The sequence below is a fragment of the Lissotriton helveticus genome, chromosome 2_1, assembly GCF_964261635.1.
Source record: "Lissotriton helveticus chromosome 2_1, aLisHel1.1, whole genome shotgun sequence".
Taxonomy (NCBI): domain Eukaryota; kingdom Metazoa; phylum Chordata; class Amphibia; order Caudata; family Salamandridae; genus Lissotriton; species Lissotriton helveticus.
In genome coordinates, this window is record NC_136059.1 from 1964002959 (window position 1) to 1964075047 (window position 72089).

Genomic DNA, 72089 nt, shown 5'->3' on the forward strand with positions numbered 1-72089 from the left:
GAAAGAAAATAGAAATAATTCAAAGGTTAAAAAGAGTAAGACGACCAAACCAGAAGTATAAATCACCTGAGTGGACATATATTGTCCTACCACCAATTGTTGAAGTTAATAGCAGCCAAGAAAACCTGTACTACCCGAAGACGATTGGGAAAAGTGAGTAAAGAACTCAATTAAGGGAAAAGAGATAGGTGCTCAAAGTATATGATAAAAAGTAAAAATTCTGAAGTCCTGTGAGACGGATATTGTAAATATAGAAGAGGTCGGAGTTGACATAACTATAGTATAATTTAGAATAGAATTGACAGAAGGTCGAAGAAAACCTGTTAGTGAATTGAGTGGTGTATAGTTCATAGGTGACGCTAGGTCGAAGAAATTGTGTTAGAGAAATATGGCTATCAGTAATCATAAAACAAAATGTTCTATTTTAAAAAAAATGGTGTAGATGCTGCTCTATATGTATGGAATTATTGATAATATTATGGATAATTTTAGCTATTGTTATTCCGTTCCAAGATAGTTTAACGAAATTGAAACCAAATGTGAGTTTAAATAAGCCAAGTGAGAAAGAAAAAGTTCATGAGACTCATGTGTAGAAACCAGAGGTGCATCAGGATAGGTTAATCAGTGACTACACAAAGAATACATTTTCAAAGTTATTACTTGAGTATATTAAAACTATGAATGTTGATGATTGTTATGTTTGTGTAAAATTGCCAGCATCAGTGTCAGAAGGGGTGACCGATCACCACCTTCCTCTCACATATGGAGTGACTTGTAGTGTGATTGCAAGTTTGTTTTATCAGACTGGGAAATTGGAATATCATTATTCCAATGTAGATGAGATTTTTGCAAAATTAAAGATTGACAGTGCATTGAACAAAAAGAAACCTGCAAAAGAGATGGGAGAGTATTTCTTAGAATTAGATGAGCTGACACATGATTATGCTTTTAATAATAATTTGACATGTAAAATGAGAGTTAAAGAGAAAACATTTTTGAAAATGGTTGAAGAAAGAAGGGTTGCTTACAAACGAAGTGAGAAAGTAAAACATGCGAAATCTAAATACTGGACATTTAATGATGAGAATCTTGATGATAAAAATGTGAATGTGGCTATAAATATAGATACTCCAATGTTAGGGAAATTTTGTATTAGAAGAGACAATACTATGTATGATAATTATTTTGTGGGTGCAAGTCAATGTAAAGACACCTATAGAATTATAGGGGGGTGGGATTTAAAGGAGGAGATGATCTTGTTTTTTCCAGGTATATATTTCATCTGTGGGGAAAGAGCTTACTATAGGTAACCTAACCATTGGTATGGGACCTGTTATGTGAGCTTGGTCTTTCCTAAAATTTTCCATGTAGATAGAGGTACTAATGGAAAGCATGAGATAGGTAAAGTCTTAAGTCAAAAAAGAAGAGAGAGTGTGATGGAAATAATAGGTGATGTCTTGGAAGCACTGATACCAGCAGTGGGAATTTCGTTTAATGCAAATAGAATCCGAAAATTGTCCACAATAGTTGATCGTTTGTCAACAGACACGGCAGGAGAATACCTAATGGTTAATACTGAAATGGTTGCTATGAGAGCTATGGTAATGCAAAATCGACTTGCCCTTGATATAATTTTAGCAAAAGAGGGAGTAGTCTGTGGAATTTTAAAAGTGCAACATTGTTGTACTTACATCCCGGATAAAAGTCAAAATCTGGAAAAGTATATTACAAATATTACAGATTTACATAGAGAAATTGAACCACTGGAGGTTGAAGGTGTTCTTCAGGTAAAAGTTTTTCAGCGATTAAGCATTGGTTCCAGGAAATAGGTAATTCAATTGTAGGTAAAATACTAATTCCAATAACAATTTTAGTGGTAGTGATTTTCCTGATAAGATTATGCTGTATATGTAAAGGTAGAAGAGATTTTAGAAAGGCAATAAAGAAGACAATTCAAGAACGAAATGCAAGGGAAAGAGAAAAGAATGAAATAGAAATGGAAGAATTCAGAGAGAAGATTTTTAAAGATTCAAAGGAGAAAGATACTAGAGTGTAGATTGTACTAATATGAAGAATTCGAAACATGTTCTGCTAAATGTTTCAAAATTTTGAGAGATGTTTGGTGATAAAATCACCAGATGAGGGAATTGATGGAGCAAGGTGGTAAAACAAAATTCAGTGTACCCCTTGTAAAATCAATGTTCCATAACGTTAACTTTTACTAATGGTGTGTTGTGGTGAAATAACCAACAATAGTATAAGATGCACACAAATGCAAACGTGGAAATACTAATTTTGCTTGCATGAAGCAATATAATTAACTAATTTGTATTGTTATTGTGATGTGAACTAATGCACAGCTTAAATAAATAAACGCAATATGAATGTGCTTATTTTACACGTTATTGTGCCAGAAAGTCATCGGATATGTAAGTATGAAACGCATCTATGTGGCTTATTTGCTAGGTAATAACTAATAGGGAAACATTAGTACGTTGGGAGGTAAACAGAAGGGCTTTAGTTCCATATTTAACATGAATTTGTGTTTGTTTCTATGATAGTTCCAAAAGTGGCCTCTGAGGCCTAGTGAGAACATGGCTGCTCTGGTAAACTGCGAGCAAGTGCTGGATTGCGCAGGAGCACCAAAAGCCTGCAAGAGAGAATGTACTGCATGAGCTCGGATAGGAAGTTCAAGGCTACTGTGCCCTGGATGTCAGGATGGTTCCCAAAACATGGATACTTGAGTGTTCTGAATGTGGGAAAGAAACGTGAAGTTACAAGGCAAGGAAGTGACCAGGCCAAAGACTGTCCATAACAATACCCCTTTATTGAACTGCTGATTTACCGTGAATATGATGTTGTAATGGTGAGGAGATGCTCACCCAGCCCAAATTTGTCCAATCAGAACCCGAGTTGGTGATGTTAGATACTTTTTAGATATATTAAGTTAGGAAATTAGTGTATAAAACCCCTGATTTTGCTTAGAGGGGGTCGCTCTTTTCGATTTCATCTCGAAGTGCTGTCGGATTGCAGATTGATTCCTGGATGTACGATACTTTGATTTATTTCTTGTTTTCTTTGCAGGATTGAAGGATAAGATGAGGGCGTTAGTTAGGGATGTTAGGAGAGAATGAATTTGGAACTATCTGTTCTTTGCTTAACTTTCAACTGATTTTCTAAAATAAATGTTTATTTTCCGAGCTTTGAAATAAAATGATCATTTTGAAATAAAGTTTAAGATTTTTACTGAATAAAGAATTAATTAATGCCTAAATGTCAGACATACTAAAAGTTTGCTTTTAATAAAAGTTAGGAAAATGGAAAATTAAAAGCTGGTCCTGTAATTTTCCCTACGCCTGATTTTCTTTCTAGCAGATCCATTGCCACTATGGTGGTGTGTCTGAATAAAATTTATGTTTGTTGAAAACCATGGTAAATCGTTTAAAACTATAAGTGTAAATAATAACCAGTTAAATAGGTTTAGACACACCACCAAATGTTACAGCATTACTCCTTTGTGTTTCACCAATCCCTGAAGTAGAGTTAAAGTGATTAGAGGAAGTGTGCAGTGTTTTGGGCCCCACTGGTGAATGAATGTGTGTTCGGATATTTCAGGGAAATGGCGATGCTGAGTTAGAAATGATTTTTGGAGTTCCGCTGTAGCAATGCTAAATGCTATTAAGGTCTCCTGTGTCCAGCTTTCCACACAATGCTGGCCACCCATACTACATATCCCCTCCATGTCCTTCTGCCCACACACAGATTGGTCCATAGAAATTGTCTTCCACGAGCACCCGTAGATAATAATATTTTTTATCAAATCTTGAATTTTCAGTGATATGACCACCGAAGGCCCTGATTCTATATTAAAACACAGCTTTGGACTATACCATTTCCCACTAAAAGGCAACATTTCTCTCCATGTGTTCCCATACCTGGAGTAACATACAGTTTGGGGCTCACTTTCCCTCCATATTAAAAAACAGCAGATGTTTCAGCACCCAGGCTAATAGGCTGCATTGCTAAATACATATAAGGTCCCAAAGGCGAGACCGATGCATTGCAAATGCTTGTTTAATCAGTGCTCCACATGGGAGAGCCTCACATATGTGCGGCAATCACAGATCACAGCTCACTAGCGCTCACTCCCCTGACTATAGTTTTTATACTCTCAACATAGTCCTGAGTTTGATCTGATCAAATGAACAGTGTACCTTAAAAAGTGATTCTGTTCTAATATTACATAATTGACTGTGTAGATTACATTCCCTAGGAAAACCCATATATATTTGGTATTGGCTTATTCCTGACATTCAGGGCAATATTTCGTGGGGTACTCTTATTATTGGTTTATACTTGTCCATTTGAGATATGCAACCAAATATTGGGCAAATTGGTAAGATTCATTATATCTTCAGGCTGCAACGAAGTATTGTTGCAGGGTTTGCACCAATCCACATCCCGAATGTACCCCAAAAAATCATATAGTTTGTATGGGTGCACTTGAAAAACTCCACGCCTATTTATTTATTTTTCTCACAGAGGACTGCAAACACTCCGGTATCGAAATGGTTAAAACTGCTGGCTGGGTGTCCATATACCATTGCCAAACTCATTTTCAAAGCCTATAGCTCGGCCTTCTAGAGCCTAGACCTGTTGGTATTGCCAGTGTCATAATTATGCCTTAACAAAGTCCATTGGAATAAATTCTGGGCCTCAGTGATTTATTATTATATTGGCCCATTAAGCCTAACCACACTGGGTAATAATATCTATATAAAGTGACTGTGTCAATCACCTTTCTTTTTCATATCAAAACTTTTCATTGATACTTCAGCAATACACAGTAAACAATCATGGAAATGATTAGATACTCCAAACAGAGAGGAAATACAAGACACATTTCTACTACTGTTGCTCCACCTGTAAAAGTTCTAATTTGGAGAAACTGTTCCTCACCTCTACCTCTTCTAGACAGCTGGAGCCCGATTGTACTTGTTTCGTTATCCAACAACTACTTCTCACTTGGCATGGCTCAAGGCATATCCCCCGTTAGTCGGTCTTGTCTTGCCATACCCTGTTGTATTTGTGTGGGTATCTCTGTATGGTGTATATGGGACATTCTAATCCGAGGCTGCAGTCTAGCCCCCTCTTCCATTCCTTCAATGATTGTACCTCCATGTCCTTCCAGGCCTTTGAGATGCCCTGTTTAGCTAGCACTAAGCCAAGCCACAACAGGGCCTGTTTGTATCTATTACCATCAATGACTTTACTTATATGTAGAGCAAATGTAGGATCTCTAGTAAGTCCCTACCCCAGCCCCCCCAGAAGACACTTAAGCCTAGCCTGACAAATCTCCTAGAGCTTGATGCAACTCTAGACTGTGCATAAAATACCCGGTCTCGGTGTTAACCGGCAGGCAGAGCCCAGCTTAGATGAGCCCCATCCGCTACAGCCTCTTTCTAGTGAAATATACCAGCTGTAGGTACATCAAGTGGAACTAGGTCCCGAATCCAGGCATCGAGTAGGCTCCCAAAGGTGTCCGGCATGTTAAATAAGATTGATTTGTATATTGCTGAGATTTGGTGGTCTGTAAGACAGCTTACAAGTCAGAGATGTGTGGGATAAGTGCATGTCTTATTTGCAAATAGCGATAACATTGACTATGGTGGAGGGCCTATTCATCTTGTAACTACAAGAAGAATTTGAGTGTGTGACCATGCAGCAGCTTCCCAGATTAAAAATCCAAATGAGATCCAATTTTCCAAATCCTTGTAGTCCTATCACCTATGGAAGCCAGCTCCCGGGCCACAGGGGAGTCTTGTAAGTTAAACGCCGGGACCAACACAGGATCCCCCTTATGTTGTTCCAGGCCCTAAACATCACCTGAATTGCCGAAGGTAGCACCGGTGGGAGGACACCCCCATATAAAAGATGTAGTAGCTGTACACCACGCTTCGCCCAGCCCTCTGATGCGTATGCTGGGTGCTCACATCCACCGAACCACCATTCATTAAGGACTACCCAATGTGAGGCTCCATAGTATGATGCGATATCCAGGGTAGCAACACCACCATTTGGCTAGTGCGATCTTAGAGCTCCCTGATTCCAATGGAAGCCCTTCAGGAGTGCTTTGAGGCGGCAGAAGAAAGAACCAGGAATTGGATATGGGACATTTTGGAGTTGGAAGAGCAGACCGGGCAAAGCCACCGTTTAGAAAATTACTGATGTTCCTAAGAGAGAGAGAGGAAGTGAGGCCAAAACTTTAAAAACCTGCGTTAGCCTTTCAATTTGTGGCTGTAGATTTTTGCCCCATGTCTGTTCTCCGTCACATATACCCCCAGGGATTGGAACTCTTCCTTCCTTGAGAATGGTTCGCCCTCCGCCCATGGCATGTGAAGAGGACAAGGCCAGATCGGATAAACTGATGACTTGGCCACATACACTTGAAATCCGGAGAAGTCTCAGACAATCCACAGTTTCTGCAGGGTTCAGGACCTGACCCATCAATCACCTTTCTGATGTGACACTTAGGACAATCAGGGTTAGCCTTGTCGATTTGGGTCACTAAATGCCAGAAGTGGGATCATTCTATCTCACTGACGGTGTCCTGGAGGAGCTGCCATTTAATTTCTCACTATGGATTTCTTGTGCTGTGCCATTAACACATTCAAGTATACACTACAGTCTTTTTCTTTGATTCTGACAGCTTCAAGGAGCTTCTTATAATCATCTTGTATGTGCTTGCATCTAGAGTGTATAGCACACAGGCATAGTGTTTGCGAAGAATGTATTGAATTTGAAATTTATTTTGTTTATTTTGTATTTTATCTGGCAATTCACGTAGCATTTTGGTTGATTCAGCGCACACTTGGAGTTGAGATAAAGACAGTTTCATGATGAAATGTAGAGGTGGAGTTTAATAGTATGGAGGCTGATCAGTGTCCGATGTTCCTAGGCCTGCCAACACACACAGTGCCACCGTTTATCACACTTTGACCACAAAGTCTCCCGGTGAGGTGGTGATATTACACAGTAGGAGATAACGTGAACTTGAAACCCCTGCACTAAGTGAGCTCCAGCTCATATTTGGAGATAGGGAACATCTAAAGATCATGGTGGCGTTTGCAATCACGTCCAGATATTAGTGACAGCCTCGGAATCTTTTGTTTGTGTCTTTTTTGGAGGGAGGGGAATATTGCTTGGCAAAAAACCCTCCCCCTTCTCTGGGACCCCACCCGATTTTTGCTCCTTAGAGTAAGGGTTCAAGACCCTGCTTTCTTTCCAGACCTTTTAAGCCTCCACCCCTCACACAGTGTATGTGTTCAGTGGTTTCTTGACCACTTTTAGTTTGGTTTCAGCCCTAGTATATTTAACTAAAGAAAGCAACAAAAAGGTAGAATGAGTGACCATCAAAACAACACTAATTTATACTGCTGGTTCAAAAAGAGGCACTTTTATTTAAAAAGGGGGAAAACATACATACTCTACACTACAAAGTGTGTAAACTCAAACAAAAAAAATGTTGAAGACCATCAGCAGAAGAGAATGGCAGAACAAGAAGATGGAGGCAAGTGATTTAAAAACACTTGTGTAACCACAACGCGAGATGGGGCTCATTCACAGAGGTAAACGTACACATTTGCGTAGGTTTACACTATTTCAGTATTCACAAAACTGCATTTTAATAGTAAGTTTACGAGTACGGAGGCTTTGCAGTTGGAGCAGAGTACTACTCACATAAAAAGGTAGGCACAGAAGAAGTCATCAACAGAAAATGATCCATGCACAAACAATGAAAATATGGCATAAAATGTAACTCTAAGACCTCATCAAATTAAAATTCTAAGTCACAAAGTTTATCAGCTTTGCCAAAACAGTATATTAGAAGTCAATGATTGCAAAATCCTCAATAGGAGCAGATCTTCTTGAAAACTTTACAGCACTACATTAATCCACTTACAGACACACCATTGTCGCAATTACTTGAAAAATGCCATTAACCATGTCTTCACCAATAGAAAAGATAGGAACCAGCACCACACCAATCCTAAATAGGTCACCGCTATTCCTACCCTCTTACTATGCAACAGCCCCAAATGCACGTCTCTCTGACCACTCTATAAGGCAGTCCTTGCTAGTATATTCCCCAACCTCAAGGCTACATTATGCAATACTAACATTGTCCCACCTGTATTAAGAACGTTCGTCTTGGAAAAGCACTCGCCTTCCTCCTCGACAAGTAGAATGTCTCTCTCCCTAAAGGGTACTTCTGCAAAGTACTCAAAAGAACATTGATCCTTCTCTTAATTAAACAAGTTCTGGACCTTGGTGAGCTCACCAACTATGGGCTCATGGATATGTCTACCATTCATTAGAAAGATGATGGGAAAATCTTTCATCACTCAATTGCCGGAGCAAATATAACACAACAGCCTCCTGCACACATACCAGTCAGGAATCAGATTGCAACACAGCACCAAGATGGTGACCAACCAGCCTATGAATGACATGCCAGTCTTTCTTAATTTCACAGCAGCCTTCAACATCATTGATCATGCCTATAATAACATTTAAGAAGCATTTGCAATGCAATAGGTCTCACGTTTGTGAAAGCTAGAGCTCTTGGTGTTGAAAATGACAATGTTTTTTTTTTAGTTAAATGATTTTTATTAAGGAAAAAAACACAGAAAATGCAAAAAACGTTAAGTATTTTCGAACAGTGCAAGAAATCAATAACAAATCAGAACAATAGATGAAAAACATAGTGAAAAATAAGGCTATAATAATATACGATTATAAAAGCATTGCACAAGCAACTGATAATTTGAGAAAAGGAAGAGCGAGAAAACAAGCATGTCTGTGAAACAACTAGTATATAACATAACTACTTGAGATATTTTATTATAAAATAGGGGAAGAGGGAAAAAGAAAAAGAATGAGAAAAAGGAAGAAAAGGAGAAAAAGAAATAGCAAAGAAAGAAGAAAAAAGAAAAAAGGAAAAGAAAAGAGGATAAAAGAGGCAATTATGTAGAAGGCAAGTTTGAAGATAAATAAGTAGTAAACGGTAACCATAACAAATCAGATTTAATCTTTAAGTGAGTTGAAGAATAAGAAATTGAATCAATTCTGTATTCACTACAAATGAGATTCCACCAATGCAAAACAGATAATTTAGAATTATCTTTCCAATAAGTTAATATAACCTTAAAGGCAACAGCAAGAAACAGATCAAACAAAATAGATTTGGGAGAGACTTGGTCAAAATCTTGAGACAAGGTGCCTAAAAATATATTATGGATATTAAAGGGAATATTATATGAAAAAATCGATAAACATTTTGACCAAATATGACTCCAAAAAGAATTAACTTTAGGACAATGAAAAAGTAGATGTATTAATGAGCCTTCCACAAGAAGGCATGACCAACAAGAGGCTGAAATTGAGTGATTACATTTATGAAGGAGAGAAGGCGTAAGAACTACTCTATTATAAATAAAATATAGCGATTGTGTTATGTTGGCAGCCTTGGAGGTTTTAAATAGTTTCTGCCATAGTTTGTCCCATTGAGGAATAGACAGATTTTGGGAGAAATTGTGTTCCCATTCAAGTTCAACCTTGGACTTACTACGAGTAGAGGATACAGCAGATAAGAGTTTATATAGAAAAGATGCGCTAGGTACAATGTTAGAGGAAAAGTCAGAAAGAGGAGTATTAGGTGAAAGTGAAAGCAAAAAAGGTTGAGAATTGAACTTCTGTAGAGAGGTTTGGAGAGATGAAACTAACGTAGTGTATTGTTGAATACATGAGTCGGGTAGGTTATAAAGTTCTTGCAATCTATGGAAAGACAAAATCACATAATTTGGAAACAGTTGATAAACATAAAAAATACCCTTTTCTTTCCAATGTTTGTAGTAAAAGGATTTGTGCCAAAATCTAATGTGACTATTAAACCATAATGAGGAAGCTTGAAAGGATTTATATCCATCAAAAGGTGAAAAGAAAAGTGTTCGTAATATGTGATGATATTTCAAAATGGGATATTTAGAAATAAAAGTACAATTGGACATAAAAATCACATTCTGAAAAGAGAAATCATTTAACAGTGAATTTTCAATGGAAACCCATGAGGTTTAGATACATCTTGATAATCTTTAGACAAAGCATAAAATTGGCGAATTAAAAATGCATTATGATACAATCTAAAATTAGGAAATCGGACACCTTCAGATTTAGGACGGGACAATTTGGAAAGAGCATACGGGCACACTTATTGTTCCAAAGGAACTTAGTACATATAGAATTAATCTGAGAAAAATTATAATTAGGAATTTTAAAAGGCAACATTGACAAAATAAATAATATCTGAGGAACAATCATCATTTTAATTGTATCAAGTCTACCCCAACAAGATAAAAATAAGGGAGACCAAGAGGATAGCAAATTGGTAATTTTAAGTTCCAGGGCAGAAAAATTATAGGACAGTGTGTCACGAATATTGGAGGAAAACCAAATTCCTAGATATTTAATTTTTTGGGGACACCATGTAAAATTAGTAGACTCAAACATATTTCGAAAAACATGTGGGAGAGAGGTTACAAGGTCAGACATATAAATAAGAATATCATCAGCATATGCAGATAATTTAATATGATGGGATTTTAACTTAAAACCAGAAATCTCCAAATTATTCCTGATTCCTTGAAGAAAAGGTTCCAGACATAGTAGAAAGAGTAAGGGGAAAAGGGACATCCTTGTCGTGTGCCCCTTTGCAGGCAAAAATATGGGTAAAAGAGGCCATTAACAAATACAGAAGCCTTCGGATCTGCATACAACAATTTAACATAAGAAATAAACTTGGGACCAAAACCAAACCAATGTAAAGTATGTAACAAAAACTTCCAATTAATCCAGTCAAAAGCTTTGTCAGCATCTAGTGATAGAGCCGCTAAGGGGGAAGGTTTTTTTTGCTGAGAGTGAGAATATTAGAAAACATTCTAGCATTATCAGAGGCCAAATGACATTTACAAAACCAGACTGATCTGGATGAATAAGAGCCGGGATAACATTCTCCAATCTGGTGGCTAAGATTTTAGCAAAAACTTTACAATCATAATTGATTAGAGATATAGGGCGAACATTTTTACATAGGGAAGTGTCTTAATTTGGTTTGGGAATAACTATATTGAGTGCTTCTAAAAAAGACCCAGAGGCTTTACAATTGGGCAGAAAGGAATTAAAGAGTTCCAATAGTTTAGGGGCAAAAATAGAAGAAAAAGTGGAAAATAATTCTACTGAAAAACCATCAGGACCAGGGGCTTTGGACCTTTTCAAAGACTTAAGAGCAACAATGCTTTCCTGAAGATAGATATCTTCCTCAAGAGAGGAAAAGATATCAGGAGGGGTAACAGGTTTGGGAATGTTTTGTAAAAAAAAGAAGTGAAGTCCTCCTCAGTTGGGGTAGTTGTTTATGTATATAGGTTATTATAATATGATTGAAAAGTACTAATAATGTCAGAGTCAGAGGATAGAAGCCGTCTAATTCTCAACGGATGGGGCCAATATTTCTTTGTTCAGATTTCATTTTTAAATAATTTGCCAACATCCTCACAGCTTTATTTTGACCCCCATGGTATTTTGATGTAATTTTAAGAATGACGTTACATGCATCTACAGTGGCAATTTATTCAACATAGATTTAGATTCTTGTAATGAAGAGGGAGATTTAGATGAGAAGTAACTATGTTCCAAAGTTTTGATTAAACTAAGCATGTCAGTATATTTTTTACTCAATAATTTTTTCTTCTTAGCTGAATAAGCAATAGTAAAGGCCCTGAATGATGCCTTAAAGACATCCCAATTGTTGTGTACTGAGGTATCAAGAGAGTTGTTAAGTTCAAAACATTATTTAATAAAAGAGGTCGCTTCTGAAATAAAGGTACGGTCATACAAAAGGTAATTATTAAAACGCCAGCGACCTTGTTTGTGAGGGGAAAGGGATGTATCAATACGGGTAGAAACAGGAGCATGGTCAGAGATAAAAATCAAACCAATGTCGGACAATTGGAGACAAGGCAACAATGATTTTGAAATTAAAATATAATCAATACAGGAGCGTGTGTGGTGAATAGGGGAGAAAAAGGTGAATTCAAAGGCATCAGGGTTACATGTTTTCCAAGAGTCAAATAGGGAATGGCAGGAAATGGCTGATTGGAATGATTTATGGGTCTTGTCAGGTTTAAATTTATAATTGGACACTCTATCAGAGAAGGGATCAAGCCAATTATTAAAATCACCACCAATTATCACATTAGGATTAGAAATAGACATCAATTTCAATTTGATAGAATGCCAAAATTCAGGATCAGGTTTCACAGGACCATAGGCATTAAAAAAAGTAATAAGTGTTTTGTTAATGGTGGCGTCAACTATCACCCAACGACCATTAGAATCACTGTCGGATTATACAATTTAAGCTTGAATGGATTTGTGAAAAATATGGCAACACCCCCATGATGATCAATAGCTGGTGAAAAAACAATTTGATTAACCCAATTGCGCTTACGTTTTAGAGATTCAACATCATTACAGTGGGTTTCCTGTAAAAAAGAAACTTGAGCATTAAGTTTAGCTAGGTGAGACAATACCTTTTGACGTTTGATAAGATGACCTAGACCACGTACATTCCACGAGACGACATTAACCATGGAGATGGATTAGAGAATATGGAAGGAAACAGGAACACGAGACTGCATATTCAACAGAAAGAAAACTGTGGGACAAATAAGAAAGACAAGAAAAACAACAATTATGTAATGATGAAAAAATAATATTATAAAAAACAAACCATGTAGAGAACAACAAAATCGGCCGTAAAAAGCAAATATAGAAGAAAGGAAAAAAGAAAGAGGGAAAAGGATAGGAAGATATAGAGAAGAAATAAGTAGACAGATCAAGGAGGAAAATCCAGATCTGAAGAAAGCAAGAAATATAAGTTAAGAGAAGCGTGGTGACAGCGAAGGACACGGACACCCATAATAGAAAAATGATTGAAAAAAGAACCTCAAGAAGAACAAAGAAAACCAGCAACTAGGAAAATATAATACAATACAGAAATAATGGAGATAAGATAACAACCCTGGAAAGGCATAATAGATCATACAGATAGCAAACAACGGCAAGATCCTGAAATAAAAAAGACATTAGCCATTAGTTTCCATGCCCTGTGATGAAAGTGTGTCGAGAAAAATCTTTAGTTTTGCAGGATCATCAAAGGAACGTGACCGACCATCATGTGTGATTTTGCCAAGGCAGGGATGAAGAATTCCATACTTGATGTTGAGTCGCCTCATTTGTGGGGAGGGCAAGAAATTCTTTGGGGCGAGCATTGGTAGCATTGGAAACATCCTGGGAGATAAAGATGCTGTGGCCTTACCAAGTTAGATGACGCTTAAGTCTTACTGCCTTCAAGATATGCATAAGTTCTGTAAATTCCAAAAAGAGCATTATGATACCACACGGGTTGTTAGACGTGGAATTGAGACGACCTAAGCGATGGGCCCTTTGAATGTTGAGAGGAGATGACGTAGCTTGAAGATCCAGCAATTCTGGGAGAAATTTCTGTAAAAAAGCAACCAAGTCAGTCCCCTCAATATTTTCCGGAAGATCAAAAAGGCGTTGGTTGTTCCTTCGATTACGATTTTCAAGATCCTCAGTGTGAAGCTTCAATTTGTGAATTTCTAATTCAAGTAATGGAATTTTCACAGAGACATCCTGAATATCACTTACTCTTTGGTCCAAATCCAGAACCTTACCCTCCATGACAATCCATCTTTCCTCAATCTGTTTTAGTTTTTCATTAGTAGTAGTCATAAATGGCTGTAGACCATGAACCTCATCCAATATAGAGTCCAAAACAGGGTTCTGTGAGGAAAGGATAGGAGAGGGTGGGTCATTCTTATGCCTCTTCGGTTTGGTACCAGTGGAGGAGGATCTCGCAGAGTGAAAATCATTAGCCATAGTGAACACTGGAGATAAAGCAAGGGAACTTTTAAGGCAATAGAAAGAAGACAGCTGGAAATTACTGTACAAATGCTGGTGAAGAGGTCGTTGAAGCAAAAAAGCGTGAAAGAAGGGCTAGAAGCTCACATTATCACAGAAGTGAGAGGAGTCCACATTAAATAGTGACTGAAAAGCTTGAGGTCAGTAACTTCGAAATTCCCCTCACTGAAATCGCAGTGAGCACTGTTAAGAATACCTCAGAACCGGTGGAACTGAGTTAAAAGTGGAAAGACCGTCTATCAGTGGACAATGCGACACTCTTCACATAGGATATAAGTATAAGCTTTCACTGATCTGCTGTACTTGTCAATCCATTAAACCGTTGAAGAAAGCAAAAAAAAAAAACCCCAGGTCTGCATAGACATTGCCTTCAGTTATATATTCCAGCGTAAAAATACTCATTACCTGCACTCTAAGGCATTGTAAACTTCACCAGCGTGACAGAAAAGCTGTTTATTTGTCATTCAATGTACTGACTGTATGATGTAACAGCACAAGTTCTTCAGTAAACATGAAAAAAATGCCATAGTATTCATCAAAATGCATGAGCAGGCAAAAATTCATAAAAAAGGAGGAGAGTTCATATTGAGGGCACAAAACGACAGGCAGAGCGGTCAAAATAAACAAAACACGAGCGCGAACGCTGCAGTAGGAAATGGCGGCCGCTCGCGCTATGCTGAAGAGGGAATAATGCCGCGATGCAAAACTCTGCATAACAAGTCGGCAGCGCCCAGCAAAGCACTCCGGGCGACTCACCCCTCCTTCACATCGCAGCAGGTACCGGGGGGAAGGCCGAGTGCGGGCAATTGAGGCTCGGAAAGTAGCATTGAGTTCCTTGAAGAGACGGAGCTCACAGGGGGACCGCCATGTCGCTTCGGCAGCCAAGCCACGCCCCCAATGACAATGTTTTTTACTTTTGTTTTTCGTATGTAGTGGAGTGATGATATTTGGATAGCGGTATTGCCATTCTTATAAACTTGTGGCCCTGGAAACCAGAAAATGGGAAATAGGTTATGAGGGAGGGGAGACAAGAGTAATATGCTGGCTGGGGAAAAAAAAAATTAACAACAATGGAATTATATATGCTCCTGAAGCCAGAACATTTTAAATAGGACTATGGAGAGGAGTTGGCCTGATGGCTAGGGCGGTCGATCTCGAATCTGGGGAACCGGGTTTTTGTCTCGGCAATGATGCTAAATATCCTGTGATTCTGGGCAAATCATTTAATGTCCCCGTGCCTAACACAAATTATTGTGCCCTCATGTAACACAACTGGTGCTATGTAAAGCGCTCTGATACCCGATACTGGGAAAAGTTCGCGCTATAAAAAATTCAAAAAAAAAATGTACTTGAGCTGGGTCTGCTGGCTTAGTGGACTAATGCAGAGGCCTGTGTTCGACCTCATGGTCACAGGTTCAAATCCTGGCTGGTTCACCCAGCCTTTCATCTATTTGAGGTCGATAAAATGAGTACCATTGAGTTAGGTAACAATAAACATCTGATATTCAGTGCCTTGAGACTCATGGGGATAAGTGCGCTTTACAAATACATGTGTTATGTTATGTTATTTCATAAACATGACACATAATCCACAACCTACTGAATTATCTCAGATTACAATAACAAACACATCGTAGTTCAAACGAAAGCAACCAAAAAAAAAGCATGACACGTGGTGCTGGGCACTGGCATGTTCTCTCTAAAGTTTAATCTGTTACTGTACAGTTGCTGATTGTTGAATTTAAGTACTAAATTGGTACTAATGGGGTTAATCTTTTCCCAAGCCAGTAGTTATTGTCACAGATAATGTTCTTAGCAAAGGCTCTCACCCATTCCCGGGGCTTTCTCTGTGCACTGAAAAAAAAAACTTCGAAATAAACATTGATGCACGGATAGACACACACAACTGTGCAAGCACAGATACAAAGAAACACGCATAGACAGACACAAGCACACACATAGGCATGCACACATTTGGAAATAGCCTCCTACAGTCGCATACACATATAAATGCAACCACACAAGCATACATACACACACACACACACTCATGAACACATATGCATGCAGGCACTAGCACATACACACACGGACACACTGGCACACACAGACATGTCACACACTATATAGAGGTCTTTCCTATTTCCTGAACCACAGCTGTGAAGGTTCAGAAGACCCTGCCGTTCACTGGTTTCTAATGGGAGGTTTGAAGCGTCCTGTTGGACTGTGATGGTTCAGTACAAAAATGTGAATGGGCAGATGGAGATATGAGGCAGATAGGGTGGCAGATATAGAAACAAGAGATAGGTTGACAGGTGGAAATAAGATAACAAGAAGAATCCTACTACCTGTGTAAAAGGGAAAAGGAGGGGGGAACACTCAGTGTTGTGTAAAATACCCCTCACACATCAACAGGCCCCTTGGTGTCATGCTTCATCATCGGGGTCTTCGCACCCCGCTAAGGGGATGCGGCACGCTTCGACCTGCGACTGCGCGGGAGCGTTGACAATTCAGACTATGTGTGGTGTGTGTTGAGTGCAAGTGAAGGGTTTGGATGTGAGTGGGAGGTGTAGTGATAGGTTTAAAAAGTACCTGGCTAGTGGGTGAAATAAAAAACTTTATTAAATACCCCTGGCTGGTGCTGTTAAAAAAAGTGCAAAAGGACGAGGTTTTCGGTCTTAATTAGGGACAGAACCTCTGGTGTGCGTCGACATGTTTCGGTACGGGTGTACCTTCTTCAGGACGGGGCACAACTCCCAACCCTACTCACGTTTTTCTAAAGAAAATGGGTTTCATTTTGTTTTTTAAAAAAGTGATTATACTCATTAAAGACGGCTACAATGTGCCTACAGCGGTTCTCTGGTACATGTAATTACATGTCCTGAAAAAAGAAAAAACCATTAGGTTTGGTTACCCTATAGGGTTGGCTCAGACAGGTGCAGTCACCTGGAGCCCCAAACAGTTCATTAAACCTGTAAAGGAAAAAAGGACATACAAAACACAACACATACAAACATATAAGGCACACTAAGGGTTTTTGTTTTTTTGTTTTTTGACATACTTGTGGTCTTGGTTGGCTATTACCTCATGAGCAAGTCCTGGGCATCAAGGTAGGTAGGTGGATCCACAATCTATAAGAATAGAGGAGTGGATTCAGTGTTGTTGTTTTTACTCACTTTTTAACTCCTTCTGAGGCCCGGTTTTGTTTAAAAAAATACTCACGAAATCCGCCTATATTGGCCTCCTTCTACCACCTTGTGCTGCTCCGCCGTGAATGGAGTGTGGATGAGCTAGGCGGTATATAAAGGGGATTAAGGTGTGTTTTCATTGGCTAATAGGCGGAAATGGTAAATGACCATGTATGGAGGATACCTGTGTGGCCGCCCCCTCCACGCATGTGGTCAAGTCACATGTTGCATGTAAACCTCTGTTATTTGTTTATTACCGGGTTCTGGTAAGTCCAAATATGGACTTTCCGCTCGTTATCCACTCACTGGCTGTTACCGTGACTCGTGCTGATCAGGAGCCCATGCGATGCAGCTGCCGCGTAGTTGTCTTCCCTTCGCGCATGTGCACTGCCGGTGCTCCGGTACTCTCTAGCGCATGCGCAAGAGCCGAATGTCGACTGAATATGCGCGTTAATGTTAGGAAATCGGCGCTAGTCACTAAGGATGATTTGTCTTCATTTTGCCAAGGTTTATCCTCATTCTTGGTGCACATGGTCGATGATTTGTCAAATCATTTAAATAAAGAAATAAAAGCATTGGTTTCAGTTTGCAAAAGCCATGTCTGCTTATAATTTTCAAGGATTCTGTGTAGATGTATTCAATACTGTAACGACATAGTATCAGTACAGAGAGTGCTACATGTGATGGCCCAACGATTCAACGTTGATGGTCAAAGGAGAGGGTTCTTAGGCTTACACTGATTGGTCCTCTCTTGTTGCGGGGGTTATCCGGAGACTTGGCTCCACGGTATGTCATCATTAAGTCCCGTGATATGAGTTGCCAAGCGGAACACCCAACGTTGTTCCTTTTGGAACAGGCCTGTTTCCGACGGTAATCGTTCGATGACAGTCCAGCGTAGATCGTTGATGCAGTGCTGGTACGACAAGAAATGTGATGCCATCTTGGTTGTTGTTTTCTTACAGCGTATGTTACTTTTGTGTTCCCCTATCCTTATCTTGACGGGTCGAGTGGTCATGCCCACATATTCCAGTCCACATGGGCAGTTTATTATGTAGATCACATTCTTCGTATTGCAGTTTGAAAATTGGCGTTGTTCCCATCTCGTGCCATTTCTGAAGGTTAGATTTTTGCTCTTCTGGGTTTGATGGCAACAACTGCAATCTCCACATGGGAAATGACCCTGTATGCCAGTAACATTGTGTCTCGCCGTCTTGTTTTCCTGTGGTCTAGTGTGGACCACTATGTCCTTTATGTTTTTGCCCCTCCGATGTGCATGCATCGGTTTCTCAAAGCTTAAATCTCCACAGTTCAATATACCCCAATGTTTATCAATGACCTTTGACACCTGGTTGGATATGGTAGAGTAGGTTGTCACACAGATTGGCCTTTTATTTGTTTCTTTTTCGTGGAGATTTTCTTGTATAAGTGCCTCCCTGTGATTGTTTTTTGCACGCTTCATCGCTTTTTCGATGGTTCTGGTGGGATACTGCCTCTGAATGAGTTTAGTTTTTAAGTCTTTCGCTTGTCGGTTGAATTCACTCAGTTCTGTGCAGTTCCTCCGCAGTCTCAGAAATTGCCCATAGGGCAGGTTCTCCCTTAGATGTCTGGGGTGGAAACTGTCGTAGCGTAGCAGACAATTTCTGGAGGTCGGCTTGAAGTGGGTGGTGCTTTTCAGCCTCCCGTCCTCACTGTAAATGTTCAGATCTAGGAAGACCATCGATGTATTTGAAACGGTACTGGTGAATTTTAGATATTTGTTCTGGTTATTCAGCCATGTTACAAAATTCAAAGCACTGTTGACATTGCCGTTCCAGATGATAAAAATGTCATCAATGTACCGTCTCCAGGTGCCAATCTGTAAACGGTAAGGGTTGCTTTCATGTAGAATCTTTTGTTCCTCCAAGTGGTAGACGTATAGTCCTGCCAAGCTTGGAGCAAAAGTACTTCCCATACTTGTTCCATGGGTTTGTAGATATAGTGTCTCCTTGTACTGAAAAAAATTGTCTTTCAGGGCCATGGTGATACACTCTAGGACCAGGTTTCTTGGTGTCTGGTATTTCCAAGTGTGGCTGAAGAGTACTTCCTCAATGATCTCTAGTGTCTCTTCATGGGGCAGGCTTGTGTACAAGCTCTCCACGTCGAGGCTTACCAAGAGCTGTGTGGTTGGATCAAAAGTTGTGGCTTCCAGGAGTTGTAGGACAGATTTGGTGTCCTTCAGGTACGTATTTGTTGCTTGTACCATCGGTCTAAGAAAGGCGTCTGAGAATTTTGATAGAGGCTCCAGGATAGACCCAATCCCAGAGACTATTGGTCTTCCGGGTGGGTTATCGATGTTCTTATGTATCTTAGGGATACAATAAAAGTATGGTATCCTAGGGGTGGGTTGTTGCAGGAAATCAGCTTCCTTCTTACTGATCCAGTCATGGGCTAGTCCTTCCTCCACCATACCTCCAATCCTAGTTCGAAGTCGTTCTGTTGGATCACTTTCCAATATTTTATAGTTCCGTTCGTCGGACAGAAGACGTAGGCATTCTTCGTCGTATTTCTCAAGGGTTTGTAATACTATTGCTCCCCCTTTATCAGCAGGTTTGATAACGAGCTCCCGGTTGGCAGTTAAATCTCGGAGGGCTTGCTGTTCTTCTCCACTGGTATTATGGAAGACCTTCCTCCCTTGTGTGTCCAATTTGTTGACCTCTGTGATCACTGCCTTCTCAAAGGTTAGAATCTCTACGGGGACGCCTGAGTCTGGAGGGGTGAAGGTAGATTTTAGCCTCAGACCCGTGTCTGTCTTCTCTTCTGGTAACGGTTTGTCCTTGAAAAAAGCCTGTAGTTTCAGTTTCCTGAAGAAGTCCTGGAGTTCCACGTTGAGTTTGAAAACATCCGGTTTTTGAGTGGGTACATACCCCAATCCTTTGTTCAGGATTTTCTTCTGCATCACTGTTAACGTGATGGGTGTGAGGTTTACTACTAGGTCCCCCTCTTGCTGGTTGATGGTTGGTTGGGTAGTGATCCCGTCATGCTCCGAGTTGTTCGGGCATTGGGCTGCTCCTGGTCTTCCCACATTACATTGTTCCCTTTCCGGTTCCTCCCCCGTGCGTTCTGGCGTGCCCCTAAAAAAGGCTGCTGTTGCCCTCCATAGGGTTGTTGTTGCCCGTAATAACCATCATTGTATTCCTGGTTCCACACTGGTCCAAACTGGAAGGGGTTGAATTGTGGTGGACCCATGAACTGTTGGAAATGGTTTTGTGGTTGGTATCCCCGCCATCCTCTTTGTCTGGGGAACTGTTGGCGTCTCTGTCGCCATCCTCCTCTACGTTGTCTGTTGCCTTTGTTGCCACTCGAATTGGAACCTGACGAGCCAGTGTCTGAAGTGTCGCTGTCAGCGTCGCTGTAGTTGTTTTTTGGAACGTAATCCGCTTTAGTGTAAGGATATGCATTCTCAGGAGTGAACTTCGCCACATCTTTAGTCAATTTGTTGGTTTTGCTCTGTTTTAGGTTAAACTCGAAGTCGGTCATTTGTTGATTAAGTTCTTCGAGTCTGGTTTTTAGGTCTTCGGTTGACATATATGTTTTCAATTGGACCTCAATTTTATTTATTTCGATTTTGAGTCCATGTGTAATCCTGGCAGCTGTTTTGATTATAAGGACTAACCAATCTCTTGAACAATGCCAAGAGATTAATGACCACTCTTTCTTGAAAATCATATCGTGTTGAAAAATCAGTGGTTCGTTCTTTACAATCAGGCCTGGTGGTGCCATTTTGTTACGCAGGTATTGGGTCATGAATAGCCCATGCAGTGCTGCTTTTATTTGGTTGCGTCTGAGGTTCAGCAGTTCATTCCAATCGTTGGTTTGTGGGCCTGTATCCTGATTGCACAAGCCCTCAAAAAGGTTGCTGTCTGCTAGAATCTTATCAATCTCGTCCTCAGCAAAAGTGAGGCCATGTTCATCTTCCATTATGGGTGGACCGCTGGCTTCTTTTTTTATACCTAAGTGTGTGTCTCTTTATGTGTGTGTGTTATAAGGTATGTCTGTAGGGAAAAGGCTCCCACAGCTGCGCGCTGCCTATAGACTATACTTAACAAAGAAGGGAGGTAGAGTATAAAGTAGGATTCCTACTCCACGGGCACTGATAATTAAACAAGAAGAATCCTACTACCTGTGTAAAAGGGAAAAGGAGGGGGGAACACTCAGTGTTGTGTAAAATACCCCTCACACACCAACAGGCCCCTTGGTGTCATGCTTCATCATCGGGGTCTTCGCACCCCGCTAAGGGGATGCGGCACGCTTCGACCTGCGACTGCGCGGGAGCGTTGACAATTCAGACTATGTGTGGTGTGTGTTGAGTGCAAGTGAAGGGTTTGGATGTGAGTGGGAGGTGTAGTGATAGGTTTAAAAAGTACCTGGCTAGTGGGTGAAATAAAAAACTTTATTAAATACCCCTGGCTGGTGCTGTTAAAAAAAGTGCAAAAGGACGAGGTTTTCGGTCTTAATTAGGGACAGAACCTCTGGTGTGCGTCGACATGTTTCGGTACGGGTGTACCTTCTTCAGGACGGGGCACAACTCCCAACCCTACTCACGTTTTTCTAAAGAAAATGGGTTTTATTTTGTTTTTTAAAAAAGTGATTATACTCATTAAAGACGGCTACAATGTGCCTACAGCGGTTCTCTGGTACATGTAATTACATGTCCTGAAAAAAGAAAAAACCATTAGGTTTGGTTACCCTATAGGGTTGGCTCAGACAGGTGCAGTCACCTGGAGCCCCAAACAGTTCATTAAACCTGTAAAGGAAAAAAGGACATACAAAACACAACACATACAAACATATAAGGCACAATAAGGGTTTTTGTTTTTTTGTTTTTTGACATACTTGTGGTCTTGGTTGGCTATTACCTCATGAGCAAGTCCTGGGCATCAAGGTAGGTAGGTGGATCCACAATCTATAAGAATAGAGGAGTGGATTCAGTGTTGTTGTTTTTACTCACTTTTTAACTCCTTCTGAGGCCCGGTTTTGTTTAAAAAAATACTCACGAAATCCGCCTATATTGGCCTCCTTCTACCACCTTGTGCTGCTCCGCCGTGAATGGAGTGCGGATGAGCTAGGCGGTATATAAAGGGGATTAAGGTGTGTTTTCATTGGCTAATAGGCGGAAATGGTAAATGACCATGTATGGAGGATACCTGTGTGGCCGCCCCCTCCACGCATGTGGTCAAGTCACATGTTGCATGTAAACCTCTGTTATTCGTTTATTACCGGGTTCTGGTAAGTCCAAATATGGACTTTCCGCTCGTTATCCACTCACTGGCTGTTACCGTGACTCGTGCTGATCAGGAGCCCATGCGATGCAGCTGCCGCGTAGTTGTCTTCCCTTCGCGCATGTGCACTGCCGGTGCTCCGGTACTCTCTAGCGCATGCGCAAGAGCCGAATGTCGACTGAATATGCGCGTTAATGTTAGGAAATCGGCGCTAGTCACTAAGGATGATTTGTCTTCATTTTGCCAAGGTATATCCTCATTCTTGGTGCACCTGGTCGATGATTTGTCAAATCATTTAAATAAAGAAATAAAAGCATTGGTTTCAGTTTGCAAAAGCCATGTCTGCTTATAATTTTCAAGGATTCTGTGTAGATGTATTCAATACTGTAACGACATAGTATCAGTACAGAGAGTGCTACATGTGATGGCCCAACGATTCAATGTTGATGGTCAAAGGAGAGGGTTCTTAGGCTTACACTGATTGGTCCTCTCTTGTTGCGGGGGTTATCCGGAGACTTGGCTCCACGGTATGTCATCATTAAGTCCCGTGATATGAGTTGCCAAGCGGAACACCCAACGTTGTTCCTTTTGGAACAGGCCTGTTTCCGACGGTAATCGTTCGATGACAGTCCAGCGTAGATCGTTGATGCAGTGCTGGTACGACAAGAAATGTGATGCCATCTTGGTTGTTGTTTTCTTACAGCGTATGTTACTTTTGTGTTCCCCTATCCTTATCTTGACGGGTCGAGTGGTCATGCCCACATATTCCCGTCCACATGGGCAGTTTATTATGTAGATCACATTCTTCGTATTGCAGTTTGAAAATTGGCGTTGTTACCATCTCGTGCCATTTCTGAAGGTTAGATTTTTGCTCTTCTGGGTTTGATGGCAACAACTGCAATCTCCACATGGGAAATGACCCTGTATGCCAGTAACATTGTGTCTCGCCGTCTTGTTTTCCTGTGGTCTAGTGTGGACCACTATGTCCTTTATGTTTTTGCCCCTCCGATGTGCATGCATCGGTTTCTCAAAGCTTAAATCTCCACAGTTCAATATACCCCAATGGGGTATTTTACACAACACTGAGTGTTCCCCCCTCCTTTTCCCTTTTACACAGGTAGTAGGATTCTTCTTGTTTAATTATCAGTGCCCGTGGAGTAGGAATCCTACTTTATACTCTACCTCCCTTCTTTGTTAAGTATAGTCTATAGGCAGCGCGCAGCTGTGGGAGCCTTTTCCCTACAGACATACCTTATAACACACACACATAAAGAGACACACACTTAGGTATAAAAAAAGAAGCCAGCGGTCCACCCATAATGGAAGATGAACATGGCCTCACTTTTGCTGAGGACGAGATTGATAAGATTCTAGCAGACAGCAACCTTTTTGAGGGCTTGTGCAATCAGGATACAGGCCCACAAACCAACGATTGGAATGAACTGCTGAACCTCAGACGCAACCAAATAAAAGCAGCACTGCATGGGCTATTCATGACCCAATACCTGCGTAACAAAATGGCACCACCAGGCCTGATTGTAAAGAACGAACCACTGATTTTTCAACACGATATGATTTTCAAGAAAGAGTGGTCATTAATCTCTTGGCATTGTTCAAGAGATTGGTTAGTCCTTATAATCAAAACAGCTGCCAGGATTACACATGAACTCAAAATCGAAATAAATAAAATTGAGGTCCAATTGAAAACATATATGTCAACCGAAGACCTAAAAACCAGACTCGAAGAACTTAATCAACAAATGACCGACTTCGAGTTTAACCTAAAACAGAGCAAAACCAACAAATTGACTAAAGATGTGGCGAAGTTCACTCCTGAGAATGCATATCCTTACACTAAAGCGGATTACGTTCCAAAAAACAACTACAGCGACGCTGACAGCGACACTTCAGACACTGGCTCGTCAGGTTCCAATTCGAGTGGCAACAAAGGCAACAGACAACGTAGAGGAGGATGGCGACAGAGACGCCAACAGTTCCCCAGACAAAGAGGATGGCGGGGATACCAACCACAAAACCATTTCCAACAGTTCATGGGTCCACCACAATTCAACCCCTTCCAGTTTGGACCAGTGTGGAACCAGGAATACAATGATGGTTATTACGGGCAACAACAACCCTATGGAGGGCAACAGCAGCCTTTTTTAGGGGCACGCCAGAACGCACGGGGGAGGAACCGGAAAGGGAACAATGTAATGTGGGAAGACCAGGAGCAGCCCAATGCCCGAACAACTCGGAGCATGACGGGATCACTACCCAACCAACCATCAACCAGCAAGAGGGGGACCTAGTAGTAAACCTCACACCCATCACGTTAACAGTGATGCAGAAGAAAATCCTGAACAAAGGATTGGGGTATGTACCCACTCAAAAACCGGATGTTTTCAAACTCAACGTGGAACTCCAAGACTTCTTCAGGAAACTGAAACTACAGGCTTTTTTCAAGGACAAACCGTTACCAGAAGAGAAGACAGACACGGGTCTGAGGCTAAAATCTACCTTCACCCCTCCAGACTCAGGCGTCCCCGTAGAGATTCTAACCTTTGAGAAGGCAGTGATCACAGAGGTCAACAAATTGGACACACAAGGGAGGAAGGTCTTCCATAATACCAGTGGAGAAGAACAGCAAGCCCTCCGAGATTTAACTGCCAACCGGGAGCTCGTTATCAAACCTGCTGATAAAGGGGGAGCAATAGTATTACAAACCCTTGAGAAATACGACGAAGAATGCCTACGTCTTCTGTCCGACGAACGGAACTATAAAATATTGGAAAGTGATCCAACAGAACGACTTCGAACTAGGATTGGAGGTATGGTGGAGGAAGGACTAGCCCATGACTGGATCAGTAAGAAGGAAGCTGATTTCCTGCAACAACCCACCCCTAGGATACCATACTTTTATTGTATCCCTAAGATACATAAGAACATCGATAACCCACCCGGAAGACCAATAGTCTCTGGGATTGGGTCTATCCTGGAGCCTCTATCAAAATTCTCAGACGCCTTTCTTAGACCGATGGTACAAGCAACAAATACGTACCTGAAGGACACCAAATCTGTCCTACAACTCCTGGAAGCCACAACTTTTGATCCAACCACACAGCTCTTGGTAAGCCTCGACGTGGAGAGCTTGTACACAAGCCTGCCCCATGAAGAGACACTAGAGATCATTGAGGAAGTACTCTTCAGCCACACTTGGAAATACCAGACACCAAGAAACCTGGTCCTAGAGTGTATCACCATGGCCCTGAAAGACAATTTTTTTCAGTACAAGGAGACACTATATCTACAAACCCATGGAACAAGTATGGGAAGTACTTTTGCTCCAAGCTTGGCAGGACTATACGTCTACCACTTGGAGGAACAAAAGATTCTACATGAAAGCAACCCTTACCGTTTACAGATTGGCACCTGGAGACGGTACATTGATGACATTTTTATCATCTGGAACGGCAATGTCAACAGTGCTTTGAATTTTGTAACCTGGCTGAATAACCAGAACAAATATCTAAAATTCACCAGTACCGTTTCAAATACATCGATGGTCTTCCTAGATCTGAACATTTACAGTGAGGACGGGAGGCTGAAAAGCACCACCCACTTCAAGCCGACCTCCAGAAATTGTCTGCTACGCTACGACAGTTTCCACCCCAGACATCTAAGGGAGAACCTGCCCTATGGGCAATTTCTGAGACTGCGGAGGAACTGCACAGAACTGAGTGAATTCAACCGACAAGCGAAAGACTTAAAAACTAAACTCATTCAGAGGCAGTATCCCACCAGAACCATCGAAAAAGCGATGAAGCGTGCAAAAAACAATCACAGGGAGGCACTTATACAAGAAAATCTCCACGAAAAAGAAACAAATAAAAGGCCAATCTGTGTGACAACCTACTCTACCATATCCAACCAGGTGTCAAAGGTCATTGATAAACATTGGGGTATATTGAACTGTGGAGATTTAAGCTTTGAGAAACCGATGCATGCACATCGGAGGGGCAAAAACATAAAGGACATAGTGGTCCACACTAGACCACAGGAAAACAAGACGGCGAGACACAATGTTACTGGCATACAGGGTCATTTCCCATGTGGAGATTGCAGTTGTTGCCATCAAACCCAGAAGAGCAAAAATCTAACCTTCAGAAATGGCACGAGATGGGAACAACGCCAATTTTCAAACTGCAATACGAAGAATGTGATCTACATAATAAACTGCCCATGTGGACTGGAATATGTGGGCATGACCACTCGACCCGTCAAGATAAGGATAGGGGAACACAAAAGTAACATACGCTGTAAGAAAACAACAACCAAGATGGCATCACATTTCTTGTCGTACCAGCACTGCATCAACGATCTACGCTGGACTGTCATCGAACGATTACCGTCGGAAACAGGCCTGTTCCAAAAGGAACAACGTTGGGTGTTCCGCTTGGCAACTCATATCACGGGACTTAATGATGACATACCGTGGAGCCAAGTCTCCGGATAACCCCCGCAACAAGAGAGGACCAATCAGTGTAAGCCTAAGAACCCTCTCCTTTGACCATCAACGTTGAATCGTTGGGCCATCACATGTAGCACTCTCTGTACTGATACTATGTCGTTACAGTATTGAATACATCTACACAGAATCCTTGAAAATTATAAGCAGACATGGCTTTTGCAAACTGAAACCAATGCTTTTATTTCTTTATTTAAATGATTTGACAAATCATCGACCAGGTGCACCAAGAATGAGGATATACCTTGGCAAAATGAAGACAAATCATCCTTAGTGACTAGCGCCGATTTCCTAACATTAACGCGCATATTCAGTCGACATTCGGCTCTTGCGCATGCGCTAGAGAGTACCGGAGCACCGGCAGTGCACATGCGCGAAGGGAAGACAACTACGCGGCAGCTGCATCGCATGGGCTCCTGATCAGCACGAGTCACGGTAACAGCCAGTGAGTGGATAACGAGCGGAAAGTCCATATTTGGACTTACCAGAACCCGGTAATAAACGAATAACAGAGGTTTACATGCAACATGTGACTTGACCACATGCGTGGAGGGGGCGGCCACACAGGTATCCTCCATACATGGTCATTTACCATTTCCGCCTATTAGCCAATGAAAACACACCTTAATCCCCTTTATATACCGCCTAGCTCATCCACACTCCATTCACGGCGGAGCAGCACAAGGTGGTAGAAGGAGGCCAATATAGGCGGATTTCGTGAGTATTTTTTTAAACAAAACCGGGCCTCAGAAGGAGTTAAAAAGTGAGTAAAAACAACAACACTGAATCCACTCCTCTATTCTTATAGATTGTGGATCCACCTACCTACCTTGATGCCCAGGACTTGCTCATGAGGTAATAGCCAACCAAGACCACAAGTATGTCAAAAAACAAAAAAACAAAAACCCTTAGTATGCCTTATATGTTTGTATGTGTTGTGTTTTGTATGTCCTTTTTTCCTTTACAGGTTTAATGAACTGTTTGGGGCTCCAGGTGACTGCACCTGTCTGAGCCAACCCTATAGGGTAACCAAACCTAATGGTTTTTTCTTTTTTCAGGACATGTAATTACATGTACCAGAGAACCGCTGTAGGCACATTGTAGCCGTCTTTAATGAGTATAATCACTTTTTTAAAAAACAAAATAAAACCCATTTTCTTTAGAAAAACGTGAGTAGGGTTGGGAGTTGTGCCCCGTCCTGAAGAAGGTACACCCGTACCGAAACATGTCGACGCACACCAGAGGTTCTGTCCCTAATTAAGACCGAAAACCTCGTCCTTTTGCACTTTTTTTAACAGCACCAGCCAGGGGTATTTAATAAAGTTTTTTATTTCACCCACTAGCCAGGTACTTTTTAAACCTATCACTACACCTCCCACTCACATCCAAACCCTTCACTTGCACTCAACACACACCACACATAGTCTGAATTGTCAACGCTCCCGCGCAGTCGCAGGTCGAAGCGTGCCGCATCCCCTTAGCGGGGTGCGAAGACCCCGATGATGAAGCATGACACCAAGGGGCCTGTTGGTGTGTGAGGGGTATTTTACACAACACTGAGTGTTCCCCCCTCCTTTTCCCTTTTACACAGGTAGTAGGATTCTTCTTGTTTAATTATCAGTGCCCGTGGAGTAGGAATCCTACTTTATACTCTACCTCCCTTCTTTGTTAAGTATAGGTGGAAATAAGAGGCAGATAGGGCAGCAGACAGAGAAACAAAAGATTGAAATGAGTGTGTGAGAAGGGAGAGAACGGTACGGAAAACACAGATGTGAGAAATAGAGATACAGATGAGAAGAAACAAGTGATGGACAGAGAGAGAGATGGGGCAACATGGGTGTATGGGTAGGGAGAAAGAGCAAGAGAGCAAGGGGAGAGAGAGATGAAGACACAGAGGTGAGTGAGTTAGGTGATAGAGAAAGAGAGGGAGGGAGAGATGGGGAAATTTGGGTGAAGGAGTAGAGTAAGACCAGTGAGCAGGAGAGAGAGGGGGAGAGATATGACAACAGGGTGGGTAAGATGTAAGAGAATTAGAGCGGGAGTGAGATATTGCGTGACCAGGATGGGTGGGAGAGAGGGTGAGTATGAGATGAAAAGACAAGGGAATGAGTAAGGTGAGAGAGACAGAAAGAGGGGAACGAGAGATGAGTAGGCAAGGGATATGGAAACGTGAGAGAGAGAGAGAGAGAGAGAGGAGGAGAGAGGGGGAAAGATTGGGAGACAAGGGTGGACTGGTAAATTGGGAGAGAAAGAGGGAAGATGGTAGAGTGAGATTTGGAGAGAGAGTGACACTCGGAAAGAGAGTGAGAGAAAGTGAATTAGAGACAGGGAAACAGGGTGTACTGAGAGATAGAGACACGGATGAGCTAGAATAAAATGTTTGCACAGAGCATGAAAGGTAGAGTGGGGTATTGGAATGAAGTGTGACGAGTTAGAGTCAAAGGTGCAGAGTCACTGCACGTTTCTCCCAAATACTGCACCAAGGCAGGAGCTGAATCTACGGCAGAGTTTTTATTTCTGTTTTAGGTTTGTACAGTCAATGATATAGAAGTTCGCCAACAGTCTTTTAGGAGGGAATTTGTTTAAAGTAATTAGTGCATTGCAATTTTATCGACGCACTTCTCTGGTGGGCATTCCCACCCTTGTAAAAGGACTCTCACGTACTATTTTATGCACACGGAATACAATTAATAGCAAAAACAAAACACACACCTAAAAGATACACAACACTCAGCACAAATGCAAATGCAGTCAGGCATCACAGGCACACACCACATGTAGGCGCGCACACACAAACACCCAGAGGCGCACTCACTTAACCCCAACTAAACACGAGAGTGAAAGAAAAAGATGACATGCACTGAAATCCTCTCAATATTGTCCTGATGACATTTAAACTGAAAGAGGCTAACAGTTTGCTCTTAAGCAGGAGTAATCACAAATCCACATAACACATATGTTTCAATTACAAACATGAGGGTGGAAAACATGTTAGTTTGAAGCACGTACAGGAAACTGAACTTGTTTTACTGACTATTATATAACACATATAACAAATCAAGTTCCTGCAGTTCCGGCGTGTACTTTAAAAAAAGTAAAGTTTAAGAGAGTTCATTTGAAATATACATTCAAGCAGCAAGTAAAGTACAGATTACAGTGCAGCCAAATTCTACACAGCTCTGTAGGCAGCACGACGGGTGCCAGTAAAGGATAATGGTAATGGGTGCCGGTAAAGGAACGCTTGCTGCATCGCTAAGTGCAAGCAGCGACGAATGGCGGCAGAAAGTAATAGTTATTAATAGTTAGTAATAATAATTTTTAAAAAAAGTTCTCCCACACATAGGGTGACCAGGCGTCCCCGTTTTGCCAGGACGGGCCCAGTTTTTAACCAGCTGTCCTAGCAAATTTCAAGAAATGTAGCTCATGTCCCGGTTTTTAAAGAGGGTCGACTGAAAACGGTGGGAGGTTTTTTTATGTTTTACAAAGCAGGGATAGTTAGCAGTTGTTTCAAGAAAACGATTTAATTAACAGACAAGCTACTGGGTTTTAAAATTGCATTTTATGTATGTTGTTACTGCCTGTTCTGTAATTCTCTGCTGAGGAGCGCTCTCATCGCTTGAAGTAAAATTGTAGTCCTTCTTCTATTTTTGTGAAATGTCCCTGTTTTTGGCTTTAAAATTCTGGTCACCCTACCCACACAACATCTGAAGAGAGAAGTGTAAGAAAACTGTAATTAGCCGGTGCGCCTCAGCCTTGAACAGAAGTGAAGTATCGGCAAAATGAAAGAGTAGGAGCAGGTACGTAAAACAGGCCCCCGCAGCTTGTAGGGGAGTAGTGACCGTTACAACTGGGGCCTACCGGTAAGTGAGGACACATACAAATAATGGACACCACGCTTTCATTACTGTGTTGGACCGGAAGCCCCGAGCAACCTCCGTCCTTTTATTTATAGCCTCCTGGCCACGCCTGGCCAGAAGGTGATACATAGTGTGGGAGTGTTTCCGGGTCTCGGCCGAGACCCGCGAAACACTAGAGCGTCACATCCCTTCCCACCTTGGTATTTGTTTTCTTTTCTTTTCGAACAGTCTTGGCAAGTCAACATGCAAAGTCGGCCAGCCTCTGGCTTGGTCTGGGGTTTGGTCGAAGGTTGTGAAAACTTCGCCCCCTGGCTGGCAAGGGTTCAAACTCTCTCCTCATTGGAGATGGCAATGTGCTGGCAAGTTCACCATTCTCAACCGGTTCACCAACACTGTCAGATTGGTCAGCAATTTCAGTGACGGGCCCATTGCCGGTTGTTGGGGTTTCAGGCGCAGATGGAATACGTTTAAACCACGAGACATTCCTGGTGATTTCTTCCCCACTCTTTTGTGCCGTCACAGCAGTGCCTTTTGTCGCCTTGATAGTCCACGGTTCAACTTCATAGGGAGTGCGAAACTTTTCTCCCGGTCTGCGTGTTCGTACCAACACCATGTCTCCAGGGATCAATTCCTTGTCTCGTGTCCGCCTCTTCTTGCTTGCCCTTTCGTTCGTCTTGCTCCTCATCTCTTGGGCGGCGGCCGGTACATATGGTTCAGGCATCCAGTTCTCTGCCGTGGGCAATAGGTCATGCCGGGGTCCTGCAAACATCAACGACCACGGGGATCTTTGAGTGGTGCTGTGGGGAGTGCTTCTGTACTCCCTCAGAAAAAGTTGCAGTGCTGTCTCTGGATCCTTCCCTTCTACCATTGCTATCCTTAGGGTTTTATTGACAGTCCTCATAAATCTTTCCGCTTCCCCATTGGCTTGAGGCCATTGAGGTGTGATTCGACGGTGCTTTATCTCCAGCTTTTGCAGGAATTCTTTAAATTTGTTTCCTTGAAACGGTGGGCCATTGTCCGTTTTAACCACCTGAGGGATACCAAACATCGCAAATATTTTGCTGAGGATCGGCTGGATATTTACGAAACTGGTGGATGGTGCTACCTCCACCACTGGGTATTTAGTGTAACTGACTACTAGCACCACAGTCACTCTTCCGTCAGGAAAACTACCAAAGTCCAAGCTGACCCAGGTCCAGGGTGCTGGAGAGGGTTCGTCCGTAATGACGGGTGCAGGGGTATCCGGCAGACTGGTTAACTGGCATGCTCGGCAGTTCCTTACTACATTCAAGTCAAGTCAAGTCAAAGAATTTATATAGCGCACTACATACCCAGAGGGTCTCAAGGCCACCTTTTCATCCATTTCAGGAAACCACACCTTTTCCCTCATTCTGGCTTTCATCCTTCTCGTGCCTTGGTGTCCTTCATGGGCCAGGGAGGTCGCTCGATCCTGGAGAGTATTCGGAATCACTACACGTGACCCTCGAAGGAGGAGCCCATTGTTCGCTCTACTGAGTTCATTGTGTACCCTCCAGAACTGAGAAAGGCGAGTGCGGTCTGCTTCATTCCAGTCACTCACATTATGCAAAAAGTTCTCCCAGGAACCAGTGTCTATTGCTGTCTTGACTCTTGTCACGACTACATCATTGTCATACTGAGCTACAATATATCTTCTGCTGCTAGTGCTTGGGGACATGACAGTTGAGACACCATGTCTACAAATTCTTCGGTCTGTAATTCTTGGTCTTGAGCCTCACTTGCCTCCACCTGAGGATGTCGTGACAGAAAATCCGCCGGGTTTTTCGCTCCCGGTCTGTAGACCAGATCCATTTGATAATGTTGGACCTGAATGGCCCATCGCTCAATCGGCGGCGGCGGGTGTGATGCTGTACCTTTAAACAAAGGTATCAACGGCTGATGATCTGTGACCATCCTGAAAGGTTGTCCGGTGATATATAAGTGGAAATGATTGCAGGCCCACTTCACTGCCAAAGCCTCTCTCTCGATCTGCGAATACCTTGCCACTGTCGCTGTGAGGGCCTTGCTTATAAATGCCAGGGGAACCCACACTCCAGGCTCTGATTCTTGCGTTAGTAGAGCGCCCAAACCAACAGGACTGGCGTCCACCAATATTTCTGTCTGTCTTGCCGTATCAAAATATGCCATTGTGGTGCTGTCTAACAGCGCTGCCTTTATTTTGTCAAACGCCTCGGCTTCAATTTGGGACCATCTCCAGGAAGTTTCCTTTTTTGTCAAGTTCCGCAGAGGTTCGGCTATGGTGGCAAGCTGCGGGATGAACCGGGCACAGTACTGCGCCATACCCATAAAACGTCTCACCTCCGACGCGGTAGTTGGGGCTGGAGCACACTTAATGGCGGTCGACTTCCGAGGATCTACCTTGACTCCCTCCGAGTCGAAGACATATCCAAAGAACTCTATGGACTGTTTGAAAAACGGACACTTGTCCTTGTGCAGCGTGACTCCAAAGTCGGCCAGTCTTCGGAGCGTGGCTTTTAGCCTCCTATGGTGTTCTTCGCTAGACTTGGCGTGGATGAGGATGTCATCACTGACATTTAAAACTCCACTCAATCCAGACAGGATCTCTTTGATGGCGTTTTGAAAAATTTTGTCCGCAGATGTTATGCCAAAATTGAGTCTTTTATATCTTCTTAGTCCTAAGTGCGTTGAAAACGTCGTGATATAGCGGCTCTCTTCTGCTAGTTTAAGTTGATGGTAGCCTGCATTTAAGTCTAATTTGGAGAACCATTGTGCTCCGTTCAGGTCCGTTAGTATGTCATCTACTTGCCTTATTGGGCATCCTCATGTCGAGGCAAATTCGAATCTTGCCAGGCTGTCGGGGTTTCTCTGCAATCACCATCGGCGATACCCACGGTGTCGGCCCGTTACTTTTTCTATTACTCCCTGCTCTTCCAGCGTTATCAATCCAAACAGGACCCACTGCACACTTATAATGTAAGTAAGAGCAAAATCAGATGTCACATTGGACATTAAAGTTCGTATTGATCAGAGGACATGAAACACCTTTTCCCGTGACTCATCAGGGCTGTAGATGGTCTGTGTAGGACCAAAGGTCGCAGTGCCGGTGATAATTCCGTCCCGGCCTTGCTCGAATAACAAAGCCACTCTATTACCCAGCGGGATATTTCACTTCTCTTACCAAGAATACATTCTTTTTTGAAAGGAACCCGGTCTCGAGCAAGGCCGGGACGGAATTATCACCGGCACTGCGACCTTTGGTCCTACACAGACCATCTACAGCCCTGATGAGTCACGGGAAAAGGTGTTTCCCGGTGACGAAACACGTGTCGGCTGGCATTTATTGAAGAATAAAAGAGGAGCCGGAACATTGGTGTCCCTTTTTTGAACGCTGAATACGAACTTTCATGTCCTCTGATCAATACGAACTTTAATGTCCAATGTGACATCTGATTTTGCTCTTACTTACATTATAAGTGTGCAGTGGGTCCTGTTTGGATTGTTGACGTTGTGTTCTGACACGACTTTGAGAGGTTTAGGGTCTTACCTCTAACCCATTTGCACCTTTGCTTCAACATAGCCACTGCGGTTCACCAATGAGCTGTGCGCCCAGTATTTCCCTCAGCATTTAAAATACCCTGCTCTTAATTTTCTTCCAGCGTTATCAGTTCTCTTTCAACTGCCGACCTAAGATGGAATGGAATTCTCCGATGCCTCAAAGCTATTGGTTGTATCGCCTTGTCAATGTGTAGTTTGACTGGTGGCCTCTTGATGGTTCCTAGACCTTGAAACAGTGATGGGAATAATTGAAGGATTTCCTCCGTGTGTAGCGCTTTGACGGCATTGGCGAAAGCAATTAGCTTGAGGTCCTCAGCCGTGTGACTGCCGACTAGCAAGTCCGCCTCTTTGTCAATCACATGAAAGGTGGTCGTCAGCTCTTGACCTTCTGCTTTCACTTGCACAGTCATCTTCCCTCGCAGGGGTAACGGCGTCTTGCTGCCTTATGTGAGAATATGAGCTTTTGATGGTACCAGTTGTGGTCGTGGCTGCAACGCCTTGTAATGTTGAATGCCCATCACTTTGATCGTGGCTCCAGTGTCTATGACCCCTGTTACTGTCGAACCATCGATTTGAATCTGACACTTCGGCTGCGGTCTTCGCATCCTTTTAAGTTCACTCACGAAGGATACGTAGTAGCATTCTTCCTCATCCTCCGTTGACGAGTCATCTAGCCGCTGTGGGTTGCGGGGTTGTGTTATACTCCCTCTCGACGGGTGTGCATCACGTGCATCTTCTAGGGCAAGTTGCCTGACTGCTTTAGTCGGTGCTTTCTTCCCTGCTGTTCCTTGTCCTCTGAAGCTTCCTCTTGCACCACCCCTGCAGACGCTGGCAAAGTGGTTAAGTCCTCTGCATTTGGCGCACGTCTTGCCACGCGCAGGGCAGCCATCTTGGTTGTGTTCTTCATATCCGCAGGAGCCACATTGCGCACGCCGCTGTGTCCTGGTCGGCCATCTTCCTCGTCCTCCGCGGCTACTGCTCCGCACAGCATCCACCCTTTCTGTCTTCACTGTTATTTCAGTGCTTGCTGATGGGTTGATGACGGCCTCCATCGCCGTGGCACGTGCATCCGAAAACTCATGAGACCTGGCTAGCATTAATATTTCATCCAAGGTTATGCGGGGCTGTCTTAATATCAGTGTCCTTAGGTGTTTATTCTTGCACCCTTGAATCAGCTGTGCTGTTACGTCCTTTGTTTGATCATCGTCCGGGCATGTGCTTATCAGCTCTCTCAGTCGTGCATGAAAGGCATCCATCGTTTCTCCTTCCCTTTGCCTGGACTGTCTGAATTTGAACCTTTCATAATGGGGGTTCAATTGCGGGTCAAAGTGTGCATTTAGCGCTTGTACAGCAGCATTATAGTCTGTTGATACTCCGGTGTTCGGTAGGTGTGAGAATAACTTGTAGAGTTCATCACCACCAAAATGCAGTAGCAGGGATCTTTTCACCTCATTGTCCTTTTCCCTCGTTGCCGTGAAGTAATTATTTAACCGGCTCAGCCATACTGCCCACCTCGGCGCCGCTGTGCCTGGGTCAGCCAGCGCACTAAATGGTGGTATCGGGTTGATTTGGGAGTGTGGCGACGGTTGAACTACTGGACCTACTGCTTGTTGTCCTGCCGGCCATGCTCCTTGTGCCGGGGCTGCTGCCTGTTGAGCCCCTCCTGTAGCTGCGGCATCTTGCACAACTGACATTGCTGCGACTGTATGGGCTTGCTCCTATGCTCCACGTGTCTGATCCAGTGCGTGATGTGTAGCCAACTGTGTGACTTAGCAAACACTCCCTATTGGATTTGTTCATGTGTTTATGCCCTCTATTCATGCCACATGGTTTCCTTTGTCCATTTCCCTTTTGCGTGTTTATTTACTTGTCCCCTTTTTTTTTCTTTCTTACAGGTGCCAATGCTCCGGAGAGCTCCTAATTGTGCCCGGAGGGGGCCCCTCTACATACCGTGCAGGGAGGCCCCCTCCATTTTCGTTATACCAGTGGTTAGGAGACAACAAAGAAAAGCGACACTGGAGTGAACCAATGGTAAGTAGCAGGCAGGAAAAATGTGGTATTATTGGGTTACAACAGGTCTTGCAGAAAGCGTTTGTGTGCTGTAGCCGACATAAAAAAGCAAAGCAATGTAATTTCGTCAATGACACAACTGTCCAGATTTGATGGGTGTGTGATAATAAACCCCAACGTGGTTTGCTGATAACCTCTACTCTCTACTAAGTCTTCTGATAATCAATTTCCCCACACCATCTTTTCTAGGCTCGCAGCTTCGTTCCCTACATCCATGCCAGAAATGCCATCTTCCTCATCAAACAACCAGTCACACCTTCACTTACTCCCCACTCGGATTACCGATGTCCCAAAGTCCTCCTGTGAATTTCCTTTACAATTGGCTAATCTACTCCTATGCAAGACTCGGCCATCACTGAGCTTGCTATAATTAATTTAAACATCCCTCACTTCCAATGATTCTGATAACACATTATTCTCTTCCATGTTTCTTTAAACAAACCATTTTTTCCTTTTCCAGATTCACATTCTTCACCTCATGCCTCTGATTGGAGGATCGTAAACCTCGTGAGCTCTTGTGATATTTTTCTTCACTCATTTGGAATCCCACTCCACTCCTCTGGACTTTTACATTCAAATACAATTATCTTTAGTGTAAGGAGTGCTACCTAGCATGATGGGGAAAGGGCTCCACTCAGTGATGATGTGTGTAATACAGTAGGTCCAAACTATTTTCTTCACTTGTAACTCCCACCACTTTCCTTTACTCTTTCCAACCAAGTTGAAATGTACCCTTGATAACTCTGTTAAACCTTTCTATTGCCCCTTTCTCTTCGGGATAGTAAACAGAAATGAATTTATGCTTCACACCATCATGTTTTAAGAAGCCCTCAAATTCCTGAGCTTTGAATTGATTCCTATTTTCCACAATCACCCTTATGGCCAATCCTTCTCTTTAAAAAATACCATTAAGGAATTTTGTGTTGTTCCGAGAATCTGCATGTGCCGCAAAATTCACTACTGTCCACTTGGAAAAATAATCCATAGCAACAAGAATAAATACTTCGTCACCATTCTCTGTAACAGGTGCCATAATATCAACACCTACTGTTTCCCCAGCCATCCCTGGGGAATGTACTGGGACAGGTGGTGGTCTTAAAGTCACTTGGGCCTTGTCTTCACCCTCAATCTCCATACAATCTTTGACTCTGCGCTCCATATCAACATCTACTCGTGACCACCTATATCATTACTTCACTCTTTTCTTTCCCGTAGCAATTCCTAAATGTCCTTTGTGACATATTCTGATAATCTTCTCTCTCAATGTGATATTGGGAATTATCTTGGTGCCTGTTAGCAACTTCCCATTCTCCACAGATAGTTTATGACATACCTCCCAAAATGTATATACGTTTACATCCTACCCCTCTTTTTTTGGGCCAACGATTCATCACAGAATCCTCCATGACACCTAACCGTTGATCCATAGCATAGGCTTTGTTCCATTCTTCTCTTGTAATTGCTACACTTTCCCCTCTAATATTTCTTAACCACACCTCACACAATAATTCTCCCAGCAGTCAGTAAGATCCGTTTGCAGTCACTAGGAAGCCTATTTAATCAGTTAGCTACTAGGTTCTCAGCCCCAGGTACGTACTCAATTTAATAATTCAAATACACATGTTTCATTGAGAATTGGACTATCCTGGGCTCGGCTGAAGACAGTCCATCCATGGTCAAGATTTTAGTAAGTGGTTTGTGATTGCACTTGTTTAGCACTTCTGAACTCCAAATAAATTGTCTAAAGTGTTTGCATTCTCAAATTACAGCAAACTATCTTCAAGGTTAAGACCCTTGAAGTAAATGCCACTGTCACATCTTTTCCACTGTGGCCATTCTGTTACAAAAGGGCCCCAATAGCTGTGAAGCTTGCATCTGTTGTCACCACACATTTAGCTGTGGGATCAAGTCCTCACATAGTATTTGCCATGGAAATTTACGATTTCGATTAATAAAATCTTCCTGACTGCATTCAGTCCATTCAGATCTCGTTTTGTTCTTTAGTAACTGGCACACGGTATAGGTTTTGTCTGAGTAATAACAAATGTTGCATAAAATTCAAATAGACTCAAAAAGTATCTTGAATCTTCCTTACTTGATAGTACCGGTACCCTTTGATGGCTTTTAACAAACTATTACTAGGCTTAATTTCCTCTTTACTAACTTCCTGCATATAGAAAATTGGTTTCCTCGTTTAAAACCTCTGAATCTTATTAACTGGCTTTGGACTTTCACTGTGAGCGAGTCTCGCCGAGCCTCACTTGCGTAAAGTTCTGCGGAAATGAACTAAGAGTGTTAACTGCCAGTGTTTGCCTTCTAAGATAAGGCTTCTGCTGTGCAGCTAGGTTAAAAAGATCTGGGCTTGTTACACACAAACATGTGAACACACACAGGTTAACTCATGTGCAGGCTCAGAGCATGACACTACAGTCTAGCTGTAGTCTCATGCGCACAGGTAGCCTGTCGCAGAAGGGACCATTCAGTGATTGTACTGACCTGGTGTAGGCCTTATGATGTGAGTGGGCTTTCATAGTGTAGGTCTGTAGTGCTTACTGAAAGGCCATGTGCTCACTATATTATAATAATAATAATAATATAATATAATAATCACTCTAATGGCCAGCCGAAGAATCAAAGGTACCCCCGCACAGTAGAGCCATTGACAATGCTTCGTCCAGTTTCTGGGAAATGAAAGGATGGGAAGAAAATCTGCATCTGCTAATGAACGTTTTACACTGCACCAGGCCTGGGTTTTGGGATGGGAATGCCCCCTGCATGGTGTATATTCATGACCCCTGCCCTGGTTGACTGAACTGCATCTAACTGTGACATTAGTTTTAATTTGTGGTCATGCCATACACAAATCCAATGTGCGTGCATTTACCTAGGGCCGGATTTTGACAAAGCTCGGTTCTGGACCATGTTATGAGCCTTGGTGGGGGCGCACTGAGTGCATCCTCATAGTGACAGAGGACTACCATCTTTGTTGTGCGTATCATGCATGGAGTATGGTGGTAGCAGCATACAGTGGTAGTGGATTATAGTGACAGACCTTTTCACCTTGGGACATGAATGTGCGTTACCCGACCATTCATCTTAAAGGTTTCACCGATCACGATGAATCCGGGATCGTGAACGTCGACATTCTGTGCAATGCACACGTTAGTGTGTGCTAAAATTCATAATGTGCAATACATGAGTGATCCAGGCCTGTGGGTTTCATTTCTAAAGCTCACAGCCTGGACCAGAGTACAAGATGAAGGAGAGGTTGCTTTCGCCAGACAGGGTTATGCTGGCATCTCCTAGATGGCAGGGGGAGCACCCGCCACAATGGTGAGGAAATGGGAGACAGGTTTCCCTTACAAGTGCTAGGGCCCTTCCTGATATATTGGGCTATAAATGACTTTGACTGCAGCTGCTATTAGGTATATATTGCAGGGGGTATAGGGTGCGCTCTGCAGTACCTGTTGTTCAGAAAAAGAGTTATTTAAAGGGGCATGATTCTTGTTTCGCTACCTGATCTCTGTGAGGAGGGATGGTAAATAAGGTGATCTGCTTGTTGCTTTGGAGGTGTTGTAGAAGATACCCCCAAAGCAGGAGAAAGCATATGGAGCCCAGGGCACCCAAAGGAAGAAAGAACAATGGAGAATGTGGCTAATTAACAGAAGGTCTCTTCCAGGGCATAGAATTGAGATTGGGCTGTTGGTAGAAGAATAACGATTAGATGCACTGTTTATCACGGAGACCTGGCTCAAAGAGAGCTCGATCCAAGATATCATTATGGTCCTTCCCCGGGATATCGAATTTACAAACAGGACCTAATGGGCAAAGTAAGAGGCGGCATTGCCATTATATATAAAAAAGAATTGGATGCACCACTACACCCCTCACAGTGCCAAATTGTGATATTTTGCAATTTGGAAGTACATTCTCTCTTACATGCTCATTTTCAGGAATCCTTATCTACAGACCACCAGGGCCTTGTAGCACGTTCATAGATGTCTTCCCTGACTCCCTAGCCAGCCTGATTGTGGGAAAAGGATTAATTACCACGCTTGGTGATTTTAACATACATATAGATGAATCCAATAACCCATCTACTAAGAGACAGGGCCTAGAGGCTATGCAACTTATCCAACTAGTTGGCACCTCTACCCCTGAGAAAGGGCATATTCTCGATCCCATCTTTTCCAATAACCCAAAGATCTATGTGAATACACCTATCCCTGTACCGTGGTCAGACCACTATTTTATCCCTTTCTAATTTACGAAAATACCGATACGAGTGTCATCTAAATCTACCTCGAAACCGGTCAGGAGCTTGTCCATGCTTACACCTGAAAGGTGGGCCAAGACCCTAGAGGCCTCTACTCCTACCTTGACAGACAATCCAGACAAGGCATACACTCTTTGGGAACATTGGATCAATAAATCTTGGGACCAATGTATGCAAAGATCCTGACAAAGTTCTCAATTTAACACCAGAAGAGCCCTCTGGTTTAGCTGCCAACTAGCCTCCCTGAAAAAAGACTGTAACAAACTAGAAAGGAACTGGAGGAATATCTATGTACCCTGCCCAAAAATCCCATTACAAGAGTGCCAACAGACACTATCATAATGAAAACAAACAAGCTCAGGCCAAGCACTACATGGAGAAGATCAATATGGAGGCCAACTCCCCTAGGGAACCATTTAAGATTGTAAACTCCCTGACATTGGTGGAGCAGGTTATTTCCCCTTACCAATCCACTAAGGAGAGATGTAACGGGTTGGCTGCATGCTTTAAAAATAAAGTAGATAACATATGTAATTCACTTCAGGAGAGCATATCTGGCAGCTATGAATCACGGCAGGGAGATTATCCTGATCCAGACTAGAATCAAGTAGCAGAATGCACAGTGTTGGCAGCTCGACCTCTATTAGATCACAGTCCAGCACTGAATAAGGAAAATACTAGGCTCCTCTTGGGCAAAATCAAATCAGGATCTCCCTAAGACCCAGCACCCCCCCACATTTTACTCAAGGGAGGGGCTCTATTTTCTCCACCACAGCAGGGTTCCTCACACTATCCCTCGAAACCGGTAGAGTCCCAAAGAAGTGGAAGCATGCCATTGTTAGGCACTTGCTGAAGAAGCCCCACCTAGATCCAGCAGTATTAGGGAGCTTTCGCCCGATCTCACTGCTACTCAACCTGGGGAAAATACTGGAGAAACATGTTAATCATATCCTATCACAGTTTCTGGAAGAGAATAACACTCTGCAGAAAGACTCAGATGGGCTTCTGACCACAAAACAGTACAGAATCAGCTCTTCTCGTGATAACTGAGTAGCTCAAAGGGATATTGGATCAAGGGTGCTCATCTGCAATCCTGCTTCTGGATTTAAGTGCGCCTTTTGACACCATGGACCACTCTACCCTGGCACATAGGTTGAGGAACGTTGGCATCCAGGACAATTACCCTCCAAAGGCTCACCTCCTTTTTGAGTGACAGAACATTTCCGATACAATGCCAGTCTCATGCGGAGTCCCACAGGGCTTGTCTCTCAGCCCCACATTGTTTAACGTATATATGCACCCATTGGAGAAAATTGTTCAGGAGTTTGGGCTGTTAATCATGTCCTATGCAGATGGCAAACAGCTGGTGGTGTCGGTGGCGGAGGGGCTGAACTCAAATTACCTCCAATTGGTACCCTGTTCGGAACAGGTGGCTAATTGGATGGCCAACCAACTGTAACCTAAAATTAAATGGCAACAATACTGAGGTGATAATCCTGGGAAATAATCACTGGCCCAGGACTACGATTAGCTGGCCAGAAGATTGGGGAATACCTCCCGCCCCCAGACCCTCAATAAAGAATCTGGGCATGTGGCAGGATAACAGACTTTCAATGGAAATCCAAGCTAAAAAACTAGTAGCAACCTGCTTTGGTATACTATGAATGATCCGTAAGATCACAGGACTTACCCCAGAACAAGCTCGAAGAATGGTGATCAAGGCCCTTGTGGTTTCATGTCTTGACTATGGCAACTCCCTGTATCTGGGTTCACCAAAATATGTTATGAACAGACTGCCTGAGATTGCTGGAAGAAGAACCCAGCTTCAGGAAATAACTCAAGGCATTGTTATTCCCATGATGATTACCCAATGTGTATGTACCATTGCCAGCATCTCTCTCTGGCAGCGCTGGGAACCCCTTCGCCAGCTAGACACTTTATAAAACTGCCAAACATAAACATAACCATCTGGCATTTGTCCTCATTTCAATGACCTCAATTTCCCCTCTAAGCTGTATGTCCTTATGTTTCTATTTGTAATACGTTTTCAATAAAATCCTAAACTTTCCTCAGATTGGTGCAGGTGATGCTTACAGTTGCTTTCTTCTTTCACGGTGTTGATTTTTTTATTTATTTAAGTCCAGGCACTCCATAAGAGTGCATCTGTTTGCAGGTCGTCTTACCTTCTTCCCAGCGGGACCCTTTCTGTATTGCTTACTCTGAACAACATCTGCTCACGGAAAGTTGAACTGATGTCAGGCCGTTAGGGTTGTGTCCAGCAAGGAATGCATTTTATTTTTTCACATGATTTGCTGTTTTCTGCTAAATGCTTGTGAATCTCTATGGATCTGTTCCTGAATTTTGGTGTTTGTTTTTTCCCAGTGCAAGTTTTAATCCTGTAATAAAATGACTGGAGCGTGAAGTAGGCAGGTGTAATTCAACCACCTTGTTGTGCTTCACAGAGGGCCTTTGTATATTGAAATGGCAGAAGGACTTGTAGTTCGATCTCGAATATAGTCGATCTAAACGCATTTCTAAAACTGCATCTCTAATAGAGTCTGATGTTCTGCAATTAACAACGGGGTAGGTAGAAATACAATGTAAAGCTCCTGAAAGGGGAATAGATTTCAGCACATTTTGTGCACAAGCACTGGTATTCTTGGTATATCTGACACCATTGTAGATCAGCACCCTATTGCAGTTCTGCAACCTACTTCTAAGCATTGCCAGATGTATAATCTGAAGCAATCTAGCACAAACCATTTCTTGTGTTTTTTTGCCATACAATTCATTCTCACAAATCTAAGCCCAGTTTTACCAAAGGAACTGATGGGTTACCTGATCACTCCAACCTCCTATTGTTGTGCCTGAGGTGAATTTAGAAATCTTTCTTTATTCCAACATCTTTATTAATGCACATGCTCTGTATCCTCGTCAGTGTTGCTCACACATTACCATATCTATGTGGGATTTTTGAATCACAAGTTAATATGTTCAGTTTGACTCCTTACGAGGGTGTTCTTTGTAGTTCGTGTGGTCTGTCATGGCAGGTTTTCAGAATAACCCCCGAGTGTGTCAATGATTTACGTTTAGATTACCTGTGTGATGATTTATCTCATGCTCGTTTCCTGAAACTCCGGCATAGCCACAGATCTTCTGGAGAAACGGCACCTCTTACAGTTCTTACACACAGCAGCAAATCACCACATTTAAATTGGTCAACTATAATTTGGAAATGCAGTGTTTTTTTTAATAAATTGTATACTATTCCATGTCACTTAAAATCTACACAATATTTGCATAAACGCAATTGAAATCAAAGATAGGTGGAACCAATTTCTCTTCAGGGATAATAATTGCAGCTATTTAATTACAATCACTAAAACCAGGTTCACTTCACTCGAATATGGACAGGTTTACAGTAAATATGTATTATAGTTTCATTTAAACTCATGTCTGCAGAAAACACCTGCATCCCTGGGACATTCGTTTCACTTCCTGCAACAGATGGGCGATAAATAGGGGTGCACCTACTTTTTTATTACACAAGACCCTGATGAATGGGCTACTTATACCTTGCGGTTTTTCCCACTTTCCTTACATCGAAGTCATTTATGCAAGATGGTACTCAACACTTTAATGTACCACAATAACAGCACAATATGGTGCCTTTCTCAATAAACAAGTTATAACACTTTAAAGGAGTCTCAGTAACTTATATTGCACAACTGCTCACCAAGCTACAACTTACAGCAAAAAACAGCTCATTATTAATTCAATTCAATTAGTCTTTATTTTGATTTTCATAATCATTAAAGACATCAAAGATCGATAAATAAAAGGACTAGCAATATCATGAGGTAAAAAATAGTTGGATGAATCCATATCATTAAAACTTCAATAAATGACATAATGTTAAAACACTTGATATTAAAAGTTTAAAATAAATAAATATATGTTTACTTAAAACCACTGGTGTTCACCATAGACAGAACTTTCACCGTTTGGCCACGCTATTAGGCCCCGTGATTAATAAAAGAACAGTGCTGACACATTACAAGGGTAGGGTAGTTAGCATGCGTAGACAAAATGATGTGACAACCAAAAAAAAATCAGTTGATAGGGTATCAATGAAATTTGGCTCAACTATGGTGCTCTCTCCATTTTTGCTCTAATGGTCCACATCCATCACAAAAATTTAGCAACAGCGATCACTATGGGCTCATGAGTGTCAGACTTCAAAATCCTTAGTGCCTCCACACCCGACCTAATACCCAGAACCACACAGATAGGCCTGAGCCATTTGTTCCTTGGAGGCTTATAAGCTGGGCAAACAAACAGGACGTGTGCAATTGTTTCCTTCTGTGATGGGCATACATTACATTTATCGTCGTTCTTGGGATGCCATTTACAGGTGAAGTTTTTTATTGGAAGGGAATCCACTCTAAATTGATGGTACAGTTTCCTGTCGTTAGGTACGGTAATAAGATTCCAGTAACTTTCATACTTGGACTCTTGTTTGAGTTCCAAAAAGTCCCTTGTCAAGGTAGACCTAGTTAAGGATGAAAAGCGCTTCATTGTTACCATATTCCAGTATGCTGCCTTGAACTCTTCCTTTGAAGGGAAAACATTTTCTATGGGATCCTCCCATAAGCTATTTAACCCCATGTCCTTCAAGGTGTCTTTTACCCTTCCTAACCAGGAGATCTTACATGAGCAATCTGCCCCCCTGGTTTCGAGAAGTCCTTGAGCGTGCAGGGCCATTTCAGGAGTAACCCAGAGACTTCTCCAATATGCCACAGGTCTGAAACGGGCTGTAGCCTCAATTTTATTACAGCTCAAATCTAAATAAAGAGGCAACAGAGGTGTAGATTGTAGAAGACCCAACAAATCTCTCACAAATTTGTTTTGGGCTGTAATTAGGGGAGCTAAATCCTCAAAGCCCCACAGCTCTGCCCCATATAGTACAGAGGCGCTAATTTTGTTTTATAAATCTTTAGAACTGGAGCCACTGGCTTAGTGTAAGAAAGTCACTGTTCTTCCTTCAGTACTCCAGATAATTGGGCATGTTTGAGAGCCAGCATATCAATTTGGGGCTTCCAATTTAGTTTCCTTCCTAAAGTAATTCCCAAGTACGTAAAAACGTCCGTCTGCTCAAGGCGGACATTACTCATAAACGCTCTCCCTTTCACAGCTTTACCTTTGTGGAGAACCATAAACTTGGTCTTCTCCATATTTACCACCAGTTCATTATCGCGGCAAAACACCTCACACCTAGAAAGGCTGACCTTTCTGGGTCTTAGAGATTATCAGGGTGTCATCCGCGAACATTAGCAAGGGTATCTTCATGCCTGCTAAGGTAGGTACATCTGTAGGGTAGTTAGAAAAATACTGCACTACCCTATTGATAAATAGAGAAAACAAGGTTGGAGCTAGGACGCACCCCTGACGAACCCCCTTGGAGAGGTAAACTTGTCCGCAACGTCCCCCTGCATGCCCCAGCAAACTTGAGCATAGTTGGAGTCATGTAGGGTGACTAGGGTGGCAAGAATTTCAGGTGGTAACCCCATATCCAAGAAAACTCTCCACATTTTAGCACGAAGCACCACATCAAAAGCAGATTATTTTTTTAAAAGACCTTTATTAACTGTATTGAAAGAAGTGATAAACACAGTTCAGGGCCTACAACCCACAGGGCCGGCCACGGCACATAAATTCGACATCAATTTGCTCGTAAGTACACAGCCGTAAGACCAACAACCCTGGGGTCCGGCGGCGCATCATATTATCGTATCTGACATATCACATTCTACTTCGTGGTGTAACGTTATTAGATCTTTTTATTTTATATTTTTAATGGTATAAACCATAACTTGTAACCGTGGTCAAACAGAATATTCTCACTCAGTAGCTATTACCATGTCTGCCTCTGTCTAGTGGGTGATGGCATTCATAAATCATGATGTGATCAAAGGTTAGTACCTAAGGCCAGTTCAGTCCCCAGTTCCCCTTCTAGTCATGCCACCCCTCCAACCCTCTACTCGCCATCCTCCTCGTCATCTGAACTCCCATCATCGTCTTCCGTCAAGGGGTCACATAGCTCCCCTCTGTAGACATTCCAGGCCGTCCACACCTTGTTCCATTTACGTGGACAGGCCCTGAGCACATATACCACCCTCTTCGTGAACATTAGCAAGTCCAAGTTCCTACACCACATGGAGACCGTGGGCAAGTCAGCAGCGCCCCACCTTTATGCAATGTCTCTTGGCCACCATCACCACCAGAGTAGCCCATATGAGGCCATACCTAGTCAGATCATTCGGTTCCCAAATATTTAATAAACACTTGCGTGGTTCAGGTATGAGGGAAATCTGAAGTGCTTGTGAGATGGTACGCATAACCTGCCCCCAAAATTACATTATGCGGGGGCAGTCCCAAAGTGTGTCGAACAGCATGCCTTCTTCCCCGCGGAGACAAAAGGGGTGTGGCGCCCTGTGTATCTTGTGGAGCATACACCGTGTGTAATAAATACGATGCAGGATCTTAAGTTGTATTAATCTAAATTTCGCTGAGATGCTCACTTCTTTCGGGGATGCTAGCGCCTCATTCCACTCCGTGTCATCAATATCCCCCACGTCTCCCACCCACTTCTCCCGTAAGGCCAGTGTGGGGTCTTTCAGATTATTGAGCAGTTTCTTATATGTGAGGGAGGTTGCACCCTGCTGCATGTGATCAGTAAGCAGTCTGTCTTCTAGAGGTGAGGAATCTGGCACTTCGGTGCCCATCGGTATTGCTTGCAATAGCGCGTGCCTGATTTGTATGTATCTGTAGGTTTCGTTTGGGCCTAGTCCATATCGCTGCTGAAGTTGGGTGAACTCGATCACAGTGTCTTTCTCCCACAGGTCTCCCACAGTAGAGATGCCGATACTGTCCCATTGAGCAAAGCCCTTGCTGTGTCTCAGGCGCCCCAGGGCTTTCGTGTCCCAGAGAGGGGTTAGTTTTGTAATTTTCCCCTTCCATCCTAGCTTCGCCTGTGTTGTATGCCACAGAGTGGCCGTGTGGTTTGTGGGACCTGTCAGTCGCGCGGCCTGTTGTTTATTGTACAGTACGGACAGTATGCAGTCTGTTCCTAGCTGTGCCCAATCAGCTCTATAAGCCGGGTCATCTCTCGGTGCGTGGATCCACTGGTTTATGATTTTGAGTTGCACCGTCCAGTAATATAATTGTATGTTTGGTAAGGCTATACCCCCCTCATACCAACTTCTGGTTAATTTATCATGTGCGATGCGCGCCGGACCGTTACACCACAGTAATTTGGAGACCAACGCTGTGACTTGTTTAAAATATTGCGGCGTAATTGGGTATGGCGTGTTTTCCAGGACGTATATGAACCGCGGAAGCGCCATCATTTTGTACAGGGCCGCGCGTCCAAGGAGGGTCAATGGCAGGGTCGGCCAGTGCTTCACGTCCGTTCGGAGACGTTCCATGGGCGGTCTTAGGTTCTTGTCAAAGAAGTCCGGGGCGTTATCGGTGATGTGGATGCCTAAATATTTAAAGGAGTCCAATGTCAGTGTGAGCTGGCAGTCTGGTGGCAGCACAGGTCTCGGTCCCTTCAGTACATAAAGCACTGACTTTGACCAATTCACTGTATAACCTGATGTCTTTCCGTGTGTGTCACAGAGTTTTAAAACCGCTGGGACACCACTTTCGGGATCTGTTAAATATATTAACATGTCGTCAGCATTTAGGGACACTCGTTCCTCCCCGTCCTCCGCCCACCCAATTCCTTTTAGCAGCGGTGTTGTCCTGATCAAGGTTGCCAATGGTCCCAACACTAAGGCAAAGAGCAAGAGGGACCGGGGGCAGCCCTGTCGTGTTCCCCGCCCCAATGGAAATGTCAGCGAGATGTGACCGTTGGCGGTAACCTGAGCTACGGGATTAGTATAGAGGAGTCGGACCCAGGAGATGTACTTAGGGCTAAGGCCCATACGGGTTAGGACCGCAAATAAGTATTCCCACTCTACTAAGTCAAATGCCATCTTGGCGTCCAAGGAAAGGATCACCGCCGCTTCAGACAAGGAACGCGCTCGCGCAATTACCCCGTGGACCCGTCTGAGATTAAGGGCCGTATTCCTATGTGGCATAAAGCCCGATTGGTCCGGGTGGATCAACTGTTGTAGATGGCTGATCAGTCTGTTGGCCAGCAGCTTTGCCAACATTTTTGCTTCCATATTTAGGAGGGATATGGGGCGATAGGAGGAGCAGTCCGCCGGCGGTTTGCCCGGTTTTGGTATAGCCACGATCATCGCGGTAAGTTGGTGCAGCAGGAGTTCTGCCGCCGCCAATCTCTCAACGTACATTGCTAATAGGGGCTTGCTAAGCGTCTCGGACATAATTTTATACCATTCAATGGGTATCCCGTTGGGTCCCAGCGCCTTCCCCGATTGCACCGTCTGGATAGCGCGCTCAATTTCGTCTCCCGTCAGTTCGGCCTCAAGCTCCTGGACCGCCCCTGGTGGAAGCGTGGGGATGTCTATGTTATCAAGGGAAGTCACCGCTTCCCGCGCCGAGATCATCTGTTCTGGGGTATAAACGTCCTGATAATGCCGTGCCAAGGCATGTACTATTTCCTCTGGGTGCGACTGCAGCTGTCCCTCTCGGGTATGTAGGTGCTGTATGCCTCTAGTACCTCCTCCTCTCTTGTCCAGCCACGCCAGCATTTTCCCAGCCTTATCCCCAATGTCATAGATCCTATGTGCTGTATTAGATATACTGTCTACGACCTGTGACTTGAGGTGGTCCTGATAGCGTTGCTGGTGCAATCTTAGCGTGTGAGCAGAGTCCGTTGTGGGGTCTGCCATGTGTGCCACGTTTGCCTCTTGCAGCGCTAGCTCTAACTCCGAGAGCTCCTGACGATATGCTTGTTTGTGACCCGAGATTGATGCTATTGCTCGCCCCCGCAGGACCGTCTTATAGGCTTCCCATAGGATCGAGGGCGAAGACACTGATGGCGTGTCAAAAGCAGATTTAAGGTCAATAGAAGCTGCATAGATAGTGCCCTCTCCTATGATGACTACCCACCAATAAATGGTCATGAACCTGAATACCTGATATATGGCGCAGGTGTGAGGTCGAAATCCTGCCTGTAGTGGTGACATAATGTCTGTTTCATCTATCCACGTCTGGATTCTACATAGCCGCAACCGGATGACTTTTTTTTTAATACAGTCAATAAGGCTTATTGGCCTGTAATTGCCAGGTTTAGATCGACCCCCTTTTTAAAAATCTGGACGATTTCTCCTCCAGACCACGTTTCAGGAATGGATGCGCCACTAACTATAGCGCTGGTGAGTAGCTGAATGTAGGTCGCCCAATTGTCCTCATCATGCATGAAGACGTCCGCCGTTATGCAGTCTGGGTCAGGAGCCCTACCTTTCGGAATTAATTTAAGTGCATGTTGGACCTCTGACCTGGAAAAGAACAGGGTGCCAATAGGGTTGGACATATAAAATTGGTCTAGACTAGCTCCAGTGGAAGCAAACTGGGTCTCAAAATGCGAGATCCACAGCTCCAGTGCGACATAGTTAACTGGAGCTTAGTTTAATTTGCCACTACCCCATTTGACAAGATGCCAAAAGTTAGTCATGTTTTTCCCCTTGCTTGCCATGAGCAAGTCTTGCCAGCGGTTTTCGTTCCAGTCCCTTTTAGCTAGTAATAGAGTTTGCTTATACACAGCTTTTGCCTTTTTGATATCTTCCATGCCCTTTAATCTGATGGCTCTTGATAATGTCCTGTATGCCTCTCTGCAAGATTTATTATGCCAATTTGCTACCCTTGAACACTGTACTTTCCTCTGTTTGTATATTTTTTGGGTAAAAAATGTTTTGACTTTAGTAAACAGATCGTAATGGACCTGTGGGATAGTTGAATTGATATTCTCCTGAGTGCCGCAATTGTGGAGGGTAGCAAATGAGCACTCGAATAGCCCCTTCATCTGTTCTAGGTGTCCTTCATTGTCAATAATCTTGGCCCATTTACCTCTTCTGCAGTTGTTTGTAAGCTGAACTTCTACTGTTGTCTTCACAGTTTCCTGGTGATTATAAGTAGGTAGACCTTGTGCCTGCAGTAATAGTACAAGAGGATTGTAATCACTTTCAATCCACTCCTGCACTACCATGTCCAGTAGGAAGGACCAGAATTCTAAATTATGTAGGATATAATCTATACAGCTGCTTCTCAGCCTGTTACTAAATGTGTGGGAGCCCTGCCTATCTGACTTGGACCTACCGTTTACTGCCCTTACTCCCCGTTTCAAACATAGCCCTTTTAACTGTAATGCGGCCTCGGTCCATCTTCTGATAGGTGGGAGTTGAAGGGACGGAATGTCCCACTGTGTATCTTCCTCATCATCTAGATTGCAGTCCTCATAATCTAGGTGCTCAAAGGAGCAATTAAAATCCCCTGCGATTACAAAATTACTGCGTCCCATGTGCAGATCTTGGAAACCATCTAAGAGCGCAACTGTACTCAAACCTCTACCCCCTGAAGTACCTCTTGCGTAGACGTTAATGACCAGTATTTCCGGTACCTTTGCCATCCGGAGTCTAATGGCCATAATATCCCTACTATCTATTTGAACTTCCTCCACTGAGTAACCTGGCTGCTGCCTGACCCAGATGACAAGTCCCCCTGAGGGTCTGCCCCTCTTACCCCTGTGGCCGGTTTAAAAAGGTTTAGCTTATTATTAATCACATAGGCAAAACCTATTGTATTTACCACTGCTTGTTTATCTCATTTACCAGTAGCCTTTCCTGTATCTCAGCACCTGGCCCTTGGACTTACAGAGGCTGTGCAAGGCCTGCTATTTCGGACAGCATGTATAGGTATCTCTATTAGATACTGTTTGTTTTACAAGGGACATAGGTAGATGTTTCTTAGAGTAGAGGGAGATAATAGTGGGAAACTACTCTGTCAGGTTTTACAGTTACTTCACTAGTAATGTTACTATTTTTTGTGTGTCTAATTAGGGCAGCTGCCTTATACACCTATGACCTCATCCCAGGAGGTTATATAGGCATCCTTCCACCTTATGTGTGGCATTGTATTGCTTTCCTGATTGGCGTTACCTTGGGTAAATACTCACGGAAGAGGTGATATAGTTTCCTTCTTCTCCAGGGGACAGGTTCCTTCATGGAGCTAGAGCACGGGGACAGAAGTATTGGTCTCCACCAGTGTTCCATCTCGTTATTTTGTTGGGTGAGCGGTAGGTATGTAAACTTCATGTGCACACTTTTCTGATTGGTTTGCTCCTAAACATGCTTTCCAACAGGGTTTCCATGTCCGAAAGACCGGCATGGAAACCCTTTCAGAAACCGTGCATCGTAATCCAGAAGTCAGAAATGCCTTATGGGCTGGTCTCTGACTGGCAGCTGGAATGATAAGCCAGTTTCTATTCTGACCAGATGTAACATAATCAGCAGGTCAGAATTGAAACTGACGATGATGAGTGTAGGAAAGCCTCCGACCTGAGGTTGGAGGCTTTCCGTGCTTTAAAGTGCTTTCTCTGTTGTTAAGTGTTGCTACGTAAGGCCTCCGGTTTCACGTGTGATTTCTGTGGTAGTGTCATGGAGCAATCTGGACATTACTGGAGCAATAATTCAAACTAAGGGGCCGATTCCGATCTCGGTCGGTCAGCCCTCCGAGACGTGTCAGTAGCCTTACCTTACGGCCGAATCGTACCAGGAGCGGTACCATCCAGGTGATGAAGTACGATGCGGAAAAAGTGCCGAATTCCGGACCGACACGTACGCTCCGACTCCATCCACATTTACCATCCGAGCCTGACCCAGAAACACCCAATTCGGCCCCATAAACACAGCTATTTCCGGCTGGTCAAGTACGATGCGTACTTTCCACGTTCTGGACCGGTCGCCACGTACAGCATGTCACAGCACCCGGAAGAGCTGCATATCAGCTACGAATTGCGCTACTAACACAATCCACGGATTCGAAGCGGAGCAGCTAGCAACGGTTCGAGACGGAGCAACATGAATCCAATCGCGCAGGTCATGCCACTCCTGTACATATATGACCGGATCAGGAACAGACGCGGACGGCGCAGACGGTAAGTCGGACACCCACCATACAGACAAACTACACGTACACGCCAAATGTCACACACTGAGTTTTTGTACCAATTCTTACTAGTGTAGTAGTGAGTCCCAAAACCTACCCCTTACCAGTCCATTTCGGCGGTTCAGCCGCGGTCGGAGGAAATACCGCATCTGAGGCAGTTAACTTCGAGGAGAAAAGGCGAGCGCTGTCATCGTTGATGCGAGCACCTGAGGAGGAAGAATTCAAAGAAAGAACTAAGATAAGTGATTTTAAAACTTAAAAGACATTGTGAAATTTAGACAAAGAGACTATGTACAATTGATGGCGATACGATAAAGAACAAAACTTACCTGAAGACAGTAGTCACAGAGTCAGACCTAAAGAAAAGAAAAGAAAAGACATTTAATTCGTCCTAGAGTGCAGCGGAAAGTTACACGAGTTAAGGACAATAGCCTGGGAAAAATATCAACATATAAACCTAGAAGGAGATAAGATTCCCACAGTAAATGAATAAGTAAGTAGACTAATAGTAGACATCAAAGAGTCCAGGGTAAAGGATAACCACAGATACTAATACATAGGTAATTAATTATACAGGTACAGGTACAAGCAACTAAGGAGAGAGAGACATAGAATAGCTGACAAGAAAATAAGTAAGCTACACAGAAGAGAGGCTAGTTCTTGGAAGTCTAATGGTAGGTTATAGATAAGAATTAAAAGTAATAGGAGGAGTAGAGAAGGATTAGACAGGAATTTAATCATTTATTTTTCCTTCAGGTTCCACTCCTAATAAAGGTCTGCGGGTCGGACAGGTCGAAAGGAGCCTACCAGGAAATCTCTTCTTATCTCTCTCTGTTTATTATTTTATCCAACATCCCCCTTTCCTCCAGGATAATAATCTTGAGACTCGTGCTAATTGAGCTCTGGTTTGTTGTTCGGGGTGGATTAGGGAATAAGCATATCAGTTCCTGTGCAGCCAAGCATTATAGAGTTTTCTCAGGACCTGATAGAGTGAAGTGCCCAAGTTGCACTTAGCACCCGAACTGAGATGGCAGAAGGAATAGATATGCAAAGTTTAGGTGCGATTCTAGACACAATTCAAAAAGAGTTAGGCGCGGTCAGAGAGGAAAATCAAAACCTTAGATCAGAAATAATAAGTTTGAGAAAAGAAACCGCAAAACTGGCGCAAAGACTTAGTCAACCTTTTAGTTCAGGGCAAGATGTACCGGGGTCCTTACCTGAGAGTTCAAATAGAATGACCACTCAAGTGATACATTCCTTGTCTCCTGTTATTCCTTTAGCCGCCCCAGAAAGATTTAGCGGAGACCCACAAAAGGCACAGATATTTATTACACAGTGTTCATTGCATTTTCTGTGCCGCCCTTCGATTTTCCTAGACGCACAATCAAGAGTCGCCTTCATATTGTCATACTTGAGCGGTGACGCCGCATCATGGTCTTTGCCCTTAATCACCAAGAATGAGCGGGCTAGACTACGACTGGAGCTGGGCCTACAAAGACAATCTCTTTACTGCGAGGCCGACACCCTGAAACACTTTATTAGGACCCTAAAAGCAGGTGATAACACTCTTAAATTCCAGCTAAAAGGAATCCTGTCTAGCCCGGGCAATCCCTGGAACACCCAGATTATAAAGGCCATTAGAGTGTTAGCGATTGACGAGTCATCTCTCCCCTCAGCCACTATTCCATACTCGGCCTGGAAAAGCACCATCAATAAGCAAGTCAAACTTATTTCACAGTCTATGGATCTGCAGGCTCTAAGGCACCAACCATTCTGCTCCCTTTGAACTCTTCGTATCTTCTTGGGCGCCCACAAGCATACTGCCAGGAAAACTTAGGCAAAGTGGCTAGGGAGAACATAATGTTTATGCGACTTCTAGGCCTGTGCTCGACGGCCTTTAATAAATGGGCCCCAACAAGCGAGGGGGGAGCATGTAGGCTGTGCAAATACCACTCCGAATCATGGCTGCATCTCCTGTGCTGCTGCCCGGCTCTAGCAGCCCCCAGGAGGTCCCTTTTGAAACCCTTGTTCCTAAAATGGGGCGCCAGGACGTGCTGGGAGGCCTCTGCCTTGTGCTTTACATCTACTGACATTCAAGCACTTGCTAGGTTTGGAAAATTTGTGAGACTTTTGGACAAGCTTTTATTACCCCCCTTGGTTGCCATGCTTCCTCCCCCTCCCCCTCAAAGACTCATTACAGACTTTTTTCATCCCTCGGCCCAGTACCCTCTGTATTAACTATTTTATCCGGCCAAGTATAGCAAAACGTTCACATAGGCAACCATAATACTGCTTCTTAATAAGCTTACTGGCCACTCAGCCTTGTAAATTGCTTTTTAGCCTTGTTCTTATCTGATAAATGTGCTAAAAACTAAATTTTATATTCATGCGAAAGTAGACTTTGTATATCAATAGTTTTAAGTAACTGTGCTAAACTAATAAAAAACTTGAAACTTGAAACTTGAAACCAAGAATGACCCAATTCTACGGAACATTTACATTTACATTTACATTTACATTAGGGAATAAGCATCTCAGTTCCTGTGCAGCCAAGCATAATAGAGTTTTCTCAGGGCCTGATACCACCCATCTGTGTCATGTTGCCTATCACTGATGCCACCCCACCCATAGGGGCACGTTGCCCACCCATACTGCCATCCCACCCATAGGGGCATGTTGCCTATCACTGATGCCACCCCACCCATATGTGTCATGCTGCCTATCACTGATGCCACCCCACCCATATGTGTCATGCTGCCTATCACTGATGCCACCCCACCCATAGGGGCATGTTGCCTATCACTGATGCCACACCACCCATAGAGTCATGTTGCCCAACCCATCCTGCCACCCCACCCATAGGGTCATGTTGCCTATCACTAATGCCACCGCACCCATAGGGGCATATTGCCTATTACTGATGCCATCCTACCCATAGGTGCACGTTGCCTATCACTGATGCCACCCCAGCCATAAGGTCATGTTGCCTATCACTAATGCCACCCCACCCATAGGGTCATGGTGCCTATCACTGATGCCACCCCACGCATATGTGTCATGTTGCCTATCACTGATGCCACCCCACCCATATATGTCATGCTGCCTATCACTGATGCCACCCCTCCCATAGGGGCATGTTGCCTATTACTGATGCCATCCTACCCATAGGGGCACGTTGCCTATCACTGATGCCACCCCACCCATAAGGTCATGTTGCCTATCACTAATGCCACCCCACCCATAGGGTCATGTTGCCTATCACTGATGCCACCCCACCCATAGGGTCATGTTGCCTATCACTAATGCCACCCCACCCATAGGGGCATGTTGCTGACCCATACTGCCACCCCACCCATAGGGGCATGTCGGCTATCACTGATGCCACATGTTGCCTATCACTGATGCCACCCACCCATATGTGTCATGTTGCCTATCACTGATGCCACCCCACCCATATGTGTCATGTTGGCTATCACTGATGCCACCCCACCCATAGGGTCATGGTGCCTATCACTAATGCCACCCCACCCATAGGGGCATGTTGCCTATCACTGATGGCACCCCACCCATAGGTGCATGTTGGCTATCACTACTGCCTCACCCACCCATAGGGGTCAGTGTGTCTGACAATATTGACACCCCCACCCATAGGGTGGATGATGCGCCACACATCCATCAAACATCCACCACAGGTATGTCAGCCAAATACATTTTTCCATAATATCATGCCAACAGTGTGTAGTGCCTGACAAATACCCCCAACAGTGATATTTGATTTACGACACACAATGTAACTACCATCACATGTGTGACCAACACCAGAGTGTGGGCTACACAAGTAAAGCTTTGCAATAGCACTGGGCCAATGTGTTAAAACCCCCCATAAGTGTGTACATCCAATGTAAAATGTGTGGACACAAACTACAGCTAAAGTTGAGCATTGTGGCAAAGGGACTAAATCCCCCATCATCACAGTGACCTCAAGGTTAGTGTCATCATGGAAATGTCAAAAACAACAATTGATGGACGGAATGTTGCACAATGGCAAAACATTCACACCCAGTCACAGATCTGAGTTTAATCCATCGTTATTTCACTCACAACACCACCCCAGTTCAGAAATGGCCATATGCAGATCAGTCTTGACCCTGTGTCTCATGGGAACATTCCAGCCCGAACTGCCAAGCCATGTCTTCCCTGGACCGGAATCAAGCATCTTAGGACCGGTTTCTGGCTATCAGCTGTCATCAGCCAGGATAGCTTGATTCCACGCCTGAGCATACCCGTCCCACTCGGGGTGACAAATGCAAAAAAAACAATTGATGGATGGAATGTTGTACAAAGGCAAAACATTCACCCCCAGTCACAGATCTGGGTTTAATCCATCGTTATTTTGCTTGCCACACCACCCCAGTTCGGACATGGCCATATGCAAATCAGTCTTGGCCCTGTGCCTCATGGGAAGAGTCCATCCCGAACTGCCAAGCCATGTCTTGCCTGGACCGGAATCAAGCATCCTAGGACCGGTTTCTGGCTATCAGCCGTCATCAGCCAGGATAGCTTGATTCCAGTGGCATGGAGTGTCATGGAGATGGGCTTTGCCTTTACAGTGTGTTAAGTTAGCATGAGCTTATTAGAAGTTTAAATGCCATTTTTCCTCTCTGCTTCTTTAGCACACGCCACACAATATTATAAATGTTTAGAGTCTAGCAGAATATTTTGCTTCACACGAGAATAATATGTTTTCCTATAGTATCAGCTTTGCTTGGTAAGCTATGTCTGAACAGTGAGTGCCGAGGCCTTCAATGTTATTTCAACACAGTGGTTATTGTTTGGTCTGATCAGCGCACGTCCTAGACATAACACATATGCAGCTGTGGCCACCTCTGATTTTGGCGCGTTTAATAATGCACTGCGCAGAGCATGCACACACAGTTGGAGAACATTCGCATGCAGAGAGCTGGTGTAGAAAATGATGTGATACATTTCTACTAGGACCAGAGGTATGGGGCCGCCCTTGTAATCCCAAAGAGACCTTCTGTAGATATAATATAATATACTAGCAAGGGAGGGTAACATGCTTTCTCCCTTTGTATTTTATGTAATAGTAACCATGCTGATAACCTTGTTGCTTATAATATGCCTGCTTGTGTTAGCTAAGATACTGCGCTTGAGAACATGGCACTAGAAATATATATTTCAAACTTACACGTGTCTTCATTTACTCCTCGTTTTGGACTGGTATGATAGTATAACGAAAGAGTGTTTGTGTGTTCCACGTTACCTGAGGTATTCTAAGTTCATGTTCTGGGTTCTCCAATCATTGGGGGTATGGAAGAACCAATGAGACACTGATTGCTAGTCTGGTAGGGGATTTCGGATACTAAGGTGAGTTTTGGCACACCCTAATCCACTGAGGTTCCAAGTCTCTGTGCACAGTTCTGTGTAGGAGCAGAATCTCTGCTACATGGCGCCGAACGTTGGTGGTCTTATTTCATGACACTTGAGTAGTGCTTCTCTCGGTCCTTAACCCCTTCACTATTGTTTCCGGATAATGGTAGTGTCGGACAAACCTACCAATGGTTATATAGGTTTATTCAAGCTTGAATCTTTTGAAACAGTTTTCGTTTGAATTACTACTCAGTTGTGCTACGTAGATTTTGTGTTGTCACACTTTATTTCTGTGTCAGAATGGGTGACGTTGACATACCACAGCATAGTCGCATTGCGGTACGCAATCATTTGCAGACTTATAACGTCGCCTTGGAGGGCATGGCGATGATCATGGTGATGAGTGCTGAAGTTACGTACCCATATGAGATCTTTTACTCGTGGGTGACTTTTCCTCCAGTGGACGCAAATTCTGGTGTGTTTCACAAATATACTCACTCTGCCGTGCCCGCAGAATATGTTCCTTATAGGACACAGGAAGTTCCAATTAATGCTTGGCAGCATCGTGTTTGGTTTAATGGCGCCCTTCCCCACTCATTAGGGACAACTAGATTGGGTCCTTTGTCCATTCCAGGCGCAGACTGTGTGTCTCCTGAGGCGGAAGCCGGGAGCTTAGCCTATATTTTAAAAATTGACTGTCACTGTTTCACTTGTGTATTTTAAAACTTTGAGAGCTTACCCTCACCGCATCTTGACGCTCCTTGCATCTCCGTGCAGCGGATCTTAGCGCTGTTCACGGAAAACGTCATCAACAAGGCAGCCTCGCCATTACTGGCGCGAATCACGGTCACGCCCCTTTTCCCGAGGCCACGCCCACTTTTCCGCCTATTAAAGCGCCGCTGATTCGAGCGACCTGCAGATACTGTGAGTCTCCTGAGGCGGAAGCCGGGAGCTTAGCCTATATTTTTAAAATTGACTGTCACTGTTTCACTTGTGTATTTTAAAACTTTGAGAGCTTACCCTCACCGCATCTTGACGCTCCTTGCATCTCCGTGCAGCGGATCTTAGCGCTGTTCACGGAAAACGACATCAACAAGGCAGCCTCGCCATTACTGGCGCGAATCACGGTCACGCCCCTTTTCCCGAGGCCACGCCCACCTTTTCGCCTATTAAAGCGCCGCTGATTCGATCGACCTGCAGATACTGTGTGTCTCCTGAGGCGGAAGCCGGGAGCTTAGCCTATATTTTTAAAATTGACTGTCACTGTTTCACTTGTGTATTTTAAAACTTTGAGAGCTTACCCTCACCGCATCTAGACGCTCCTTGCATCTCCGTGCAGTGGATCTTAGCGCTGTTCACGGAAAACGACATCAACAAGGCAGCCTCGCCATTACTGGCGCGAATCACGGTCACGCCCCTTTTCCCGAGGCCACGCCCACTTTTCCGCCTATTAAAGCGCCGCTGATTCGAGCGACCTGCAGATACTGTGTGTCTCCTGAGGCCGAAGCCGGGAGCTTAGCCTATATTTTTAAAATTGACTGTCACTGTTTCCCTTGTGTATTTTAAAACTTTGAGAGCTTACCCTCACCGCATCTTGACGCTCCTTGCATCTCCGTGCAGCGGATCTTAGCGCTGTTCACGGAAAACGACATCAACAAGGCAGCCTCGCCATTACTGGCGCGAATCACGGTCACGCCCCTTTTCCCGAGGCCACGCCCTCAGTAGTCGATCACCGTGCCTCATAAATATGTGCCATTTCCGTACGCGCAGCGGGCGAGCGCGCCGTTTGCGCGCCGAAGGCGCGCCTAAGGCAAGCCCGTCTGTGCCCGTCCGTGCCGGGACCGGGCCAAGGGCCAGAACCCCTGATCAACATACTCGACAGGCTCCACTAGTTTATCTCAAATCCACACTGACGGCACTGCGCACGATAAATACCCAATGCGCTCAATATAATCCGGATACATCTTTGCTGCACTTATTAACGCACGATCCCTGGTAAAACACAGGCAGGAAGTACATGACTTCATCACGGACAACAACTTAGATTGCTTCTTTCTCACGGAGACATGGACGGATGAAGCATCCGATCCAGATATGGCAGTCGCGACCCCTCCAGCCTATAAAGCTTACCGCTTAGATAGAGTAGGGCAGCGTGGAGGAGGTCTAGCTATCATCGCCCGCGACCACATCATGGTAAGAGTATCACACATTCCTTCCACATCCTGTGAAGCCCTCTTATTTGATCTCAAACTTACTCCCTCGTTCCATTTCAAAGGTATCCTCCTATACCGACCTCCAGGTTCACGCACCAGCTTTTTAGCTAACATAGGCGCAATATTAGAAGCTCCTGCGTTGGAAGACTCATTCACAGTATTGGGCGATGTGAATTTCCATCTTGAGAACGCCTCCGACAAGGACACCCATACCTTGATATCAGATATGGACATCTTGAGTCTCCGGCAACTGGTCACCACTCCTACCCATACAGCCGGCCATACCTTAGACGGCATTTTTTCTAACATGCAAGGCATAAATATAACAGACACCTTACCAATGCCATGGACTGACCATTTCGCTATTCTAATAAAAATATCAGTTAAAACAAATAGAATCAGCCCTTACCCTGTGTGGAAACCACAAGCTTTCAAGGTTTGGAAGGACATAGATCAAACGGAGCTAACAACGTTACTTGAAAGGACCCGACCTGACCTATCCTCTGATCCTAATTCGGCCACACGACAATTTCAGGAGTGGCTAGGAACCGCCACGGACTCCCTAGCCCCAACTAAAAAAAACCCTAGAAACAGAACTACGCCATCGGCTCCATGGTTCACAGAGGAACTACGTATTAAGAGACAACTCTGCAGAAATAGGGAGAGACATTGGCGCAGATTCTATAGCGCTGAAAGCAAGGCTAGCTATAAGGAAGTACTTGGACAATACAAAGCCCTCATTGTCGAGACTAAGAAAAACTATTTTACTGAACAGATTAACACTGCTACAAATTCAAGTAAAAAACTCTATGAGATAACAAAGATCCTGGCGGGAAACACGCCGGACTTAAATCCGCCACAATCTCAAGTCTTTTGTGACTCACTGGCCAAGTTTTTTTTCACTAAGGTGAATGATATATACCAAGCGTTCTCCACTAAAACAGTAATCAACTCACCCATGCCCGACAATGGGATTCAAAACATCGAACTATCCCAGTTTACAGACCTTCGAGAAACACAAATTTAGGAAATAACTGCCACCATTAAATCAGGCTCAGCACTAGACCCCTGTCCTCTCAAGGTCATTCGTCCAATCATGGACTACCTAGCCCCTGACATTGTTTCAATCTGCAATACAATGTTCAGAACAGGGATATACCCTGACTCCCTGAAGAACACTTTGGTCAAACCCTACTGAAGAAAGCCAATTTGGATAAGGACCAACTAAAAAACTACCGCCCCATAGCCAGTCTGCCTTTCTTAGCTAAGGTAGTGAAAAAGGCCATGAACATACAACTCTCAGAGTTCATAGAGAAACATCAACTTTTGGACAACACCCAATTTGGCTTCCGCAAGTACCATGGAACGGAGACCGCTTTAATTAAAGCAACTGAGGACATAAGAGTGATTCGGGACCAGGGAGGTACAGCAATACTGGTATTGCTCGATCTGTCCGCAGTCTTCGACACGGTCGACCACAAGATCTTGGTCGACCGTGTCGAAAACATGGGCATCCGCCACATGGCAAAAAATCTGCTTTCCTCCTTCCTGGCAGGGAGATCACAGGTGGTCACAGTGGGGCACTTTCAATCAGACAAGCTCTCTCTACCGTGTGGGGTACCTCAAGGCTCATCCCTCAGTCCGACACTATTTAATATCTATGTGTCGGACCTGGCCTCTGTCATCAAGGCTCATGGGATGAGCCTTACCTCATACGCAGATGATACGCAGCTTGTGTTGGCCATTAACGGGAATGGAGAAAAGGTAGCAGAAAACTTTCAAGAGGGCATGCGGGTGATTGGAGAGTGGATGGCCTCCAATTGCCTAAAACTAAACTCTGAAAAAACGGAGGTTGTCATATTTGGACATCTTTCACCCGGATGGTCAACCACGTGGTGGCCCCCCACGTATGGAGCCCCACCTAAACCTGTCCTCACCGTCAGAAATCTGGGGGTGACATTTGACGACAAACTAAACTTTATGGCACACTCAAACAAAATAGCAGCTACCGCTCACTACAAACTCAGACTGATCAAGAAAATCATGCCGTTCTTACCACCCGCAGCGGGTAAGACGCTGGTAAGCTCCCTTGTGTTGTCATCCCTTGACTACTGTAACGGCTTATTCATCAATGCCCAAGCCAGAGTGACCAACAAAATGTAGACTATCCAGAATGCTGCAGCCCGTCTCCTGTCTGGAACCCCGAAGTTTTCACCAATCTCTGAAACAATAAGGGACTTACATTGGCTCAAGATTCGGAACAGGATCAAGTTCAAAGCGCTGTGCATAGTCTACAAAGCACTGCACAACTATGGACCGCATTTCCTTAAATCCCAACTCAGGTTCCATTCTTCCATTAGACCGCTCCGATCTAACAACCTTAAACTCCTGCTGATCCCACGAACCAAAACAGTCGCTTGGGGCGATAGACGCTTCCTAGTGGCAGCTCCAAGATTGTGGAACTCCCTACCAGCATCTATCAAAGAAAGCCCGTCCTTGTTGCAATTTCGCAGAAAAATAAAGACCTGGCTGTTTGATCAAGAATAGTTACTGGCTCAGCCTATGGGAACCCATGCATAGTTTCTAGTGCCGAGACGCCTACGGGCAATTGTTCGCGCTGTACAAATTACAAAAATAAATAAATAAATAAATAAACTTGGCCTGTTTTGGCAGGATTTACTCCGCATCCTCGATCGGGTGCTGTACCCGTTGCTGATCTACGGGTCCTACATACAACCGCAATTGCAGTTATTAGGGCCTTGGTACAATACATTACCTGCAATCTCCCGGGCGGGGCCCCGGGTGTTGCGGCGCTTCCAGCCGGACCTAGTGGTATGAAGCTGAGTCCAGTAATGGTTAATGCGGTGATGGGCAAGCGTCTCCAGGATAAGAATGATATGCCTTTCTGGCTTGCCGAGAAATTTAACCAGCTGGAAGTGGTATTTCCTAACACGACTCCTGTTGAGAAACACAGGATTCTTACAATTAGTTTGCCGTACCTGTGCAGTACAGAATACACATGGCTCTGCTTTGGTGAATGGTCTTGTGCGAAAACGGTTTAAAACCACACTTGACATATCTAACGTTTTTGCCCAAAATTTGCATGGTCTGAGTTCCCAATGGACCAGTTTTACCTGTGTCGGCAAACAACGCCAATTTAAATGCCTGGTGATGGGCTATAAGAATAGTCCAGGTGTTTTGCTGCCCGCATGGTCTCTCTCTTGGACAGAGTTGACCCAGATGCGTGTTCGTATGTGGATGACATATATCTCACAGATGATGAAATTTGGGCACATCTGTGTCGCGTTGATCGCATAATTTGTAACTTTGCTGACTTTGGTTACAAATTCAACTTTGCAAAGTCTCACATTGCAGAGTACACAGTGTTGTTCCTGGGCTATGAGCTCAACAATGAAGGTCGAGGGTTGGCTCCTCACTTTTTGGAGAAATGCGCACAACTGCGCGCTCCTACAACTCTGAAAAAATTACAGTCCTTGCTGGGATTTTTGAATTTCGGGCGTACATACATTCCCGAATATGCCCAGCGTATCAAGCCTTTGTATGCTTTGATACAACCTAATTTTACCAAATCATGCTGGCTGCCTGAACATTCAACCATTTTGCAATCTTTGCAGGCTCATCTTCTAGATTCAAAATTCTTACTGACTCGTGATAACCACACCAACCTGGTGATAAGAATCATCCCTGGGGTGGTGGGTTTCACTTACCTTACTTTTAACGAAGGTGACACAGTACCTATTGCTTACAAGTCACACTTGTACACTTCGGCTGAGATGCGGTTTTCCACTGTGGAAAAAGTTTTGACAGCAGTGCAAATGGCGATTCTCAAGGAACGAGCATTGTCGCAGGGAAAACGCATGTTGGTTGTTACCCCGTATCCTGCACTTGAAGCAGTGACAAAAGCCAATGTATCAAATTCTAAAGCTTTGCACCCGCGGTGGATACAATGGGCTGCGTCACTAACGTCTCCGGATGTCACATTTGTTTTTCATGCCTCCTTACAGTCACAATAGTTTTTGCAGTATGAATTTGTTCATCCTGCGCCATTGACTATGCGGCCTTTGGAGGATTTCCATTGTATCATTTACACTGATGGTTCAGCCAAGTTGGGCATGGGTATAAGCATGCTTACGTTTCAGCTTGCGCCATTATGGTAGGTGCCATGGTGAATGATGAATTCAAGTCCAAGGTCGTGCACATGACTTTAGAGGACTGCACCGCACAATTGGCAGAGCTTCGTGCTGTAATACTTGCATTCGAGTACGCTGATCCTAGTGTGACGACTCTTATTGTGAGTGATTCTTACTACTGTGTCCAGTCTTACAATGAGAATCTGTTCTTTTGGATTCAGAATGATTTTCGTGATTCCAAGGGTAGCACAATAAAACATAAAATGATCTGGGTCCGAGTGGCTGAGCTTAAAGAGCAGTTGCCACTCGTGTATGGAATTCACACTCTTGGTCATCAGTGTATGGGAGTTCACGCTGTTGGCAATTCTTTGGCCAATGAGGCCGTAAAATCAGCCGTATCGACATATTTGGTTGCGGCAGTTACACGTTCCAAGAGTAAGATTCATGATGATATCTTGGCGGCTGTAGCCGCTACTTAGAAGGGAAGTAAATATCCTCAGGGGTTCCCTTCAAAGTATTCATACCACTTAAGTCCTGATAAAGTTCCTTATGTGAAAGGGTAATTCCCAACGCAGCCCGCAGGTCCACACTAATTACAGCTGCCCATGAAGGTGTTGCGTCTGCACACATGGGCGTTTCGGCTACTGTATCTCAGTTACAACAATGTTTCTGGTGGCGGGGACTGTACAAGCAGACGCGTGATTATGTCCTTCAATGTGATATTTGCCAGGATTATACCTGCTGTGCGTCCGCCTCAGACACAGTTGTACATTTCTAATAAAGCACTTGGTTGTGTTTACTTAGATCACTGCGGTCTTTTTTCTTCTGATACTACATATAAGCACATCTAAGTAGCAGGTGATTCATGCACACACTTTATGTGGGTGTGGCCGCACCGCAGCGATGATTCGCGAACTGTCATAAGATTCTTGCGTGTCTTTGTAGGGATTTTTGCCTGTGGTACCTTCCATTCAGATCAGGGTCCTGCTTTCGCCTCTAAGGCGTATAAGGATGCCATGGCTTCATTGGGGGTCCTAGTCAAGTTTTCGTCTCCATACAGACCGGAGGGAAATAGTGTTGTGGAATGAATGAACCATGATTTAAAGCAGTCTTTGACAGCTAGGGTTATAGGCACTGGCAGGAACTGGCTGCCCCACCTCAATAGCATGCAGCGTGCCCTTAATAATCTCCCTAGAAGGTCTCTGGGTGGGCGGACCCCATACGAAATGCTCTTTGGTATCAAGATGTTCGCCCTGGACCTTGACGGTCTAGACCAGGTGGCTGTTGCTGCCTCCTTTGACGTAGATGAACATTGCAATGTTTTACAGGTTCTACAAAAGACGAGAGACGGTCTTGCAAAGGAAAATTTGCCCTGCACATCTGAAGCTGCTTTGCAGATTCCGGTAGTTGGCTGGCTACCCCAAGTTGGAGAACTGGTTCGGGAGAAGATCGAAAACAAGAAAGAATTTGGTCCCTCTTATCGAGCTCCAGTTCCGGTGCTTGGCGTGAAGGGCACAAGAACAGTCATTTTACTACCACTTCCAGGTCGTAAAGAAAACAGGTATATCTCCATTGACAATGTCAAAATACACAGAGTGGCCGATTCTTCTGAGTATGACACCGGCAGTCTCATGTCCTTCGATTTTGAGAAATTCTGTTTTGGCCCCAGCTTCTGATCCAAGGCCTGATGTTGCCCTCGAGATGCCTGCAGTTTCGAGTCCTTTACTGAGTTCACTGCCTGGTGCTCACCTTGATGAAACTGACTACACTTACCCCACTGACTTATCGATGCCTGATTTGCAAACTTGTTTGGCTACAGAATCCAGATTTTCATTTGACACTGTCTCTCACACATCGAAGACCCCTTCAAAAATTTCTGTTTTAGCAACATTGTTTAAACAAAATTTTTTGATTCCACCTTGGACCTACATTTGGTTGGTGCTTTTTTCGATTTACCTATTCATGTCAATTGGCTTGGTGGTGTATTTTTTTCGACTTGTCAACACACACTATGTCGAGGAGAGAACATGCATTCGACATATTAATGGAACATTGGCTCCCATTCCTCATCACACAGATTGAAGAGGGACCTGGCTTTTGTTAATATCACTGCTTGGCCTGTCTTAGATGGGGTTGTATGGGATGCTGTTCGATTTTAAATCCATGGCCCCACTGAAGTTATAAATGTCCCTAATGTGCTTAGAGTTTCTATGGGGGATGTGATTAAATAAAATATACGTTCTGATGATTGTGATGTTCAGGCTCTGGATGCTTTGTTTTCTGATTTGAAATATTATGCTGCCTTTGATGCTGAAGATTTGTATTTAGAATCTGCTAATTACGGTGATTTGTATTGTTACCAACATTTTGGGAATCACTACCTGCATAAAGCTAATACCAAGTGGAACACTGCCAATTATACACAATGGGAACATTGTCCGGCTCCTGTACAAGGCAGTTCTACTTCCTTTTTGAAAAGGTTCACTTATTTTACTGATTTTAATCAGTCAAATCCCAATGCATTTTATTTTAAGATGACTGAAAAGTCCACATCCAAGGTTAGACTTACCAACACAAAATTATTGTATTCGAAGTCCTTTCTAGACCAATTAGCTGTTGGAGGCTACGAGTTGTGGATGGATACCATTGATCTCAAATCTGTTTGGGGTTCTAGAAGCTGGCAAGTGCAAGGCACTGAGGCTTTGCACCGTGCATGCCTCATCCCGAACCATATGTTGTTCTTAAATTCTACAGTTTCACAGACATTTTGCTTTGGATTGGCTACTACTAAAAAATTAAATGCTCCTTCTTTTCCTGAATTAGAAGAATATTCCGCTTGTCATAATGCCACTAAATGTTCGATCAGAGAGTTACAAACTCTGTTGCTGAATTCTTCCTTTAACATATCCAGTTTGGATCCCAAGGGTTGGTTGCTCTGGCACAGAAGTGCTGATTCTTGCCAGCATCATTTTCTGGGTTTGGCTCATGGATTTACACAGGTCAGGGCGGATCCCCGTTTTGAAAATGGCCATTCTGTGACTACCTATTCTGTAGGCAAATTATGCCAGATTTGGCTCAAACATTCCACTTTGGCGTCAGTTAAGCTGCATTTATCTAAACTGACTGACGATGTTGATCTGAATGATTTTATAAAAGGCCCGGCTAACGGTAGATCTAAAAGATGGATACATGCTATTTACAACGAGGTCCGGAAAGTGTCCCAGATTGAGGCAGCTACCCACATTAGAGCTATAGATCAGGCTAATTTAGAGAAAGTGCTAGCAGTTGTAGATAACAGCATTAACACGCTCTCTTCCCGCATTTACACGTTAGACAATATTGTATCATCTGTTGCTGATATTATGCAGGATGAAGTGTCTGTTTTGTACCATGGTCAAAATCAACTGCGTTCCATTATGCAGTTTGCATGGACCTTGAAAACCTTGAAAGCTGGAAAAGTGCCATGGCACTGCATGAACACGTCATCATTGTTTGCCCCGTTTAATTTGACTGACAAGTAACGTTTAATGTTAATGAAAGATACAAATTTTTCTATGTTACACATTGAGAGGTTAGAACCTTTACCATTTTCAGTGGCTCAGGCCAGTTCTGCAATGTGGCTTATCCACGGGTTAATACCTCTCCCGTTTCCTCTATTCAAGTTCGAGGCGTGTATGAAGTACTTTGCCATTGGTAGATATGAGCCTCTTGGCAGTGCTTATCTCCATGAAGCTTGGTCGCTTCCATTTACCTATAGATGCCTTAGGGAGGGTAAGGAAGTTTATTTGAATGGTGAAGATTGCACTGAAACACCAGATCACTCATTGATGTGTAGACATATCCAATTACATAGCTCTTGTAACCAGAATGAGCCGAATTTAGCCTGTATTTTGAAAGGTACACCTGTGCCTGCTATCGTACCCACATTCACATTACTGGCAAACGGGAGTTATTTACTTTTAAATAATGAGGATTGTTGTGGGTTAGTAGCGGGAATTGCTTATGTCGTTACCGTCAGTGAGCGTGTGGTTTGCTGTAAAAATGTAATGTATCCTCCTCCGCATGGGAAGCTTGATGTTTCCATCTGGCCCACGATTCCGACCTTGAAAGCAGAGTTCAACAAGATGAGTCGTATAAGAGCTCTATTGTCCCAGAAAGAAGTTGCCCTCACATCTGCTCGTGAGACATTCGTCCTTCACGTGGCAAACACCCACACAGAAGTGCATGCTTTATTAAATACTGATTTGCCCTTGCATTTCGGTGAGTTAATTCACACTATCTTTAATGCATCCTCCACCTCAGGGTTGGCACACTTTTTTAAAGTTAAAGCAGTGGCCTTGTGACTTCTTTTCAAACTATATTTGGTGTGTTCCCGGCATTTTTTCATTTGAATTTTTCCTGCCTGGTTGGTGGATTTCCCTTACTGCTGGCTCTGGCTGCAGGCGTTCTTTTACTGTTTTGTTTATTTCAAAATGGATGCACGTCCTGTGTTACAAGAAGAGCTGTCACGGCTGGTGCTGCTTCACAACCGAATGCTTGAGTTCTCTGGACCACTGCCTCTTGCTACTTTGAGTGCGGCTTATGGATTATCGTTTCGATTTTCCTACTTTACATGTGTCCAGCCTGTCTTTCATTGCCTGAGTTCATGTATACAAGGACGGTGCACCAAAAAAGGAGTGCTCATAAGCTCCAATTCCTATTTCCAAGTTCTTTTATTAAATTCCAGTTAAAACAAATTCCTCAGCCAACGCGTTTCGTTCACATTGAACTTCGTCAGAACTATCAAAAAAAGGGGAATTTCATACGATTAAAGCCATCATTGGTATGTAGTGAGGATTCAATACATCGTCGTTTCGCAGTGGGCCACAAAGAGGATGGCGGCCACTAAGTAGATAGAGTGGTAAGCGTCCTTTCTAGAATAAATACCCAAATAGATTCCCGCAGTATAATATCTTTGGGAGGGTCCGACCCAAATCTTGTCCACCCGTGTCAAATCGCTTGAAGTGCAGCGGATGCCTGAGTTGCGATTTGGACTGGGCCCTGGATTAGTGTTTCTGCAATACGGTTTCTCCCGATGTAGATCATGATCAGCTTATGAGCCCCTTAGTTGCTTATGAATTGCTTTGTTCTGGCGGAGGGATTATGACATTTGCAGCGATGCATGGAGTTCTTGGTCGTTGGAATGTGTTCGCAGCGACGCAAGATTTCTTGGCACACAGCTTCATTGAAAACCCACTGAGTTGTCCTCTGATGGTGCTAGAGGCTCCGGTAATTGAGGAACATGTATGTTCTTTCCCTTTGTTAAATTGGATGGCTGAAATATTTTCAGATGAGAACAGTGACTTCCTGTTGGAGGCTGTTGCTGCATATTTTGCATATTCATTGTTAGAATGAGATGTGTCATTGCTTCACTCTCTTCCATGACCGAGGTCGCTTATGGACATTGGATATTTTTGTCTTTTTTATTGAGCCTCAATTTTTTCCTCTGCCCAGACCTATTGACTTCACTATGTCCAAGGGCTACATTTATTGAACTTGAACTATTATCAGACTATAAGGTTTTTTGTTCAAAATTTTTTTTTTTCCCTTGTGCAACTTTGGGACTGGTTCTGTCTGTCGTTCTTGAACTCTGCATTCCTAAATTTGCCCCTTCTCTTATCTTATCGTATCTTATCCGTGCTAGGATCAAGGGAGGGTGTCATGGAGATGGGCTTTGCCTTTACACTGTGTTAAGTTAGCATGAGCTTATTAGAAGTTTAAACGCCATTTTTTCCTCTCTGCTGCTTTTGCACACGGCACACAATATTATAAATGTTTAGAGTCTAGCAGAATATTTTGCTTCACACGAGAATAATATGTTTTCCTATAGTATCAGCCTTGCTTGGTAAGCTATGGCTGAACAGTGAGTGCCGAGACCTTCAAGGTTATTTCAACACAGTGGTTGTTGTTCGGTCTGATCAGCGCACGTCCTAGACATAACACATATGCAGCTATGGCCACCTCTGATTTTGGCGCGTTTAATAATGCACTGCGCAGAGCATGCACACACAGTTGGAGAACATTCGCATGCAGAGATCTGGTGTAGAAAATTATGTGCTGGGCTCGACAAATGCACTCCCCCACTCGCATCTTCCCGACCGGCACCTAAACGGAAGGGATCTCCCCCCCTGCTCTTGGCGGGCTTGGGGGCTCAGCTTCTGAAACCCTAGCCAGGCCAGGGAGAGCCTCGGCAGGCCCCAATGGACCCCAGCGCCCGGAACCTCAGCTGGCTTGCAGGACGGGGAGCTCCAGCACCCCGGGGCAGGCTCCAGCACCCCGGGCCCCGCAGGACGGAGCTCAAGCCCCGGGCCCCGTCCCAGCTTCAGAACCCTAGCTAGGCCGTGGAGTGCCTCCCCAGGCCCCGATGGACCCCAGTGCCCAGACCCTCAACTGGCTTGCAGGACGGAGGGGTTCCCGCACCCCAGGGCATGCTGGATCGAGCTCGAGCATCGGGCCTGGTCCCAGCCCCAGCTTCCGAACCTTGGGCCAGGCTGGGGAGAGCCTCCCTGGGCCCTAATGGAACCCCCTGTCGCCAGCGCCCGGAACCTGGGCTGGCTTGCAGGACGGGGGTTCCCCAGCACCCCACAGCCTGCCGGGCAGAGATCAAGCCCCGGGCCCGGCCCCTGCCTCAGAACCCTAAGCCAGTCCAGGGAGATCCTCCCTGGGCCCCGATGAACGGTCTGACCCTCGGCTGGCTTGCAGCACGGGGAGGCTCCAGCACCCCCATGCCTTCTGGACAGAGCTCAAGCCCCGGGCCCGGTCCCTGCTTCCAAACCCTAAGCCAGGCCAGGGAGAGCCTACCTGGGCCCCGATAAACGCCCAGACCAGCGGCTGGCTTGCAGGACGGGGAGGCTCCAGCACCCCCAGGGCCGGCTGGACAGGGCTCAAGCCCCAGGCCCGGCCCCTGCTTCCGAACCCTAGCCAGGCTGGGGAGAGCCCCACCCCTGACCCCGATGAACGCCCAGACCCTCGGCTGGCTTGCAGGACAGAAACTCAAGCCCCAGGCCTGGGCCCAGCTTCCTAACCCTCCCCAGGCCGGGGAGAGCCTCCTAGGTGCCCCGCTGGACCCGCTGTCCCCAGCACCCGGACCCTCGCCCGGAACCAAGGAGGCTTAAGCCCCGGCCACATCCCCAGCCTGATGGCCTGCCCGGGGAGCCAAATTTCCTCGACTATTAAGCCACCTTACAGAACTTTGGGGAAGGACAAAAGTTGGAGTTAGCCCGGCAACCAGCCCGCTGGGCTATCTGGTCACCCAGCCCGCAGGACCATCTGGTTGCCCGGCCCGCAGGGCCATCTGGTCGCCCAGTCCGCAGGGCCATCTGGTCGCCCGGCCCACAGGGCCATCTGGTCCCACAGCCTGGCGACCAGAT